This window comes from Schistosoma mansoni, chromosome 3 (assembly GCF_000237925.1).
Source record: "Schistosoma mansoni strain Puerto Rico chromosome 3, complete genome".
In the NCBI taxonomy this organism is placed as follows: Eukaryota; Metazoa; Platyhelminthes; class Trematoda; order Strigeidida; family Schistosomatidae; genus Schistosoma; species Schistosoma mansoni.
In genome coordinates, this window is record NC_031497.1 from 20,192,798 (window position 1) to 20,264,886 (window position 72,089).

Below are 72,089 nucleotides of genomic sequence, written 5' to 3' on the forward strand. Positions count from 1 at the left end.
CCTTATACCACGGATTTCCGTCCAGGCGGTAAGGTCTTTTGAAGAACGGAGCTAACACGTCAAAAATCCCCCACAAAAAGGCCGTGCGTGACCGGCCTCAAGCAGTTGTCGCTTGGGCGCTGCGGTCACGCTCCCAGATCGTTAAGACCAACACTAATCCAACTTCTTTTTCAGATCCCTCAAGAAATACTCTTCCACGGTGTGGGCAGCCGGGAAGTGATATTAGCCCTCATACCCGTAACTGACTGACGTGACGATACAATTTAGACAACTATTAAAAGTCAGGAGGGCACTGGACGCCCGTTTTTCTCCTATTATGGGACTCCTCAGTAGTGCTGACACACAACTCCGTAACCAGCAATCCAACCTAGGGACTTGGGTCAAATGCGAACGCTTAACTTCTAGACCAATGAGCTGAGATTCACTACTGTACAAGTCTGGATTCAGTCAATCCACAATACTCGGCGATAATCTTCCTTTGTCTTTGGTAGGTACTTTTTCTCATGAAAGATAAGTAACGAACTGGTAAGGAAGCAGATTCAGTGGTACCATTGTTCTCAAAACAAAGAGGTTTCGAATTAGTGAAAACTGTGGAGATTAGTTCAGACACTCATGCTCTTGCGCAGTGGAAATTACAAACAAAGCTGTTATCAGTCCTTAACAAAGACTATTTTTAGGTGGAATTTATCGCCTCAAATCTCTCACTTAGACAATAAATACCAAGTTTACACTTCTTACCAAATATATGAGCGGCTAATTCTGTAGTAGAATAAAAATAAGATGGAGCCTCTTACACTTGTCTCAAGTAACCAGAATACAGATGTGCTAGCCTAAAATAAAGTAGATTGTGTTGTACATAGTATGGTTAAGGATAAAATTAAGTTATCTATTTTCAGTCATGTCCAGTCGACTAAACGATAATGGATATCATACGTAGCACATATAGTAGATATTTCAAGTCGGAAATTAGCCAACCAACATGGAAATTATTTTTAGAGGCTACTCAACTTATCCATATGTTAATACACTATGATACCCAGTGTTTTTTCTATAAAATAATAAGTGACGTGATCCCTTAGTGCTTGAGAAGTCAGGCACTATAACTGATACTAACAGTATCAGTATGATTCGAAGCTTTGAACACAGACACCCACTTAGTAAGTGAATTCCCTCTCATTTCTAATTAACGAAACCCTGTTAAATTGGTGATTATATCGTTCGGTGAGGCTAATAATAACATGTGAATGAGTTATGAAATACTTATTAAAAATTCCATAACAGTTGAAAATATATGTGGAACAAATTATTTGTTGAAAAATGCTAAACAAACCTTACATTTCGTGGTTTCAAATAATTTAAGTATGAAGTGATATATTCATATTCACATATGTACAATTAAAAAATATCGGTCATGCAAAGATACACACATATAATTAATACGTAGTTTGGGAAAATATTTATGGTAACTCACATTTCGTCTTTTAAGACGTACAATCAACTTCAACTAACTCTTTGGGTCCTGTATATACTAAACCAGATCTTTTGGACCAACTTTCAAACTAACAGGTAGTTACTTCTAGTAAATAAACCAAGTGAAATCTTATTGCTCTTTTTTAACTAGCATCCAGGTTACCATATAGACATTAAGTGGATTGTACTCCGCATAAGTAATATGTATTCAGCTGTAGGGATCGCGTTGTAGTGTAAATAATAAATAAATTTACTCGATCACCAGGTCCTAGGGTGTGAGGGCTTATTATATTGTCTTGTTGCTCATACCGAATTATGTGCGGAGAGAGTCACTCTAAGAATTGACAGTCAAATGTTAAAAAAAACCCCAGCCGATGATGTCAATCAACGGATTGCTGACAAACTTGTTAGCTATGAGGTTGGTGTTTATCTCTGACGGAAACTTATTGAAGTGAGCACCTAGCCATTGAGTTTGATAGATCTTACCAGACGATCATCATATAGTTACTAAAAGATAGTCCTACTATCCAAAATCTAAACTGAGACACTCAGTTACCACAATTTTTTTAATTCTACACTAATTAAACCAAATTACTTCTAACTTCATGACACACTAAAAGTGTGACAAATTGTACTTAGGTTTCGATATTGAGTGTGGATTGATCAACTCACTTAGAAATGAGCCACATCAAGCGCGACGGCTAATGATACTACCTAGTTGCAGAGGCCAGAGTAGGTGGAACGAGCTTCGAACGTAGAACTTATTGGGTGAAAGTCGAACGCCTTAACGAGTACCCCACCACTCCACTGGTAGTAAGTATATTTTAACCGAAAAAATATTCAATGAGGGAACGTATTGGTTAGAAGAACATTTAAACTGAAACAATTTCGACAGTATGTTTGGTTCCTGCTACGGTCAACTATTATCACTAGCCAATAAACAAGAATCGTAACTGAACTGAATACATGAATCTGTACTTGGCTATTGAGCAGTACCATATAATAGTCGTGTTGTCAGTGGAAAAGAAAACTGGTAATGCATACAAAAGTATATTTCTAAATTTTAAAACGAGATGAAAAACAAACGATTCCTACGTCTTCAAGAAAACATGCAAGTCACATGCGGATAAAGGCTGTTTGGAAATTTGGAGATGAGTCCAAAAACAATGAAAAGTGGGGACAGGATCGGCGAGATAATACAAATGCGTTCAAAGCTCATCCTTTGGTGAACTTGATTGATTTTCCTATCCATGAAAAATGAAAAAACTAAGTTTAGCATTCCGAAAATCAACATGCAAAAATACCAAGCACCAGATAATGAACTTACATCAATTTGCGAAGATGCTTCTGACTTTTCTTTCGTTGAATCTTCATTTGAAATCGACTCCTATGTATAAATTACACTTAAAATATCAACTTACTTTATTAACTTCATCCGTTACAGACTTTTCAGACTCATCAGTCTCAGGTTCTTCGTCCAGCAACTCGTTTTGATCAATATCTAGACTTTTCTTTACAACAGATTCAACTCGTTCTGCGAAAGCAACAGGGTTCTTAACAGAAAAACCTGAACGAAGGACTGCAACATCGAAAAGCAAATTCGCAGTATGACTTATTGTAGGATCATCTTTATTGGTCTTTATTAGGACGTTTAACTTTTTCATTACTGGATGGCGTGGGTTAATTTCAAAAACCTTTTTCATAGTAGAGTAATAAGTAGATGATGCATCTCCACCCCTTTGATATGCTTGTGCAGTCATAATGCGCTCCATATTTCCGGACCAACCGAACTCATTAGCGACAAGAGCACATGGAGTATTTGATAATCTTTCTGATAAGGCAGTTTTATCGACATATTCTTTCAAATTTTCCTTAAACCACTCCAAGAGAGGTTTGAATTCTTTTTCCAGTTCTTCTTTACGAGTCTTTGCTTCTTCCGATTTGTCGAGTTCGATCGTTCCCTTTGCCACATTTCGTAACTTCTTCTTGTCATATTCAGTTAGTGACTGAAGCATATACTCGTCAACAGGATCGATCATATAAATGACTTCGTAGCCTTTCTTTATTAGCCTTTCTACAAATGGAGATGACTTAGCTTCGGCTATTGAGGCTGCGGTAAGATAGTATATATCTTCCTGACCATTTTTCATACGTGAAACATAATCTGCAAGACTTGATTGATTCTCAGTGCTGTTTGAAGTCCAAAACCGTAGGAACTTGGATAACTTAGTGCGATTTGGAAGGTCGTCAATGATACCCAGTTTTATGTTCACTGAGTATTCCTTCCAGAAATTTTTAAACTGGGATTCAGAAAGTTCGCTAATCATCTGGATTACTTTCTTGACCAATCTTTTCTTTATCATTTTAAGGAGTTTGTTTTGCTGCAGCATTTCACGAGAAACATTTAGGGGAAGTTCGTCACTATCCACTATACCAAAAACGAATGCCAAGTATTTAGGAAGCAGATCCTCGGCAGCGTCAGAAATGTATACTCGACGAACGTATAGCTACAAAATATTTAAGTACAGAGTATAAAAATACTTACCTTGATCCTATCACTATGAGTATTGTGCATCTGGAATATGTTAGTAGGAGGATGTTTTGGTATATACAGTATTGAACTAAATAACACGTCTCCCTCACCACTGAAATGAATCTTGGCTAGAGGATCATCATTATCATTTGAATAGGCACGGAATAACTCATTGTACTCCTTATCAGTAACGTCGGTCGGTTTGCGTTTCCAAATAGGTTTATTTGCATTTACACGCACCCAGTCCCAGACAACATTTTCTACGGTTTTGCCTTCACTTTTCTTCCCACTTTCTTCTTCAACCTAAAGGGATTCGTAATTAAAAGGAAACACTTACGCTAGCTTCGGAATCAGCTGTTTTTGAATCCTCCTTTTCTTCGGTGTCAACGACTTTCGATTCCACACGACTCGACCACACATAAATGGGGAAATTGATGAATTGACTATATTTCTTAACGACTTCTTTGAGAGTTTCGGGTTGTAAATAATCTTCTGCCTCCTCCGTTAAGTAAAGGACAATTTCAGTCCCACGTTTAAGAGTATTGCCACGTGGATCTTTGTAAACTACGAATGAAGTGGAATTGGACTCCCAGATATGCTGGTCATCATTATCACTTTTGGATACAACCAAAACTTTGTTTGCAACTAAGATATGAACAAATTATTTATGTGCACAAACCTAAGAAAGAGGAGTAGAACCCGACACCAAACTGGCCGATAAGGTCAGACTTTTCTGAGGCTGTATTAGTTTGAGCGATCTTAGTCAAGAACTCAGACGTCCCAGACTTAGCAATGGTTCCCAAGTTAGAGGTAAGTTCAGCTTCTGTCATACCTATGCCTGTATCTATTATGTGAAGTGTTCGTGCATCTTTATTAGCCTTAAAGGGTTGTTACATGTTTAGTAAGAGAACCTACTTTTATTCGGATACTCATTTCGTCAGACTCATTCAGCATTTCATTGTTGGTTAGCGAAAGGACACGGACTTTATCTAGAGCATCTGATGCATTTGATATAAGTTCTCTAAGGAAGATCTACACAGTCAAGGGAAAAATCAACATTACCTCCTTATTTTTATACAGAGAGTTAACTATTATTTTCATCATACGATCAACCTCAGCCTCAAACTGTCGTTTTTCAGCATGTTCCCGTGCTTGCTTCAACTGCTCAACGCTTAGACCATCCAAACTGATTGCCTCCCCTTCTCTAGCATGATATAAAAGCACTAATCGTGAAACTTACTTAGTTAAAGTGTCTGAGGCTGTTGAAAGTCCCTCATTAGGTCTTGATACAGGAATATCAGACAGTAACGATGATGGATCACAGAAGACACACGCCAATACAGCTATTTTCATCAAATAAAAAAGTGAAACTATGACTTACTAACTACCACTAGACTAAGTACCAGGGACAGATCCCATGGTCGCCCCATAGTTAGAAGATCCCAACACTCAAGACGCGAAACAGGACTTAAAAATAGAACTAACAGATGTGTCTAACAGCTATTGGTTAATGTAGGTTACTCTGATTGTTTAAAACAACGTAAGGTCAATGTACTCTAAAGCTACAATATAGTTTACTACGCTTTCCAACCACTGAAATGGTGAAAAATTTGTCTTAATTGAGATATTTAACTCATTAACTCTTACATCTTCGCAATGCTTCTCCTTCGTCACAGATTATTCAGGCAGTTATCAGCAGAGCCAAGCAAGTAGGCAAGTTGAGTTATTTATTGTAAAGATTCGACAGATGCATACCCTTTAAAAGGATTTTAGAGGTACCTTATCCTAGTTTTTCAAAATAACGCTTTGAAAGTGCCTAATACGATTTAGCCACATGTATATTAAGACTTCCATAAAATCGGTCTGAACTCGAGTTCAAATGGTTCAAATGGTTGAGGACGGAATGGAAGAAGCTTTCGCTTAGCGGGCTTCCGTGTCTAGTAGCAGTGGATCACCAATACCTCCAGGCAAAAACCTAGGTATATTAACGATAATAGAGGAAAAGAAAGAATTTGGTAAATCATAATAATATGTTATCCTTAGTCCTTAAGAATAAGTCAAGTTTCCTCTTAAAGGACTCCTGGGAGGTCGCTTGGACTAGCTCAGTCGGCAGCGAATTCCAGCACCTAACAACTCTAACGGAGTAGAAGTTTCTGGGTGTTACCTCTTAGGTTAGTGTTATGACTAAGCTTAAGAAGATGTTTAAGGGGATGACCAGAAGTATTAAGGATACTGTAAGTCATAAGAAAGTCACCTCTAAGACGCCTGTACTCTAACGGGTAAAGGTTAAGTGATTTGAGGCGCTCTTCATAAGGTTTGAATTTGAGTCCCCGAACTGATTTCGTGGCTCGACGTTAGATACGTTCCAGAGTGTCCTTATCCTTTTGGAGGGAGGGAGGAAATACTATGTTTCCGTACTCTAAATGGGGACGAATAAAACTATTGAAGATTATGTGGAAGGTTCTACCGTCAAACTGGCCAAAAACGCGCTTCAATGTTATCAGTGCAAGGTTTGTTTGAGAGGCGTTTTTGTCACAGCTCGCATACGATTTCAGGTCATAGGGTACCAACACTCCTAAATCTTTTTCGACTTGAGAAACTTCTAGAGAGGAGTTACCTAAGTTGTAACTATAGTCTGCAACATGTCGCAGATGGACTACTTTGCACTTTGAAGTGTTGGAGGTAAGTCCGTTGTCGTCTGCCCAACTTTGAAGTCGGATCAGATCCTCCTGAAGAACTAATATATCATTATGATTACGTATCCCTCTCCAAAGTTTCACATCATCAGCGAAAAGCAATAAGTCAGATGAAACTTGTTGAGGAAGATCGTCAATGTAAATCAAGAAGAGAAGAGGCCCTAGTATTGAGCCCTGGGGGATCCCACTAGGACATTCCATAGCCTGAGAGAGAGTGAAGTTAACCCTGACCTTAAAGTGTCGGTTTTCTAAATATGAAGAGAGCCAATCAATCAAAGGGGTTTTTATACCCAATCGTTTAAGCTTATTGGTTGACCCTATCAAAAGCTTTCGAGAAATCCAGGTAGATGACGTCAACCTTCCTCTTGCGATAAAGGATGGTTATCCACCTATCCACCGAAGTCAGCAGGTTGGTCATACAAGAATGATCTTTTCTGAAACCATGCTGTTGAGGTGAGAAGAACTTTGAGGATGATAAGTATTCTAGTATACCGTCGTATACTAGGGATTCCATAATTTTGGAAGGTATGGAGAGAAGGGCCACTGGTCGGTAGCTTGAGGGTTCACTGCGTCGACCTCCTTTGAAAATTGGTGTGATGTGTGCCGGCTTCCAAACTTCCGGTAGTTTGCCTCTGCTTAGCGAGTGTGCAAACATCACGCCAAGTGGTGTTGCCAGGATTGAAGCTGCTTCCCTCAGTACAGCGGAATGAACCATATCCGGACCAGGAGAAGTGTCTCTTCTTATGTGCTGCAGTTTACGGAGCACCAGGTCAGCACTCAGGTCCACTTTGGAAAGTCCTGTACATCTGCAGGTGAAGCTTTCGTCAATATAGTTGATGTGGGTTAGCTGAAATGTCTGGGAGTATTGCTCAGCCAAAAGGTTGGTGGCATCACTGTCGTTATTGGTCGGGTCATTGGGACCAAGCAGTTGGGAAACTCCAGTTTTGCCTTGTCTAAGAGAAGCTGCGTAACTGAATAAGCTTTTCGGATTGGAGACGAATTTATCGATAAGCTTGGTCTGGAACTGAAGCCTGTCTTCTCTTATTGCCTTTGAACATATGTTCCTTATGCGTTTATATTGCCTGTATGCGTCGTTATTGTCGGTTCGTTTATATTCAGCCCAACAGTGCCTTTTGCGGCTTAGCAAACGACGAGTGCGGTTCTTGATGATTGTAGGTTGTTTGTAACTTTTTTGGGACCATTTGAGGAACTGAATGCTCAGTAGCACATAAGATCGTCTGCAGTAAGAAGTCCCAATGAGCATCCACTTCAAGTTGAGGGTGGACATCCCAATCCACCTGTTGTAGATAGTCCTGCAAAGCTAATACATTCAACCGTTTGAAGTTCCAGCGCTTGTTGCTAGTAGGATATCTTAGCTCCGTTTTGCTGACAAAGCTGAGTGATAAGACGGAGTGATCACTTTCCCCCAGGGGAGCCAGGATTGAGAGGTCGTCAACTAGGAATTCTTCATTTGTGAATACCCAGTCTAAGCGCGACGGCATCTGTCTGTTTCTCCAACGAGTTGCCGACTTCACATTTGCGAATAATCCCAGGTCACCGATGAGGTTGAAGAACAGAGCTTCAGTGGAGTTGTCACCTCCAATGTATGTATGTTCCACGAAGTTGATTCTAGGAAGATTGAAATCCCTTAGTATCAAGATTTGAGAGAATCGGAGACGAGTAGAGCGAGTTAATCCTTCCAGCAGACGTTTGTCATACTCGATGTCGGCAGTGGGCTTCCTGTAAACGACCCCAACTAGACACCTCGAGGTGGTAGACAGTCTTACTGAGCACCATACTGACTCATCAAGATTGAGAAACTCTTGGTTGTGAAGTTGGTGCGCACCCAGGCATGACCGTATGTATAGTGGCTGACTTGTTGTTGAGAAGTTAACTCAGCACCGCGTTGATGCTTTGATGAGTATGAGTAACTGAGCGCCTACAGCTACAGTGTATTTGGTAAAACTGATGAGATCAGCACCGATTTCGGAGCCTTGCAGAACTATTTATTTTGTGGATTTATTTGCCACTGCACTACCACGTCTTATTCCTAATTCTTCGGTCGCGTAGTGTTCTATAGCTGAGCTTACTAGTTTGATGTAAGGGCTACTGTATACATCAGTGACTAACTAAAGCGACTTGTAATCAAAGTAAAGCAAAGACTACGCTGAAATTCCCTCCCCAATGTCCATTTGGGTAGTATTGCTACTTTTTGTCCTTTTTCATTGTCATGTATTTTAATTTTCACTCATGTCTTTTGTAACCACGATTTATATTCTTCAGCATTCTTTTCCTAGACCTTTTTTATTCGACTTCGGCTAGGGATTTATCTTCATTTCTTGGTTTTACTGTCGCTCATAACCGGACTGATGATGACAAGGTCGTTTTTGACTAAACTCAGGGTTGTGGCATGGTTCTGCTAATAAGAGCTGACCATTGACTGCCTACTGGAAACAGCTCCTCCAACTTTTTACAAATGGATATTTTTATCCCATTTTGTTGGGAATACTTGTAGAATTATGGTTTAATTAGGTATTATTATCATGTATTACATGTGATAATTCAAAAATTTTTGGTTCAACTCTCAACACTCACAAAATGAAAATCTACGCAAAAACCATTCAAGTGTTTAACAAAGTGGGATTACAATAATGTAGAATAATTAAAATGCATAGTAATAACTGTTGGTTAACAGCTAAACTTGCGGGAGTTGTAAGTTTTTTGTGCTTGGTTCAAATGGTGCTTGGAAACAGAAAACAATCATATTGTTGATACCTTGATATTGATATTATTTTTGGTTTAGGTTAAAAAGTCAGGTAACGTTTATGCTGGTATGCTGTCCGTATGAGTTGATGTTTAATGGCACTTAGGTTAGAAGCAAAAGTATAACCGCGAAGAGGAAGAATTCCGATCAACATTTTAGTCAGTTTGTTATTTTTATAACGCTTTATCTATTTGTGGGGAGATCTTGACCACATTATTGCTTAACCGTGATAGAATTCGATAGAACTGTCCATGCACATGAATGGTTACCGAAAGCTCTTTTGATGCATGAAAGTAGGGATAATCATGTGAATTTCGGGCAGACAGCTAACAGTAACTAATAACACATGAGTGGATCCGTGAGAGACGTGCTCTAGACTCGGTGTTCTGATTTGCAGTAAACTATTTATATTCATATCTAACGGCTGATGGTGCATGCACGTTAGTTGCAAGAATGGAGTTTGGCATAGGGTGGAGGTCGGCTTATTTGGAATAAACTCATCACACGTTGTTCAAACCGATAGAGCCCATATGTCATAAGTATAGGCTACATAGTGTTGTATGATGCTTTCGGCTTAATCAATCTTTACAGGGTGATAAACAGCTAGTGCTGCTCATATGATTATCAGGGAGAACACAATTTGAACCAATGCCACTGCATACATTTATTGCTTCTCAGGTACCAAATACTTATTTATCAACCAATTTTTTATGTTTATCAGGTTATTACATGCTAGGGAAAATCTTTGGCTGTGTTGCACAGGCTATTCTGCATGAGGTATTTTGCGCTTTTATATAACTTGCTTACATTCTTAGATCGGAATCGATTAAATTTGACACATAATTTGTGTTTTGACGTAATTTAACACCGTCCACTCAAAAATGCTTGGTACAATGTACAGAAGAACGTAATTTGGCCCAATCAAATAACTTGTGTTTGTTAACTCTTCACTCAGACTGAATACTGGAATTTCAGTTGTTAAATTTAATGGTAACTGTGGAATTTACTTCGGAAACATATTTTGGTTAGTCCGAATTATAAACAAAATGTTGTCCAAAAAACGGGTAGATACAAGGTCCTAAATTGAAACGCACTCTATTACCTAGAAAAATATGACCATTCATTTATTCAACCAGCAATTGCTCAATAACTCCAAGTGGTAGAATCTGTATCATATTAAATAGATAGGTTAATTAGCGATCCAAAGCCGTTACCATTTTCAACAAATAAACGTTTCTACTGGTTCAGGAACAATACTCTATCATTACTGGAAGGGTCGCGTAAGGTTTGTTCAGAAGAAAATATTTTTATCTATGGACATATCGGTAGCTAAATTAATGAGATTTACAAACTTGTTTATTTACCAAAATACTAAGTGTTTCCGAATCTTGAAGCGTGCCCGAGTTCATAGTCGAAAAGTACACAATCCCAACCAGCTTATTGCGATTAATGTTATTTTTCACAAACAAGTTGTTAGTACATAAATATTGTGAAGAAACGATTTCAGATTCCTTCGGAAACACAGTTATACAGAAGTTTCAATAGGGAAAAGACAAAAAATATCCAAAGTAGTATTCCTGCTTTGTTAAATTCAATCCCTAAATCTAGCTTTGCATACTGTTTACTCTCATTTAGAATGACTGTTGATACCGCCACCTTCGAGTCAATAATAAAACTCAAATTTAATAAGTTTTTAGATTGGATTATGTATTTATCCATTATTAAAATGATATGCATGCGTCGATAGTTACAATTACTACAAATTTTTCACTTTATAACAATAATTACAATTATTATTGGGAAAAAACCATTTTGGGTTTATTCAGAAATGTAATTATGCACACATTTTAAGAATGTTTACATAAAATTCATCTTATTTGAACAGGTTCTGTAGTGTTTAGAAAAAATATTTAGTTGATTTAAATAAAAAAGGAAATAAAAGTGAAATGTGTAGATGACTTATCAAGTGAGTTTGTGAAATTATGAGAATAAACGGTAACATTTATCGCACAAGGAATCACACAATAAATCATGGATAAAGTAGGATTTCATGGTAGAATGAGAGTTTGTGCGATAATAGTTTGGAACGATGAGACAAAAACCTTAATAATTTGTTGAGAATGATCGTTAAATGACCATTCGTATGGGTAATGTATACATGGTAAAGATAAAAAGAATCTGGAAATTCAATCTAAGTAATTGTAATATAAGTCTTTCTATTTAGAACCTCTGGATAGCTAGGAATAAACTTCATGTAGATGAAAAGGAGTGGGAGGGAATAGAATATCCAATGTGTCAGGGAAACAATCATTGGATTAATATTTAAATTTGAAGTCACTTAGATGGATATCGTTCCTTGTTTGTATACATCATAGACAATCATGCAGATATTTGATGGGTGACGCAAACCACTGCAGAAATAGTCATCAAGGATAATAATTAACTGGCTTATGGTTTTACTAACTCCGCCTGTAGCACTTCTAGAGTTACTGCCGGTCCCAAGCCCAGGTAAAGGAGGAGGGTTGGGTATGGGGTTAGCGACCCCATCCCGTAGAAAAGCTAATTCGCTAAAAAAACGCTAACCAGAAAAAATAATTCAAACCATTTAAACTCTGCCCTCCAACTTGAAGGAATAATTATGACGTCTCATGATGAACGCCGAAATTCTTCGGAAGTCACGAGACCGATGCACCTTCTAACAACCAGAGTAACACTTTTTATAGGTACATGGAACGTCCGGACAATATAGGAGACAGGAAAAACCAGCCAAATAGCAATGGAAATGAGGAGATACAACTTGGCAGTTCTCGGAATCAGCGAAATCCATTGGACACAAACTGGACAACAAAGGCTAGGTACAGGAGAGATGCTGCTGTGCTCCGTTCACGAAGGGGAAAATGCTCCACACACTCAGGGAGTTGCTCTAATGTCGTCCAAAGAAGCACGAAATGCACTTGTAGGATGGGAATCTCATGGACCCAGGATAATCAAAGCATCATTCAAAACAAAGAAGGAGGGGATCACAATGAACGTTTTCCAATGTTATGCACCCACCAATGATAGCAACGACGATGATAAAGATCAGTTCTATGAAAGGCTGCAATCAATTATAGCAAAGTGCTCACGAAAGGACCTAACCATCCTGATGGGAGATCTAAATGCTAAAGTTGGAGTGGACAACACAGGATATGAAGATGTAATTGGACGACATGGACTAGGAGAGAGAAATGAAAATGAGGAGAGACTTGCAAACCTATGTGCATTCAACAAATTGGTTATAGGCGGCACAATATTCCCACACAAGCGCATACACAAAGCTACATGGATCTCACCGGACCAAACCACAGAGAACCAGATAGATCATATCTGTATCAACAGAAAATTCCGAACAACAATGGAAGATGTGAGAATCCGGAGAGGAGCTGACATAGCTTCAGATCACCACCTGGTTGTGGCCAAGATGAGACTGAAGCTGAAGAAAGACTGGACAACTGGACAAACAGCACTACAAAGGTTCAATACAGCCTTCCTTCGAGATACTGACAAGCTCCATGAATTCAAGATAACTCTCAACAACAGGTTCCAAGCTCTACAGGATCTACTGAAAGAACAAGAAACTACTTTGGAGGACAACTGGAAAGGGATAAAAGAAGCACTAACTTCAACGTGCCAGGAGGTTCTTGGTCCTAAGAAGCATCATCACAAGAAATGGATCTCTATGGGAACCCTGGACAAAATTCAAGAAAGGAAGAACAAGAAACTAGCAATTAACAACAGCCGAACACGAGCAGAGAAAGTCAAAGCACAAGCAGACTACGCAGAAGCAAACAGGGAAGTGAAGAAAAGCATTAAAGCCGACAAGCAGAAATACATGGGAGAACTAGCAACGACGGCGGAAAAAGCTGCAAGAGAAGGGAATATGAAACAACTATATGATACAACGAAGAAATTGGCAGGGAGATATAGCAAACCAGAGAGACCAGTCAAGGACAAAGAAGGAAAGACAATCACTGAGATTCAAGAACAGAGGAAAAGATGGGCAGGATACTTCGAGGAACTGCTGAATAGACCAGCCCCATTGAATCCACCGAACATCGAAGCAGCCCACACTGACCTTCCAATAGATGTCACTCCACCGACGATCGAAGAAGTCAAGATGGCCATCAGACAAATCAAAAGTGGGAAGGCGGCAGGACCTGACAATATACCAACAGAAGCACTGAAGTCAGACATTGAATTAACTGCAAATATGCTTCACTTTTTATTCAAGAAGATTTGGGAAGAGGAACAAGTGCCAACGGACTGGAAAGAAGGATATCTCATCAAGATACCAAAGAAAGGAGATCTGAGCAAATGTGAGAATTACAGAGGCATCAGTTTGTTTTCAGTACCAGGAAAAGTTTTCAACAGAGTGCTGCTGAATCGGATGAAAGGCGCAGTGGACGCCGAACTTCGGGATCAACAGGCTGGATTCCGTAAGGATCGGTCGTGCACAGACCAGTTTGCAACACTACGGATCATCGTTGAACAATCAGTTGAGTGGAACTCATCACTATATGTCAACTTCATCGACTATGAGAAGGCGTTTGACAGCGTGGATAGGAGAACATTATGGAGACTTCTTCGACACTATGGAGTTCCTGAAAAGATTGTCAACATTATCCAAAACTCATACTATGGGCTACAGTGCAAAGTGGTGCATGGAGGGCAGCTGACAGATGCATTTCCAGTAAGGACCGGAGTCAGACATGGCTGTCTACTCTCCCTATTCCTCTTCCTTCTAGTGGTTGACTGGATTATGAAGAATTCGACATGTGAAGGGAAATACGGAATACAATGGACTTCTCAGAATCAATTAGATGATTTGGACTTCGCAGATGACCTAGCCCTCCTCTCTCATACACACGAACAAATACAGATGAAGACCGCAAATGTAGCAGCAGCCTCTGCATCGATAGGCCTTCACATTCACAATGGAAAAAGCAAGATTCTCAAATGCAACACGGAGAACGCCAACCCAATCACACTTGATGGCGAAACTCTGGAAGAGGTGGAAACATTCAAGTACCTGGGGATCATCGTCGATAAACAAGGAGCATCTGATGCAGATGTAAATGCGAGGATTCGCAAAGCTAGGGCAGCATTTTTACAAATGGAGAACATATGGAACTCAAAACAACTCTCAACCAATCTCAAGGTCAGAATCTTTAATACGAACGTCAAGACAGTCCTACTGTATGGAGCTGAAACGTGGAGAACTACTACGACCATCATCAGGAAGGTACAAGTATTTATAAACAGTTGTCTACGCAAAACACTCAACATCCATTGGCCGGATGCTATCAACAACAGCGCTTTATGGGAGATGACAAACCAGCTTCCAGATGAAGAGGAAATTAAGAAAAGACGTTGGAAGTGGATCGGACATACATTAAGGAAATCACCAATGTGCATCACGACTCAATCCTTAACTTGGAATAGTGAAGGGAAGCGGAAAAGAGGAAGGCCAAAGAACACACTACGCCGGGAAATAGAAGCAGATATGAAAAGCATGAATAGCAACTGGGAAGAACTGGAAAGGAAGGCTCAGGACAGAGTTGGATGGAGAATGCTGGTGAGCGGCCTATGCTCCTCGACGAGGGGTAATAGGCGTAAGTAAGTAAGTATGGTTTTACCGCAGCGAAGGCTTACTGGGAGTCTGTTCCACATGGTTGAATAACGAATAACAAAGAAACTCTGGCGTAAGCTTGTATATGTTCTCGGAACTTATAGAATAAGCTTGTGGTGACCCACTTTTATGACGAGAACGCGATTAGTATAATGAGAACAATTATTATAATCAAGTGTGTTTGTGAAATGATGAGAATAAACGGTAACATTTATCACGCAGGGAATCACACCAGTGATTGTTTTACTTTACTTGTTTGTTTAACTGCACCACAGACACTTTCCTTTCATTGCCTGTGACCTTGCAAGAACTTGTTTACGCTCGGTAGTTCCGCCCATAAACTTCGGCACGTCTCAGTATTCTTTCGATACCACGAGATCGCCAACAAATATATCTTGCTGCAACCATTAACAGCTTCCTGGTTTTTGGCCTACCGAGGGATCCAAGTCGATACCTCGCACGTAATTTTCCTGTAGTGGTGATCATGGTCAGTCGCGACTCGACGCCATCTACATGCTCTTTATTACTCAGGCTGTGGGATGATATGATAGATTACGAAATTCGCTTTTCCTTAGTAGAAAGCAAGAATGAATTCACCACTTTTAAATTGCTGACAAGAAAGAAAGTTTTACCATACTGAAAGAGTGAGCACACTCTATTATTGAGAAGAAGAAAAAAGTAAAACAGGTCAACCACATTTCCTTGTATAATCCCACTGGTTACATCAATAGTCTTAGGGTAGCAAGATCCAAAGCGAACGATTCGGTTAAGTTCTTATAAAAATGATTTGAACCAGGATAAAAGGGGACTATGACAAAAGCATCACTGAAATCGAAGTACAGAATTATGATTGATTGACCAACATCTTTTCCCTGGGAAATTTAATCAAAAAATTCCTCGTGTGATGTAGAGCATAAAATTTTAATCATATACCTGTGTTCTGTCAATAAAATCAGAAGTAAGAAAAGGATCAATATGGTTTCTGTCATAATCAAAACTTAGAGTGAAATGACGTGGAGTCAATCCATGGTAATCGCAAAATAGTAGCACAAACATTAGAAAAGCAAAAAGTTTTAGTAAAAAGCGGATATTAATTGTCACGCAAATAGATATAACTCCCGGCCAGATATAAAAAGGCTTGAAGAAATTTAAGCTTTTCCTCTTATCCTTCTATTTCCATGGAACATCTGGATTGTTCAGTGAAAATATACTGTAGTGAACAGAACACTGGTTGGGGACAATCGAATGTATTTAAGCAAAAATTATAGACTATCTCAGTAAATTCTGACAACCACACAATGAACAGTCAATTTGCAAATTAACAACCAATAGTCTCGATCTTCACTGTTTCTTCTCTAATTCCATTGTTCGTCCATTTTCCTTCCGATTGCGCTTCGTTTCAGTTCTTTCCTTATCGGTCTTCTGCGAAAATACATTCTATGTCTTACCAACACCATACACTACTTATATGAATATAAGTAGACCACACCACAATACGATCTCAGTTCCTTCAGGACGACTTAATTTATGATTGATTGGCCATTTCAAATAATGCCTTTCACTTTGTATTGTGTAGCTTAGTAAATTTTCCGTGTTGTTTTATCGTTTCCTACTCTGGGTTAATGGTAATACCATTACAAAAACAAGATACAATATGGTATCAGTAGATCTGCAGGTTATTTTTATAGAGGTTTCTTAGTGAAAGGTTCTTCATTTGAACAGAATTAGAACGTGACTCCAAGAAATTTCTACGGCTGAGTGGAGCAGAAATCTGACAAATACAGATTACGCACAGTCATTGCAGTCATCAGAGAAGTGGAGGGAATCGTATTGAACGTTAGAAGCACTAACATGTTTAATGATTTTCAGGTGTTTTAACAGGTGAGTGCTTTGGCCGTAAGAAAAGCTTCAAATTACCAGTTAATTGGCTACCAATTCATTGCAGAATATGGAAGTGGGAACCACAAGTATCGGCCAGTAGGACGGCTGATTTTCCTAGACTATCGGAGCAATTTACGCTCAACATGCAATGTGTTCATTTGAATAACAACAGAATGTTCCACACACTATCAATGTCACTCAGAAGATCAATGGTTATATGAAAGGTAAATAGGAACGTTGTTTTCTTTTAATATCCTCTGTTTTTCACAGGTTCAATAAAAATCGATTTCACAAACGACGTCTTTGAGTATTACTCCTACTGGAATAATTTTACTACTCATCCAAGTGATCATATATCAAAGTTGTTTACAGACCGGAAATCCCACATCCTTGATTCATACAATTGCTTTCTTTGCAGAATAGCAGTCAGTTATATTCCATCCATAATTTATTATGCTGCTTGGCATCTTCACAGTTTGTGATGGGAATTATGTATAATAAACCGTTCACTGATTGCTGGCTGTCATTTGTCATGTTTGTGACGATGTAGAAAGATAAATCGGCATTCTTGACGGGTATAAATTTTGGTAACAGTTTTGTTTCCCAAGGCATTGAGTTTTGTAATATTAATGTAGGATAAAATCCTTTCATGGTCAGAGGCATGGTCGCAGAACTCCACTTTAGAATCTAGTCACTAGTGTATCAAGTTACTTCATGTGACGAGTTTGTAATGTATCCTGGAGACATAAAACTGATGAAGTCTTACTTTATTTACTGTTCAACTTGCTTTGAGTTCTCCTAGAAGTGGAACTAGATCGTTAGTCAATTATCTATGTAATAATTATGACTAATATACCTATCACTTGGATACTGATAGAGCATAAGAGACACCTAACAAATTTGCTTCCCACATTCAACTGGTTCGTACACTTAAATTCTAAATTCATTGGGTTGTGTTAAAAGCAGATTAAAAGCCATCTTTTTAATAGTTTTTCATCTTCAGTGGCTTCCAAAGTGGTTAGACATTTAGCACCTCGTGTAATGTGGGACTAAATTGTATACTCAGAGCACAATAAAAACAAATGTTTAAAACTTGCTAAACGACCTTTTCCCCAAACAAGAATCTTTGTAATAATACAACCAGAGATGGGTGGTGGCTGGCAGTGGGATCCAGGAAGCCCTTTTCGTCATATTCGGGACTCGTCAGTTGGGTGTATATGGATAAGAAACTGATCGGTTGAGGTCCTAAACAATATTTCAAACACTCGAACAACCAGCACAAAAATGAATTGCATGGAGTGCATGTCGCATAATTTCGTTAATAAATACTTAAAAAACGGTATTCATTTGTGATCAGTATTAGGCATCTCAGGTTTCCAGTTGCGAACTAGATGTTTAATGTGCCCTGATGACCACTTTGAGTTATGAAGAAAATATAGACTGGGTTAACTATTGATTGTCGAGACTCGTTGAATCTGAAATTTTTTAAAACGAGTCCTGTGAATCTTACTGAGGCTGAAAGTCAATTGTCAAACATTTACTACACAGTGTGAGGGCTAATGACAGTATTGTAGGCTTACGGTGGTTAAAGAGAGTAAAAGCGTAACCGTATGCACCTGGGACTCATTTATCAATTTTGTCATTACTCTGAGTATTAAATCAACGTTCTAGTCCTATTTCCTACCTCAAATTTATAAGCATCGGGTTGCCGGAAGTGACGGTGTCCAACTTTATTCTGTCATGGGGCTGCAAAAACAATAAACTCCCACACAAAAATCTAGATCCCAGTAGCTACTCGTCAAACAATCATCTCTCCGATAATGTTGACATTCCACTCCTGATTCCAGCAATTTGCTAATGGAAGGTATTCAGCAGGCGTTTTGACAGTAGAAAATAAAGTTCTGGTGATTAAAGTAACGCAAGTGAACATTTCTTGCGGTTTTAACCAACATCATGATAACAACTAAAACCACAGGAAACACCAGGAGGCAATTTGAAACTCATGCCGTCATATTCACCGTTCACACCAACTTAAGCTATTTATTTCGAAAAAGTTATTCGCCACAACATAGTACATTTAGAATGAATTAGCTTATAATTTCAGTGAACCACGAGGATATCAATTTTTTCGTTCAGTGAAGAGGGAATGTAATGCTATGTCTCCGTAACTTGTCTTTGTGTATCAAAAAGCAATAAATCATATGCATGGCAAGATTCTGTTGGCTCTTTACGAATGATAAGGAGGTAGAAATAATTGGCTGCCACGTCAATATAGTCCAGGCTTCTTATCGCTTGATGTAACTTATATAGTTTAGGCGGTCATACTTTTACGGTTCAGCCGTAACACACTAAGTATTCACAAAAGTAATCCCGAATCTCGGCCGTCTCTCCTTTATTATTTGGTTTACATATGACTGATACGGTACATCAACTTTCTTCAATGGAAAGAAAAATTTGGGACTTGGGATTCGGCTGCAGAGTTCGAGGTGAGTGTATACCGTTTCGGGACCAAAAACACCCTCTCTTTGTGTTATTGGCACTCTCTCTAAAGTAAGATTTATTTTAAATCTGAGTTACAGGAAAAACTCGTCTTTATCAATCTGGCTTTTATCTGGCGTTTCAGAAATGCATGTTGTTATCTTAAGAAATTGATTTTAAAAAAGTCATTTTCATAAATGCTCAGAGTTCGTCAACTTCCAAGTTATTCTGCCTGAAAGTGCATGATATTCTTGGGGGAATTCAGACAGAGTTCAGCTTTCGAGTGGATAATATCTCAAGGAGATACAATTGACTTTCCCGTAACCCTTACAATAAAGGAAAGGAAGGATAATGGTCTTCCATCGTAAGTTTTCGCCTTACTAACTCTTGTATGTACAGCTTTGAGTGTGCCTTTTCTAGAACTAGAGTTTAGCTCAAGTCCTGTAGAAAACACACCACAGTTAGGTCAATGCATTCCTTCACCAGTATGCGAGGAACCCCTGCTAGGTCAGCAGACTTATAAGTTTTAGCAGCACAAAACCTTCATCGTTTTGTGATAATGAAACTAGGTAGTGTTTATTTCAACATTTGGTATGCTGAAGTGTCAGCTAGAAGGAAGAAACATGTACGGTTAGTAGTAATTAGATCTGTATTGCTTATACAATAAACTATGAAACCAAAGAATAGAGATTTACCATCTTCATATTGAGATGTGGTATTTTCTATAAAACACTAATAAATCTCAGTGCTGCTTTTTGTAGAATTTCATGAATACGCTTCGAACTTAATTCATCTCCTTTGATTTTTGCGTTATGTGTCGCGCTTGTAAAAGATCATTGTCTTTTGTTACTGCTGAGTTATCATTTGTAGATGCTGGCGTTTTACTAATATGCAAAACACTTCCCTACAATCGGGATGTGACTAAAAAGAATGTTAATGGCTTATGCTACCTCACCTCAAATACATTCAATGTCGACCTTGCGGACGTCGCGGTGGATTTGGACAGGGGACTACGTAACGTATTCGAAATCTTACTTTATTAGCTTATAGTTTCTAGGATCAAATTGTTTCAATTCTCTGCTTGACATTGGTATTTGTATTCGATCGTTCTAACTGCTAAGTGCAAGTAAATTTCAAGAGCTTTCCCAGTCTTGGACTCGCTTTTCCCCATGTTTTTTTCTAGCTTTTCTCGCCTACACTTCCCTAGTACTCAACGTTCCTTCAGGCTAGATGCGAGCCATTACACTCAGTAGTATGAGATTTCTTCGTAAAGATAATTAGCCAGTCAATATCATCTGGGAAGTAAGTTATGTTATGTTCAGTTCTATTCACATAGTTATGTTATTTCAAATTTGGTAGTGTGTGCACCCCGTTTGTTTTGTCGTCTTCAGAATGGTTCAAATAAAGCTTCACATTCTCCATGCATTTTAACATCGGCGGGTTCTAAAAAGTCTTGGGAGTAGCTGACATACGTAGATACCATATTCAGAAATACACCTCAACAAGCGTAGGTTGTATTGCCTTACTATAAGATGACATGTTACTCAACCAGGTTACTAACTTCAGTCGACGCATATATGTGGCTGAAAAGCTGAAGCAACAAAGACTTTCAACATATGTTTTATTCGTCATTTATCCGCTTTGCCCATTTTTGACTTCGTCATGTACATTATTTGAAGAATGTTTCATTTAGAGATTGACTTCATACTATGAAACTCACTTATCAACACAGATAACATAAGTGTGCATGATGAGGGCTCTCTGTCGATCTATCACAACTCAGAACCTGGTACGTATGTGTTCCGGCACATGTTACCGTACTCATTTGTCACGCCAATCTCCAGAATAGTAGAGGAACTAATAGTTTCAGTGATGACTGAAAAGATTAGGCATCAAAGATACAATCCAAAAATGCATAAATTGGTTGAATAACACCACAAAAAGTCATAAATTGAAGAGCTCAAAATTTAGGGGAGACAAATGATGGATGCACTTGTGCCATGGAAAACACTTCTGAGCCATGTCATTCAGTCTCTAACCATTGGTTACTATAATCAAGCAAACCTCAACCAGATAGTTTACACGTATTGACATGGCTCATTTCACTTGTCGATTATGAGGGCTCTGATATAGTTTTCTGATCGCAACAATTCAATCATTTTTGGATGCTTCCCTCTAAATGCATAGTGTTGCTACAAGGCTGGTTTGCATCATTATCTAGACTGATGATAAGTGGTGAAGTCTCTCATACTCATTCTTTGCCCCCAAATGCCCTGGTACGGCCGAGAGTGGGGAGAGTCAGCTCTCCCTTTCGAAATGCTCTCACATGGCCACGCGAATATATAGCCTCTGCCAGGGAAGTCCTACTCACTGCCTCCTCGTGGCAGGGGTGTTGTTTACGAAATTGAGAGGACGAAAAGAAAATATCAAGCGCTTTAACCGGGTTGGTGGGTGCGGAAAGTTCACCTAGGGGAGTTGGAAAACCCTGATTCCAAACAAATGGTGCACATGGGCTCCAGGATCCTGATGGAACGAATGGCGTATGAACCTGCTGTTGGTCACCGGCTACCATGGGAATGCATCTCCTTAAGATGCTCCACTGCCTTGTGGACTAGACCTTTAGGTCAGAGGCTCCGGGTGTGGCCCCCTAAGAAAACCACCTGCTTCAGTTTGGGCACCTGGGCAGTATCTTAGCCCTCACACAAATCAAATGAGATTTGTTAGGCGCATATTTGTCTGGTGCTTCCTTGTACCAATATTTATGTGTTTAACTAAACAGTTTCATTATTTCTCCCGATTTGATATCCTACGAAATCTCCAGAATAATACAGAAAGTTTACGTAACTTTTATCAGCTTGCGTCACCTGTGCTATGGACAAGATGTTTGCTAAAGAATTGGTGAGTATACTGTGCGGCAGTCCTCCCTAGTTTTATAACTATGAATCAATGTCTTTATAGGCATTCGCTCACAGGTTACTAGTATTTGATCATAGTGTCTTCGAAGCATTGGTCTCAATGTTGGCTAATGTAGGATTAGGTCTAAAGAAATCTAGGAATGATCAATTCGTAACATAAGGTCAGTGCATGAAATGATTAAAGTGAACCATACTAGTTGGTTCAGACCTCATGGTTGCGGTCAATGCGATTATCATGACCAATGGTTCGAGACATTGGGGGATATGCAAATGCAGATGCATCCACTTAATACCCTCGCTTAAGCCATGAGTTTCAAATTTGTCTAACTTTTTATTTTGTCTCGAGAATCAGTATTTTTCAGGAATCATAATCTACGTGGTGGAGTTTTGTAACTTGGGTGGATGATTTTGATAGAGTTTTGTTCTCTAAGCTGGATGGTTTAGTCCAGCTCAGAGAGTAAAACTCCATCTAACTCATATTTCATATCCCTAATCTTTTATGTCACCTCTAATACTACTATTATTTCTGCTGTTGTATTCACCTTGATGATTCCATCTCGCTGTACTGCTGTGGTGTAAAAACGGGTTAATACTTACATTTGCCAGGTTCTAAGTTGCTTATGGTTAAACTTAAGTATTATATGTAAAAACGCTTGTTATAATTACTAGTCTATTTAAATTATTGCACTTTGGCACAAAAAGACGAACAGCCGATGGAATTTCGTGTAACATTCTGTTGTACATTTTTCAACCATACTTCAGTCTAACACTACTAGACCAATGGGTTAGTAGTTAAAACACTGTATTCGGTCATTAAACTGTATCTTCGGTTTGGCTGTCCGGACAGTATCCCAGCCCCCACACAAATTAAATGATTTATATGGTGCATATATATTTGGTGCTTCACTGTACTAATGTTTGTGTTTAAATAAGAAAACCTAATAAATCTCTCCACCTAGTTCGGTTTTAACATCTAAGTAGTATCGCCGTAGCTCACACCAAGTACCGCTCAACCCAGAATAATTAAACGTGTACCTGGTAAATAAGTTAATTGGTTAATTATTCAAGAAGTAGATTTATACTGTGAAATATACATTAAGCATGTGTATATGTTCATACTTTTTCAGACACAAGAATGAGTTAGTGAAGTGACTCTTATTCCTCTCTCTGTATAGTTATTTAGTGACTATACTAGCTACTTTTTGTTTGTCATTTTATGTATTTGAACGCATAAATATTGGTACAAAGGGGCACCGAATACATATGCACCACACAAGTCACTTGATTTTTGTGTAGGCTGTGATGCTGCCTAGGTGCCCAGACCGAAGAAGGTGGTTTCCTCAGGCCACACTCGGAGCCTTCGACTTAAAGGTCTAATCCACAAAGCATTGGAGCAACGTTAGAAGGTGCAGTTCCATGGCAGCTGGTGACCAACAATTGGTTAATATGCGATTTGCCCCTTCAGGGTCCTGGAGCCCATGTTCACCGTTGGTTTGAAATCAGGGTTTTCTAACTCCCCTAGGTGGATACAGAGGATCCACCATTCCTGTTAAAGCGCTGGATATTGGCTTTTCGTAAACAACAGTAATGCCGCGAGAAGGCAGTGAGTAGGACTTCCCTGGCAGTGACTGTGTACATGTGGCCATGTGAAAGCGTTTTGAGAGAGAAAGAGGACTCTCCAACCCTCGGCCGTACCAGGGCATTTCAGGGCTATATAGAACATTTAATCCACTGCACAGGTTTCTGTTATTGACTATAAAAGGATAACTATATTCAATATACGGAATATACCCACTGAGACAAAATAAAAACTCGGTTCAGCGAAGACTTGTCTTTTTGGTGAATTCATTTTCAAAGCCTTACGATTCCAAATAAAATTCTGCTTAACATTCTAACAGTGAAGAAGAATAAGCTAGGGGATAAAAATGTTATTTTTGTCAAGGAAACTAATAATAGTTTTGTTGTTAAGAGCTTAAATATTCATCATGAAAATAGATACGGAATCATAATTGGGAAAGCAAGGTTCGGAGTGATAAGATAAAACGTTGAGATTGAGATGAATTAAAATCCGGATCATAAAAACATACACAAATCAATTAAGAGTAAAAGGTCTATAGAGCGGACAGAAGGGAGTCAGATGGCTGTGGAAGAAAAGTATGTAAGAGAAAGAAAAAAGATTACGAGATTAAGACTATAGTAGAAGAGGAAGTTGTACAAGTTTCTTCCGGACACAATTCTGATTTTTTCAGATGTATATTCAGTGCTTCGGCGATGTTAGGAAGATGAGATATGATTGCCTTTGATTGTTTGTTACTTGCCTTATGGATGACTTTAAACGCAAAATCTGCTTTGATTGAATGATTTGTGTTCAGTCATCCATTATTGAACCATTTCCATCCCTTTTCAGCCAAGCTGGGTAGTGTTCTCGAATTTGTTTAGATAAAATACGCATTAAACGATCTATATACCTGGCTCTACATGACCACGTAAATTGATAAACGCACAAAGAATTGGTCAAATGACATAATTTGTCCTTAAGATTATTGGTGAATATTTATCGACTGGAGAACAATATGTGCAAGGTTGCTGCGAATAACGTTTCATCAAAAGATTTGGAAATTCTCTTCATGATATCTGTAGTTATATCACCTTTGAAATATGTGTTCATATAAAGTATTTTCTTTTCTACTGAGGTTCTTTGTGCTCTAGACGGTTTAAGTTTTGAATTCTTGTCAATAGATATCGACAGATACCCGTTTTCGATCAAAATTTCTTAATGAGGCTTAGTTCGTTATCTATAACTACTTTTGTTGAGTATCTGATACAAACTTACCCGGGTTTCTGGACGTTTTATGTAGTCCTTTCTTATTTACTAGTTAAAAACTAGATCTGTCAAATAACTATAAATAAATTTGTTTGTCTCGACACAAACATTGGTATAAGGGGGGTTGACAAAATACATATGCGCCACACAATAACGATGAGGTTGTGATAAGATAGAGAATGCAAAGTGCGTATAATAAAGAAAAGAATAACGAATAGAAATTAGTTTATGAGAGTGAAATGATAGTGAAAAAAACAATTCAGTTAGCAAAAGTACAACGAGAAGGAATTCTTCCAGACAAAGAAGTTACACTCATATTTGTTCCATTTCATTTATTTGCGAGAAGGCTGTGATAATGCCCGGGTGCCCAAACCGAAGCATCCTATGGATGTAAGTAATGGCGGTGTAAATCTGCTGCCTGGAGAACGACTTCTCAACCTTGAGTATACGGATGATATTGTCTTACTGTGCGATAATGCCCAAGTCATGCAATCCGCACTTAATCAGTTGACAATCAGTGTCCGCAGGTACGGCATGTGCTTTGCACCCTCCAAGTGCAAGATACTCCTACAAGACTGGCAGGATTCTCATCCTGTACTCACCCTGGATGGTGAGCAGATTGAAGTAGTTGAGAAGTTCGTGTATCTAGGTAGCTACATAAGTGCTGGTGGTGGCGTGAGTGATGAGATTGATGCACGTATAATGAAAGCCAGAGCGGCTTATGCCAATCTGGGCCATCTTTGGCGCCTTCGTGATGTTAGTCTGGCTGTAAAAGGTCTGATCTACAATAGGTCGGTGAGAGCAGTTTTGCTCTATGCTTGTGAAACCTGGCCTCTCCGAGTTGAGGGTGTTAGACGTCTCTCTGTGTTCGATCATCGTTGTCTCCGAAGGATTGCTGACATCCAGTGTCAACACTATATCAGTAATGCAGAGGTTCGGCATCTTGTGTTCGGGCGCAGAGACGATAATTCAATTGGTGTCACCATCTTGAAACACCGACTTCGGTGGCTTGGACATGTTTTACGAGTGTCGTCCCAGAGAATTCCACGTTGTGCATTATTTGCCGACTCTGGGACTGGTTGGAAAAAGCGGAGAGGAGGTCAGTGTATGACATGGTGTCGTGGCATGAAAGGAAGCTGCAAAGGACTAGCTTCTGTTGGTCCTTCACGACTCCCCGGCTGGGGTCCGAGAGATGGTGCAACACAGTGGTTAGAGACGTTATCAGATATGGCTCAGAATAGAAGCCAGTGGCGATCCTGCTGTAACCTTCTCCTACTTTCTTCATAAAGAGTGGCTATAACTTTTCTAACTGAGAGAGCTCTTCTGGTTTTACATTTCAGTTCCCCCCATCATTACTCTTCTCCTTTTCTTTTTTTCCTTCTTTTATATATACACATCTTCCTTCTCCTCCCATTCTCATTATTTTGTGTGGCGCATATGTATCCGGTGCCCTTTGTACCAATATATATGTGATTAAATAAATAAATAAATAAACACTCATATTTATGAAGAAAGTAAAAATATCTTACAGTAGGATTGTAACTGACTTCTATTCTGAGTCATGTCTGACGACGTCTCTAGACACTGTGTTGCAACAGCTCTAAGATCCTAACCAGAGAGTAGTAAAGGACCAACAGAAGCCAGTCCTGTACAATTTTCTTGTATACCGTTGGTACCATGTCATACACTAACCACCCCTTCGATTTTTGCAACCAGTCCCAACGTCAGCAAGTAATGCGCGACATGTAATTCTCTGATACTACATTTATAGTAGACCAAGAAACCGAAATCGATGTTTCAAGATAGTGACACCAACTGAATTGTTGTAGCTATGCCCGAACTTCTACATTACTAATATAGTGTTGACACTGGATGTCAGCAATCTTTCGGAGACAACGATGACCAAACACAGTCGTCCAACATTCTCAGCTTAGAGAGATCGGGTTTCACAGGCATAGAGTTAAACTGCTCTTGCCTACGCGTTTTAAATCCGACCTTTTACAGCCAGACTAACATCACAAATACATCAAAGATGGCTCAGACTGGCGTAAACCACTCTAGCTTTCACTAAATGTGAATATATCTCATCACTCGCGCCACCACTAGTACTTACACAGCTACCCAGATACACGAATTTCCTGACTATTTCTGTCTGCTCACTAGCCAGGATGAGTGCAGGATCAGAGTCCTGCCAGTCTTGTAAAAGTACTTTGCACTTGGAAGGTTCAACGCACATGTCATACCTACGGATACTGATTGCCAATTCATTAAGTGCGTATTGCATGACTTGGGTATTATCGCACAATATGATAATATCATCCGTATACTCAAGTTCGAGAAGTCTTTCTCCAGGCAACGGATCCACACCTTCATTACCTACATCCATCAGAGCTGTTTCCATAACATCGATAGCAAAGTTGGAGAAGAATGGTGAGATTGGGCAACCCTGTTTAACCTCACTGCTTGAATGGAACAATGGAGTAAGGTGGTTGTGTGCCCTCACTCTGCCTGAGGTGTTTGTATACAGGGCCTTTAAAATGTTAGTAAACTTCTCAGGCACATCCTTCTTCAATAGACAATTCCAGAGAACAGTCCTGTCCAACAAATCAAAGGCAGCCCTGATGTCAAGAAACACTAAGGTTGTTGGCTTCTCGGTCCTCACGCAAACTTTGCCCAATTTCATTGTGTATCAGTCTTCGTCTGTGGTCAAACTCGCAGTCACCCAGAGGAGACCGAGGGTTTCAATGAGTTCTAATGACCCTAAAGAGACCCAGTGCTTATAAGTGTGTTATTTCGCGAGGCCACAAGTGACTTTACTCGTCATTGTCATGGTGTCGGATAGACAACAGACATCGATTATGAGACTTTTTAAAGAATATAAATATAATTGTAAAACTTTATTAAATGGTAATGTCGAAAAGAATTTTCTCCCTGAATTATCTTTATTTATTGTGTTTAGAATTCTATGTTGTACCAAACATATAATATTGAGTAAAGCCATTTATTATGATAGTCTTTTTCCATTTCGTGTTTTGTGTATCAAGTAAGCTATGTGCTGTAATTTAATATTAACTTGTAACAAGTAACACTTAGAGGTCAATTTATCAGTACCTACATCTTATTATATTGGATTAATATACAATCATTTTGAACTCATCTGATCAAGTTCTTTCAAACTATCTTGTATTTTAGGTATTCTTAAATGTCTTATCTTGAATCTTTTTCAACCTGTACAAAGGTGAAAAGATGTTCCCAGTCAGTCTGCTCAGAGTACGTTTTTTTTATAAAATAATAATTATAATCTATATTGTCTTATTTTAGAACATTCGAAAAAGATGTAAGATCACTTAAAATCACCAAAAAATACAATATTATTTTAGCTGAAATATCCCCGCCTGTTGGATAATTCAAGAAATAATATAATCCATACTCTATCATTATACGATGTTGATTACAGTTCAACAAATCGTTTAAACGAATTTGAAAATATTAACAATTCTTTATGTAGTCATGATCGACTTGCACAATTATCCGCTTTAATTGATCAATGTTCACATGGCGAATTGTTGCATATCAAAAAAACTATAAAACCATTGTTGAAACGAGATTTTATTGCATATTTACCTGTTGAAATTTCTTTACATATCTTACAATATTTATCACCTCGAGATATATTTCATTGCGCTCAAGTAAGTTGGCAGTTTCATGATATATATATTTTTGATGTGGAAGGATTTCATGCCATTTTACGTATGCGTAGCAATCTATGGGGTCATTTATAAATGAGCCATGTTAATAGGTTTGTAATACCTGACTTGAGTTCGCGTAGTTATCTTAACCAATCGTTAGATAATTTGGCTGACATGGCTCGCAATCGTTCTCTATGGCACGGGTGCATACATTCTTCAGACAAAGTTGATATTATTTGTTCCCCTTTGCTTTAAACGCTGCTAATTTCTTCCTCTTATTTCACTGACATGAGATGAACCAACTTGGATCTGTATATATTTGTGACATCTGATTCGCTGTTCTTAAATCTCAGTGATTGGCTTGCCTTCTTTGTCCTTGACTGATCTCTTTTGCAATATTTCTCTGCTAGTTTCTTCGTTGTGCCATAAACTTGCTTCATTATTTCATTCTCTCACAGCTTTTTCTACTGTCCTTTGCCAAGGCTTCCACGTATTTCTGCTTATAGGCTCTAATGCTTCTCTTCTTTCGTTTTCTTGCTTCTGTGTATTCAGTCGCTGTCTTGTCTTTTTCTGCTCTTTTTCAATTGTTTTTGATCGGCTGTTGTTAATTGCTGTCTTATTGTTTGTCCTTTCTCGAATAGTGCCCAGAGTATTGATAGAGATGCATTTTTATGATGGTGCTAGATCAGCTCCTCTCTTTGTTCTCACCTTCAGAACTTCGGAAATTTTTATTCGTGTAGATAGAATCGATCTGGCTCTCTGGATTGTGGTTCTGTGAGACCCATGTAGCTCCATGTATGTGTTTGTGTGGAAATATAGTGTCACTTATAACCATTTTCTGAAGGAATATAAATTGGCAAATCTCTCACCGTTCCTTTCATTTCTTCCATCCAATGTCATCTCATGGCATTTTTATACCCTGTGTTGTCCATTCCGACTTTTGCGGTTCGGTCTCCCAATTGAATGGTAAGGTCCTTTCCTGGGCAGACAGTCATCTACAACGTAGGACCAGGCACGTATATAAATAGGTCTAAATTGCCACACATCATTAGCACAACAAGTTGATCACCAAATTCATAGAAGTAGTTACTTTAATGGCAGTAGTGTGTAAAAAAGGTTGTAGAGAAGAAGAAAGAATTAGTTCGTCGAAAGAAAGATATCAAGTAATTTTAATCTCACAATTTAAGGGAAAACTAAATGTGTATACTCGTATGCCATTGTGATAAATTCTGAGCCATGTCACTCAGAGTCTCCAACCAGTGGTTACTATGGTCGCGTATTTTAAATTGACAAGTGAATTTCCGGTTAGGAGATCAATCCCTGAAAATATCTATAACGAAGCTAAATAAAAAGAGAGAAAGTCCTGGAGAGCACCACTTGAAGTTGACAATTCTGATGACAGTTCTTCATAAGCTCTAACTCAACTAATAATGTCAAAGTAATCGTCCCTTAAAAGCTTGATGCACTTCTTTGATATCGTTTTCATCGACAGACTACCACAAAATCTGTCGATCGACATAGTCGAATGCTGCTTTAAGGTCAAAGAATGCATCTATAATCGGACATTGGACAGTATGCCTATGTTATAAAATATGATGGAAAGTGAAAATTTAGTTGATTCATCTTACTGGTTATCTGAAACCAACCTGACTTTTTGGATTTGCTCTTTACGAGCCTTAGGCGTCGGATGTTTATAAAAGACAATATTTTGGACACTGTATTAGTCATACTGACTCTTTTCTGAATTTTGTCCTTTTTTCGTAAACGGGAACGATCGAGATCAGTTAGATGAGATTTCGTCTAGTTCTCAGGTTCTGACCAATGTTACAGTCAATTTAACTGCTGAAATTGGACCACTATCCTTGAAGATTTCCGGGACTAATCCATCCCTCCTTCGCTTCAGATTATTTGTAGCCTTTCTAATCTCATTAGTAGTTGAATGATTTTTTTCCAGTTTCTCATTCAGGTTGTTTAGAGATTGCGTGTAACTGGAGAGTTGCTATGGGTGGTTGGACTGTTCCCTAGTGTTCGCGTTTATTTAATTTGGACTCAAACTGACTGGTAGTTCCATTCTTTTCCGAGATAGCCTCACTAACGCTTGCCGTTTTAATACTTATTTCCATAATCACTCGAAATATATACTTAATGTTACCAATCCACTATGCCTTTTCCATCTATTTTACTTTCACTATATATCACCATTGAATACCATTAAGTTTTGGATAGTTATACCTTCCTAATCAAGGTTTCCTTACCAGGTATGAAACCTAGGACCTTCAGTCTTTACGACTGGCGTTTGTCCTTCAAAACATTTTTTTCCATCTAATGACTGACAATTCTAGCCTTAGTCAGTTCACAACGCTACCGTAGGTTCCTAGACTAGATTGAAATAGCTGTCCAGTGTTCCTTGGATTTTAATGGTTGTCTAACCGCAATCAGCTTGTGATACAAAATACGGAGTTAAACAACTTTCACAAACCCATCATTAGTAATGAAACTTTTTCTCTCTCACTTTTAGCAACTTCAACCAATCCACTTATGTCCCAGGGTCTGTCCCACATATCTCCATATTTCTCTGTCTCTTTTTCTTTTTGTAGGTTTCCAAAACTTGGCAACTTGTTTGTGATGATAATTTACTTTGGCATCGTTTGTGTGTAGGTGCTGGATTGTTTAACACATTATTCAACAAATCTACAATTAACTTTTATTCAGGTAATGTGTTTATCCGTTTTTATTTTTTCATTGTGAACACAAAAAATCAATCTAGGTACCCAACTGAATTGTCTTTTATGTGTAAATAAGCCTACAAATTCACTTTGTAATGAGACAAAATCCCTTATTGAAAATTTTATCATCAATAATAGTATTAACACTAATGATGGTGACAATTTTAAAGTACATGAATGTGATGTGACCATGAAAAATGATCATATTCAATCCCTTGACACTGATGGTGAATCAACTTGTGCATTATCTTATACTGGTGATTCTTCGAACCGTTCTCGTTTGAATGAGGTAAGTAATTTTAATGTTAAATCTTTTGTTAAACAAGCATTTTTACTCTTTCATTTCTTATATTCAGGTTTTAATGGAAGTCATTTACCGCGTACACTCGATTTTGAGCTATGAAGTATGTGTGTGAGGTCTAGTACTGCTAATTACTCTTTGTTGCTTGGACTGAGCTAAGTGAACTGAGACTAAATCTCATAACTTGAAATCCGAATGCTTTGGCTGCTAAGCCATTGTTTCTAGTATAATTTAATAACCGAAGTTTTCATTTCCTCCCATTGAAATCTAGTCGCATACTTACTAGTCATAATTGATCGGTAATTAATTCACTGTAAAATTAATCATTATCAATTTGTTGATTATCTAATTGTTGAAGGGTATATTTATGATTGGTTGATTGATCATAGATTAATGGTCAGTATCATGTTTGTTTGATCTTTTAATAGTGATCGAATTCCATAGAGTAAGATGCAATATCCTCACTAGTCTAAGTGATTCAACATCGCAAACACCATTTTGATCTGTTAGGCTGTTGAAAGTAGGCTAATCGATCATATTGCAGTCGATAGAATTCGATCCTCACTAAAAGACTAGACAAAGATAGTATTGGTTACTACTCAGCGAGCAATCAATTGTAGATATCTCAGCCCCACAGGAGGTCAATTGCGACCTGAACGGCTCATTTGTAATATCAAACAGTGAAGCTAGGTGAATGACTCTTGTCAGTAGATTTCACGTTCCAGTTGACGTCGGTTAACAACTGAGAATTCTATATTGTACTAAATGTATAATATTAAATGGGGCCATCAATAATAAATAAATAATGATCACTAATCACGACATCTTCAAACTACAACTGCCCTCTCAATATGATTTTTCAGCTTTATGGTGTATCATTCCACTTACTAACCCATAAACTTTTGTTGGTATTGTACAAATATAGATATTATCATAAATGGAACAGTTTTGTCATTCGTAGCGTATATGTCACCCATTGATATGTAATCTTAATGATTATACTTTTGTCTACTTTTTTATTTCATATCATAGAATTCCATGTATTATTACTTCCTTCCATACAGGTTAATTGGAAGTCTTTATATCGTCAAGATTTACATACTCAGTGTAATTGGAGAAATGGTGGACCATGGCATCCTATCATTGTACCAGCTCATCATGTAGGTTTACTACAATTTTACTTTAAAATAGATTAAATGTGATTAGTAGTCGGATCCAGAACTCAGGTTTTGTCCTATTTAGAACTCGTCAGTCGAATGTGCCTGCATCCCGCAGTTGATATTCACTTCGAGACTGGAACCCAGTACTTTACCGTTTACTCCTAACACCAATGCGTTATTCACTTAGATACAGAGTCCAGATAGCCGTTAATTTGTGCATATTTCTTCTTTTCCTATGGCTACGAAATAGGTGCTGAAGAACTAGGTTTATAAATTCCTATTTTTTAAAAAATTATTAATGTGATTGGTATGTGTTAACCCTCGACTCACTTTCTCCCTATGTGTCGCTTAGCTGGACAACAACGGCTGTAATCAATCATAGCGAAGTGCTCAAGAAAGGATCTCAACATTTTGGTGGGAGACCTAAACACCAAAGTCGGAACGGACAACCCCGGATATGAAGATATAATGGGACGACATGAACTAGGAGAGAGAAATGAAAATGGGTAGAGGTTCGCAAGCCTATGTACATTCAACGAATCGGTTATAGGTGGCACAATATTCCATCACAAACGCATACATGAAGTTACATGGGTTTCACTGGATCGTAGCACGTAGAACCGGATAGATCATATTTGTATCAACAAAAAATTCCGAAGAACAATTGAACACGTGAGAACGATGAGGGGAGATGACATAGCTTCAGATCACCACCTGGTTGTGGCCAATCACTGAAATTCAGGGACAGAGGAACAGATGGGTAGAATACTTCGAGGAACTGCTGAATAGACCAGCCCCACTGAATCCACCGGACATTGGAGTACCACACACAAACAACAAGGAGGACACCAACCCAATCACACTTGATGGAGAAGCTGTGGAAGATGTGGAAACTTTCACGTACCTGAACAGCATCATCATCGATAAACGTGGAGGATCCGATACAGACGTAAAGGCGTGGATTAACAAAAAAAGGACAGCATTACTACAGTTGAGGAACATATGGAACTCGAAGCAACTGTCAACTAACATCAAAGTGATAATCTTCAATACGAACGTCAAGGCAGTTCTATTGTACGGAGCTGAAACTTGGAGAACTACTACAACCATCATCAAGAAGGTAAAAGGATTTATAAATAGTTGTCTACTCAAGATACTCAATATCCGTTGGTCGGATATCATCAGCAACAGCCTTCAGTAGGAGAGAAGAAATCAGGTTCCATCTGAAATTAGTAAAAGACGTTGGAGGTGGATAGGACATACATTGAGGAAATTATCAAACTGCACCACAAGGCATGGACTAACGTGAAATCCTGAAGAGAAACGAAAAAGAGGAAGGCCAAAGAATACACTACGTCGGAATTAAGAAGCAGACATGAAAAGGATGAATTGCAACTGGAAAGGACTGTCCACGACGGAGTTAGATGGAGCATGTTGATGGGTGGCCTATGCTCCCCTATGAGGGTAAAAGGCGTAAGTGAATTAGCTGGACAACACTTCAATGTTAAGGCATAAATTCTGTGGAACATCCTTTTACATATTTCATAGTGTTCTCCAGATTATAGACTAAAAATATCAAAATATGTGAGAATTATCTTGTATATACTATATCATGATCACAACTATGAATTATGTCCAACCAACATTGAAGCGTATTCTATTCACTGACAGTCAATCAGTTGGTTGCGCAGTTTGATAACGATGATGCTGTTCAGGTACGTGAAAGTTTCCACATCTTCCACAATTTTGTTGAAAAGAGATTCCTTCATGAAAGTTTATTTTTGATCTTAATTGTTCATTGTCATATTTGACAGTCAGTCAAGTATAAGTATATATTTGAAATCATACCTCAAATATGAACATTTATGGGAAAATGGTTTTTCAACATTGTCATTCTTGTTAAAATGATACAATTTTAGTAATACTAACGTACAACGGCTTTCCCACTTGTAAATGTGAATATGGTAATCATGTCAAACAGTGAAATTTTACTACAATTCTAAAAGTACATACCATCGAATAATTTATATTTAGTAATGACAGATATAGGTCAACTGCTTTAAATCGGTAGTGAAAATCGACTGAAACTGATACTGATCAGTCGAGGAAACTGTGTATTGTTCAAATTCCAATATTGATGTTGTTCCGCTAACCTGGATCTTAATTGAGTCAACATGTATGCGGAAGTTACGAATCACAAATGAAGTCATACATTATCCAAATTTCAGTGCTGTAAAGCTTCTTATTCATTATTAAGCAGGTAGTTTGAATCTGTTGTATGTTATAGACGATACAAATTTAGCGAAAATGTAGTCACATAGCAGCGTCCATTTAGGAGTGAAACATATGTGACTGATTTGTTGTGAATACTTCACGTAACACAAAAAATATAAGCTTGGGGTCATGAGATAATGTTTTGAAGTCTTCCCAAATTTGCTCGTGTCGCGTTTTTTGAACAGATATTCTGTATCTACGATTAATCGCGATTGCCACGTAGTACAAACTTGTCACGTAGTTTTCGTAATTCATGCAAGTTTTTATACAGTTAACTGTGAATGTAAAGAAAAATTACACCTGTTACTCCTTGTGGAGCATAGGTCGTCATTCTGTTCACATATTTTGTTTAAGCCATTGAACAACGTTAATGCCAAGGCTGGACCTGATAGTTTCAAATAAATTTAACATTTTGTTGAAAGTTGATGATAAATATATTTTTTCTTATATACCAGTGAGTAGAACATTGTATTTCTAACGTTTCTTGACTTATTGTAAGCCTCTTCAGAGTAAATAAATAACCGAATTAGATTAGTTCAAGTTTAAATAGTACAAAAAAAAAGAAAATTATTTAATACTAAGGATAGAAGTTTGGTCGAACATTGTAAAAATTAGTTAATGAGTTTATTAACCTTATTTCATTTTAGGGGTTAAAAGATGTCAGTGTTATTGAGTTACCCCCGCCTAGCTCCAGGCCTAAAATCTCGAATACTAATGTAGTTATGGATCTAAATTTACTCAGAGCAATACACAACTTTAGCAATCATAATAAGGTGTATAAGACAGTAGTCGTAGTTATTAAGTATTGTTTCCAAGCCAGTTACCAAAAATCGGATGATGAATATTATTCATATTAGTAAATGTGTGTTATAAAACCCCATCAAGGTAGAAAAAAGTATTGATATTTTAAAACTGTCAATACTACTGAAATTTTCGTTCTTTTAAGTAAGTGAGGTATTTCGTGCTGAAAATTTAATGCATTCTTCCTTTGTTCAATGTTTTGTGAATGTATACTTCTGTCTTATAGTGAGTAGTAATTTCAATCGTTAATATTTATTAGTTTTAATATATTTTTATCATTCTAGAATCATGTTATCACTTGTTTAGAAGTATATGAAGAATGGGCGATCACTGGGTCAGATGATTCAAGTATCTGTATATGGGATATTAATACTGGGCAGTGTTTAATTAATTTATTCGGTCACCTTGGGGGTGTTTGGTCAATGACTGTCATACCACGTCAATTAATATTTCTGTCAGAGCAAAAACAATTATCTCAGCATCCTTTACTTATATCTGGTAGTTGTGATCGAACAGCTCGTGTTTGGCAATTGGATGGTCAACGTTGGCCTTGTATAGCCACGTTGTTTGGACATCAATCAACCGTTCGATGTTTAGCTAGTCAAAAATTACATTCTAGTCCGAAATTTGTTGTTACCAATTCGAACTGTTATAAACGTTCGACAGATGTGTATAGTAATGATAATAATGATAGTATTGATGATAATACTGCTAATCATACTATTAATAATGATAATGACGAAGATGGTGTCGGAGATGATGATTCAGATAAAGAATTAACTCACAATATGTTTAATAATCAACAAACTCTTCATAGTCATGATAGCACACCTAAAACGACTTCAAATATTCATCAGACCAACAGTAGTAGTAGTGATGGTAGTAGTAAATTGTTTGGTCCAATTCTATCAAGCAGTGAGCCTAATTCGACGATTAAAATGGAGAAACAACAGCAAACTTTTCAAAATGGTCACTTAGTTGTTACAGGTAGTCGTGATACAACTTTACGCCTATGGAATGTAGTAACTGGTGAATGTATACAAGAATTTCGAGGTAATTTGTTTGATTTTTTTTCTCTAAAAAATTATTTATTTATTGATTTCAATGTTAGTATTACGGTACATTATAATTTTATGTAATATTGACTAAATGATATAACATTGTATGATCGATGTAGGAAAACATCAAGGTGTATTGGTTGCTACATTACAACATTCTGTTCAGTCCTTACTGTTTAAACAAAGGAGAATGAACTGCTTATGAATAATTATACCAATGTTAGTTCTTGGTAACTGTGTTTGTGTTCATTTTAAATAGTCAAATAAAATTGAGCCCAAGTAGCATTGTGTCTAATCTAAGAAGTAATTCGATTGAGTTCGTCTAATTAACTAAAGTAATTGCTAAATAATTTGATATTAAATACTGAACTCCACTGGATAAAACTTCATTAAATAACCAATTTATCTTATAACATTCTATGTCAATAAACAAGTCTCACATTTCTAAACATTTTTTTCTAAATGGTGTTTTAAGAAAAAATGTGAATAACAGTAAACCTATCACAAAAATCGATAACCTAGTTATTAAAATTACTCGGATTTCAACCAGTTCTCTGGAGGATATATATATATATATATATATATATATATATATATATATACATAAATCGGACTCAACACTGATGATGACTGACTGATAAAAATAGTGTGGCTGAAATCTGAGTATATAAACTTGTAATTTTCTAGTATACACCATAGTATTTGTACATTATTTACAACTTGGTTGAAAGTTTTAATCTCACTTCAGTTTGTTAATAGTTTTCAGGTGCCTCAAGGACGACTAAATAATCCCATACTTACTCCTAATGAGTTATTAGATAGAATATCATGGTGATCGATAATTATTTACTTGTTCCACCACACTTTTGCATATCTTGTTAATCAAATACATTCAACAGCAAGATGTACTGCTTACATATTATCTGGTTATTTTGATATATCTAGTGCTTCCAGGTTTTCAATAGTGCTCTGCCTAATATCAGTTCGCAATTTTAAAACGATTTGTATTTAATTGACATCATAAACCAATCAGTGTAAAACCACCATTGAAAACCTGGAAACGCTAGACACCCGTTTCGTCCTGGTATGAAGTTCGTCAGCAATGCTCATCCACGATCCCACACGTGGGACTCAAACCCTAGACCTTCGAGCTCGCACGAAAGCCTAACCTCTGGATCACTGAACCCGCATCCGAAGGTGTCGGTCTGTAACTTCAACCAATCCACAATATTGCGCAGCCATTTTCCATTGTTTTTGGCGGTTGACTGCTTCTCATCCGACACGGTTAAACTTCACTGGTCACGGCTTTTCATCAAAACTCCGAGAATAACCTCTCGAAGCTAGTCACTAGTGAGGATATAAAGATGGTAGCGCGATACTATGAATTAGTTAAATTTAGACATTAACACCGTTGAATGCCGGCTCAGTGATCTAGAGCTTTCGCGCGAGCTCGAAGTTCCTTGGTTTGAGTTACAAAGATTAGGTAACAAAATATACTGAATAACAATTTTTTACTATTGAAAACGATGCTAATCAGTGTTACAAATTTACTGATGTAGTGGCAAGTTAATATTCATTTCTTTACGTTTTAGTGTGTTTTAATCTTTAATGTTACACCAAAGCCTAAAGATATTATTCCTGTTTAATGTCTTACAACAACTCGGCGCTCAAATACTGTGAAACTATTCGCTCTAATTTAGACGAAAGTTCTTAAAGCCTAAAGATGTTGAGTTTTTTTCATCTGTTGATAATTTCGGAAAATTGACAAAATTTGATCATATCCCGGCTATCGGTGATATTAAGAGCTGTTGCATTGTTTAGAGCTATTTATACTAGTCTAGAATTCGTTGGAACGTACTCAGTAGGAAGATTTACTCTTCTCCCACTGTTTTTCCAATGTATGTACTTTGATATTTAGCAGTTTACATGTATTTGCCATAGTTCACATATTGGGACGGCAGAGAGAAGAGTATTTCCGAGCATGTTTCGAATATAAAGATACAACAGATCTGTTAGTTTTACTTACCCAATTTAAAACACCCATGTGCTGTGTATGCACAGTCGCCCGCTACTTCGACGGGTGGTGTTATCTGCTGTGTGAGGCAAGCTGAAAGAAATTAGGGCGCAACTAAACCAAGGCGTTGCATTGATCCGTGATGTCGTTGACAATTGGAACAAGTCATATTAATTGGTGTAGACTACCTGTGAGGTTCCACGTAATTGCTGTAATAATTGCTCAGAGACTTTGTGTGATGTCTCAGAATCGTTCGCAATGGTAAAGGTGCAACATCTCTTTGTCTTCTTTGGAAGCTGAGTCCCGTAATCCTCTTTTATCGCTTTGTAATTACTACTGACACTATTATTACTCCTAGTTCTCTGACATTTTTCTTGATAATTTTATCTCGCCGTGCTAATCTGGCATGGTAACTTGAACTGATGCACATATATATTGGGTTCTACGTTGCATATTATTGACGAAACTTATGCACACTCTTCGAAGCTTTTATGATTAATACGTAATCCATCTTATTATTTCCCCGATTGTGGATATTTACTCCTCATTTTCTGTTTCTGATTCCTATCTTCGGATTACCCTACGCATGCTTTTCCACATGTCTGTGTTATATGGGTGATAGTTGACATTTCCATATTTTCTTCCGTCACTTTATTTCAAATTATGTTGTATTTCAAAAAGAATACAGTTGTAAGCACCTAAAGGTAAACCATAACATAATATAAATTAATAATACTCTGCATCGGTTAAAATGAAAAAAGAGAACTAAATGTAGAAAGTGTTTTACATTTGCGCTTGCTTCAACTTAAGGTCATCGTGGAGCAATACGTTGTGTTCAGTTTACTGGTAATCAAATTGTTTCCGGTAGCTATGATTGTACAATTCGTTTATGGTGTGCCCTACAAGGTCATTGTCTACGTGTTTTCAGTGCACATACAAATCGTGTTTACACTTTATTATTTGATGGTTATCATATTATCAGTGGTTCATTAGATACAACTATACGTATATGGAATGCACATACTGGTGCATTGAAACAAACATTTTACGGTCATCGTTCATTAACAAGTGAATTAGCATTTGGTTCTGAACAAAATATTCTTGTGTCAAGTAATGCCGATGAAACGATACGAGTCTGGCATATGAATAGTGGGAAGTGTGTACACGTTCTTGCTGGTGAGTCTACAGTATTTAAGGTGTTTTTGTTTAATATTGCGGTCAGTGTTTACTTTAAATGTTTGTACATGTCGATGATACTATTAGAAACGAATCCTCTAGGTTTGTCTGGAAGGATGAAAGATTAGCTCATGAACATTTTGTTATACAGGCTCACATTCACCACCTATCCCATTATACTATGTTGACCATCATAGTAGCAGGTTGTAAGAACGCTATGAGCATCCAAATCACAGCTTAAGAGGTAATGGATTGTGCCGTATCAGTAAGACCTACAGACTTGTTGATTTGCACTTGGGCGGTAATCATAATTAGCGATTTGAAACATTGTCACATAGCTCAAAAGTTGTCTCTGCAACCCAGGTGTGTCCGTTTGTTTTACTTTCAGATCATGAGTATACCACTACTTCACAATTCTTATTCTATGGTATGACTCTTTGGGACGATGTTTCTTGGGTTAATTTTTTAATAGTCACTGATATTATCATCTAAGCTTCCCATCGGTTTTCTTTATGTGGTGAATAGAAGTTTGTTAACTCGGGTCTCAGGTTAAACACTGTCTTCCACCAACTGGTGAGTTATTGAACTTTCTTTAAAGTTGTAAGATTCGTCATCTGCGCCGCATGTAAACTCATTGACGTTTTAAAACTATTTATGTTGTGAGTAGTAGTGACTATCTGTAATTGGTAGCTCAGTGGATAACGTGTTGGCGTTTAAAGAGAACGGTAATGTACTGGGTGCCAGTCTCGAAGTGAACACTAACTGTGGGATGCATGGATATCCAGCTGACAATTTGTGGATAAGACGAAACGCGAACCCTAGATCCCACTGCTGGTCACGTCCCATCTGTTTTATATAAATTTGTCATAATGTCTATTCGAGGCAATCGGCACACAATTCATATGTATCAACCAGGACTAATCAAACTTTAGTCGAACTATCGACAACGGGATAATTCAACCCATGATATAAACTTATTCGGCTAATATGAACAAATTGGTATGGTGTAAGTCAGAACAGTTTTTTTAGTGGTTAACATTGTCACAAATGTAATAAACGTACACTTGGCACCGGAACAATTTATATATGAAAAGCCTGAATAATTCAAACTTACTAAGCGTTGTGTAGAAAGGATATAGGAGTACAAGCGATATTTAACATTAGGATGTGCTCTGAAATAAGGAAAACATTTTAGGTTACGCTTTCACATAGGTTGGTCAATATGACCTAACTGTGAGAATAGTTAAGGAACATTTGTTCAACTTAAATCTATAATTCGAACTGTTCTTGAGAACACATGTGATATATACATGACTGTTTCTTGTTCTAAAACTCTAATTTTGAAGCAAATAGTCCCGTTTACAAATTTCGATAAAACAATGAAAAGACGGAGTTGATCTGAAAAATGTGATATATTTGCGCTAAACATTTCGAACAATCTGGTCATACATATACTTGTCAAGGCATTTCATATGAAAATTAATAGATTCAAGTGAACAATGTGATAATTTTAATAGTTGAGATCATGAGTCGATCTAAGCTAGACCACCATTGAAAACCTGGGTTTGAGTCCTGTGTGTGAGATCGTGCATACACACTCCTGAGGAGTCCCAATAAGGGACTAGCAGGACTCAAACCTAGGACTTTCGTTCTCACGTGCGAATGCCTAACCTCTAGACCGTTGAGCCGGCATCCAGCGGTGTTCATGTCTAACTTCAACCACTCCATGAAATTGTGCCACCGTCCACCATTGTCTTCAGTGAATTTCTATCTCACAACAGACCCGGTTGAACTCCACTGGTCACGGCTTCTCACTAGAACACCAAGAAATACCTTTTGAAACCAGTCACTAGTGAATACATGATGATTATTATCAGAAAGGAGGTTTTGCGGAGATTGTAGTAATTGTAAATGAAGGAGAGAGGAAAAATTGACATCGTATAAAAAGAATAGGAGGTTGTCATATTGTAGTGAACAGAAAACGGGTGGGGATAATCGAATGTATTTGACACAAAAACTACAGACTATCTCACTAAAATCTGACAACTATACAGTAAACAGTTAATTTGCAAATATCATTCCATAGTCTCCGATTATTATTGTTCATGCATTTTCATACCAATTGCGTCCCGTTCTCTCGTTATCGGTCTTTTACTGAAATACATTCAATGCCCGACCATCGTTATATGCTACTTGTGTGGATATAAGTAGCCCATACCACAATATTATCCTAGGCCATTAAATGACTTGGAGATTACCAGGGCAAGTTTAAGATTAAACCGTATGTATGAATTATTAGGTCTATAAATGTCTTGGCTACTCGTAAATTCAACCCCCCCCCCCTTATGTATACAGAAACCTTTTTAGTATATATATATATATAGCTGTTTATTTTTGTCTTTAATCTTATATATTGTCACTTTAATTTAAAAATTGTTCAACTGTAAGCTAGCTATCTGCTTAGTTGTTGACCTGGACATTTAAAGTTCTACAAAGATCAGTTTCGGTCCAGGTAGCTTAGTGCTAACGTCTAAGACTGCAAACCAAATGATACGAAGTCAGATCCATCGGATAGGACTAGTTTCCTTAATCTTACAGACACACCTTTCTTACTAGTCCCAAGCAGCACAAATTCTATTTCCAGGGTTTCCTATTGACTACTTCCAACCACTTAACACAAACGTTCTTTGGTTTTAATAATTCTTTCTAAATTTATGATGCTAAACATTTATTTGTATCTTATACATACGTCATGTAGATAATTCAATTTACTACTTGGTAGTTTTCTTATAATTTTTGTTTATGTGTATAGGACCTCATAAACATCAATCAGCTGTTACATGTGTTCAATTAACTCGTAATTTTATAATATCATCTGGTGATGACGGTACGGTGAAATTATGGGATAAGCAGTCTGGTGCGTATATTCGAGATCTTTTACGCCTTGATGGGGCTGGACGAGGCGGTGTTATTTGGCGTATAGTTGCTTCTGAAGAACGTCTAATATGTGCTGCTGGAAGTCGAATTGGTATGGAACCGACAAAATTAGTTATTCTACAGTTTCAAGAACCAAATCTTTGTTCAAAACACTCGAACAATTTTAATAGTAGTAATAAAATATTACCTCATATCTGTCGGCCTAGACATAAATATGCTCCAGAACCAAGACTTAGTCAACTGATATGCACCAATTTCACTACAACCTAATATTTTATCATTTTTTGTTGGAGATAATTAGGATAAATTTATTCAGTTTTAGATACATTTCAATGAAAAATCTTTTAAGATTCATATTTTATTGAATTGTGTACATAAATCAGCTTGTTTACTCGTTTGGCCTTCGTATTATTGATAATTCTTTCTAAAGGTATATATTAGCGATAGAGTTGTCACCAACACATTAATCAATAATCACACAGATAATGGTAAATTCGAGGTTCCATAATTGATTGATTCTAATATCGTTAACGTTTTGTGCAAAAGGTTCCATTGATATTCTAAAAGAAAATATTTAACCATGAAAATCTAACCCCATCTCTGGTGTTCGACCAAACTTCGGTACATTAATTAACGGTAATAATGATGACTGTCAACAGTTTACGGAAATTTCCGGATTTTATGGTTAACATCACAAACTGATTTTAGATAGCGCTGGACAGCTACTAAGACAAAACAGCTATCCAATGTTCCCCTACTTTCCAGTGATGTTAACTACATGATAATGGTTTTTCATACTTACTAACACAAACCTTTCTACCCCCCAGCCGACTTATTCCTGTTCCGATCTTTCTGATTACATTTTATTTCAATTCTAATGCCATGTTGCGCAACTCCACAGTTTTCTTGATGAATATTCAAACCCTTGAAAACTATTTAACCTTCTCAGTGACATTAACATCTCATGCTTTTGCACCTCTGTTACAAAGTTCAGTAAATTCTCAATATTAACGAAATTTTCAATTCTTACCTATTAGGATATTAGAAATATATTTTATTATCAACAGGCATATCGTTCCCCATTCATCATGAAAAGTAGCGTAATGAACGACAACTTCGACATATTACAACGTGTTAATTGTGTTATATTGCTTTCTTTTGAGCCATATGAAAGTCACCTAAGATGGTGTTTTGTTAATATATTATATAATTGTTAAGCCGATTGTACACACAAGAGCGAAAATGTAATTGGCCGAATTCCAAACCTAGAATGAACCAACTAGATAGCTTTTTGAGTCTTCTAAGTAGTCAGCAACTTGGTTCTTTAAGAAAAAACCTAGTAAATCTAATAGGAATGCTGTCACAACCTTATCAAATGCTTTAAAACCATAAAGTGTTTTTTCTACCATTTTTGTAAATTATTACATGATATGGGTAACAAAGTAAAAATTCCATATTGTCGGCTTCTGGTCAGACATTTTGTTTGTTGTTTTCAAATCGGTAACCTGATTGTTAGGTGCCACTCAATGTAAGATCGAAAATGCTTGGCCCATAGTGGGATGGTATTTGTTTCTTACAAGATAACATGATATTTCCATTTGGACTACGACATAAACGTCCCCACTGAGGTTTCAGCATATTTTCAATTTACTATCTCACTACTATAATCTAAAATATATGCGTGTTGATTAACCTGGCAACTAGTGGTTTGTTCCCTCCCTCGAATTTGGCTGGGACAAGCAATTCAATAGTACATTCGCTTAGGTCTTCTAAATCGACAGTTGTCTGGAAAGTAGATCAGTATTTGAGTAACATGCAGAAGTATAGTCATGGAAACAGGTTAGTGTACAGCGTGAATACAGCACCAAGTTTAAAGCCTGATGAGTGGAATCGCATATTAGTCATAAGTTGATTAGCTCGATAGCAATATAACTAAAAGCAAGCTCACCGAATTTAGACAAGCTTGGCAAATGCTTTTAGTTACCTCGGCGTTAGCCAGCCGACCTAAAATGATGCACGTCGCCAGTTGGGCAATTTGACCAATACACACATTATTTTCTTCAGAATATTTAGTTGGATTGGTGAGCACTTTGACCGTTGTCGAAATACTTCCTCATTTGATTATGGTTTTCCGGAAATTGGTGACCACTTTTCTCCCTCAACACTAACAGGGTCGGTTGTTAATGAGGAGTTACTACATGATAAGAAACCTACTGAGTTTATTAACACATCAGGCGTATCCAACCATCAAAGACGGATGATATCGTCTAAAAACTCTGTACCTTTGACTCGTAAGTCAGTTCTTAAGTCTTGAGGAGTGCTGGCAGTTTATACCTAGTTCTGAAACAAAACCGAAGCACAGCTATATCAATTAGGTCCTTCTACGCACATGAAAACTTTGTCACCTATTACTTTTATTTATTTTGAACACATAAACATTGGTGCAAGGACGCACCAAATACATATGCGACAAACAATAACAATGAGGCTAGTAGCAGTTATCTTTACTTTGTTTGAGGGTTGTGATACTGCCCATGAGCACAGACCGAGGCAGGTGGTTTTCTTAGAGGGCCACAACCCGAGCTTCCGACCTAAAGATCTGATCCACAAGGCAGTGGAACAGTATCAGATGCAGTCCCATAGTAGTCTGTGACCAACGATTGATTCATACGCCATTTGCTCCCTCAAGGTACTGGGATACATTTACGCCATCGGTTTGGAATCGGGGTTTTCCAACTCCTCTGGGTAGATCCTCCATATCCACCAACCCGGTTAAGGCGCCGGATATTCGCTTTTCGTCCTCTCAATTTCATAAACAACAGTAATGCCACGAGCAGGCAGTGAGCAGGATTACCCTGGAAGTGGCTGTATACGTGTGGCCATATGAGAGCGTTCCGGGAGAGAAAGCGGACTCTCCCCATCCTCGGCCGTACCAGGGCGTTTGGGGGGCCAGCTTTTACTATTTGTTAGTTGCGGCCCTCCCTGCCTATACGATAACGGAACCTACACTAACATACGTCAAAGGATTTAGGTGATCATTAACAATTCACAACTAATCATTGAAGCTATTTGGTTCATGCAGAAAAAGACCGGTTAGCAGAAATAATCTTCTAAGTTTTTTTTATTAGAAAGCGTTAAAATAGTTGGGTTTCAAATATACACTGCTGCATACGTCGTAAGCGTTCCTAAGTATAATCTTAAGGAAGCAACTTTAGATCACCGGAAACAAGGTTGATTTCAGAAGCCAAAGCTAATGGAGGAAAATAAAAATAATTTTAGGCACAAACCCGGTCCTATCCCAAGAACAGTTGCAGTGCCTTTGGGAACTTGTGTATGGCCAGCATCGTGTATAATTGAATTAACAAGACCCAATGACTCAGCTTTGTCGGATAGTTTAAGCCTAAAAACAACAAAAGGTTAGAAAAGTCACGGTGTTAGAATCACGACTAAACTTACATTTCTTCATAACTGTCAACTTTAAGTACGATTTTGGGTTGTCCTTGATCTTCCCATGCCTTTAAGATGCCCGGATTTTTTTCAATAATTTCTTCATAACAAGAAACAGCAGCATGGGAACACTTCAAAACCACGGATCTTAAAAATACAAGATAGCTCACCTGAGCAGCAATCTTTCCACAACCCATTTTAAGATCAGATCGTACTATTAACACTAGTTTCATTTTACCAGGAACAGGTTTGCAATGAGTCAATTTCGATGCTAAATTAACCTATTGTGGAAAGGCTAAGCATTAGAAAAAGTTGGAGCTTACACTGCTACCAAGTTTACGAAAGACACACCAACCAACAAAAACACCTATGCCTCCAGACATAACAGACGTAAGGATGGCTAGTTCCATATTGGTTTTGATAGTGTAATTAGGGATAAACGTGGATACTGTAAATAAGCAAATATTTGTGAAACCCAATCAGACTAACGGGATCAACGGAGATTGAAGTTAACGAACGTCGGCAGCACGAACTGAATCCAAACCTTCTGAAAAAACAAAAACGTGCCGCCCTATAATCGACTAATCAAGGTCAAGGTCGTTTTCGGCACAGTGAAAAAGCCCGCCGTTTCGCTTTAACGACATTAAAGGGACTGACAAGAGGCGGTCATTCCGTATTTGACTTGTTGAGAGTCTATTGAATGTCCGTTGGATTGCACGGCCATCAGGTTTTCTTATATTTTAGTCGTGTTTTGCTGCAGTAAATTCGCGAAATCAAATTGAAAAGCAATAATTTAGCTTCTTTGTTTCAGTTTCAGGGGGCTTGATGGCCTGTGTTAGTCCTGGCAATGATGGTCTCTCAGCTGATCCAACTTTCTTTTGAAGGAGTCGACGAATGGAGCCTCAACCACGTGCTGGGGTAATGAATTCCACTCGTTGATGATTCGATGGGAAAGTCGGTAGTCAGCTGACAAGTAATTCGTTCTGGGCTTGTGAACTTTTTTGGAGTGTCCTCGTAGATTTTCTGTTTTGGAAGACAAGAAAAATGAGGGCATATCAGGTGCGAATTTGTCATTAAGCAATTTGAAAACTGTAATCAAGTCGCCTCTGATTCTTCTATATGACAGCGGGAATAGGTTTAGTTTGGCCAGTCTAGTACCATACGGGAGCTTCGCTTTTCCGGGAATCAGCCTAGTTGCTGTTCTCTGAACCCTTTCCAAGAGTTCACTGTCTTTTTTTAGGCAGGGGCTAGCTGTTTGTATGCAGTACTCAAGTTAAAGACGTACGAACATTGTATACAAAGTCAGAAACGTTTTAGCGTCGAGATGCCTAAAAGCCCTGCGTATGGACCATAAAGTTTTAAAACCTTTGGCGGCTATTGCACGGCAGTGTGCAGTAGTCTTTACGTCTGGACTAACGATGACGCCTAAGTCATTGTGTGCCTGGACAATAGGTAACTCAGTGTTATTCATCGTGTATGTATCTGTACCCTGGTGGCCAATATGCATCACAATACACTTGGAAGTGTTTATCGGCAGTTGCCAGGTTTGGGACCATTCAGATAATCTCTCCAGGTCATTTTGAAGCTCTAAGCTATCGCCCTTGCTTTGTATCGCTCTCCATATCTTGACATCGTCAGCATAGAGTAAGACGGATGACGATAGTAGACGAGGGAGGTCAATTACGTACAGGAGGAATAACACTGGCTCCAAAACTGTACCCTGGGGGACTCCACTAAGCACAGTTTCCCAGCTAGATTACTTGGAGTTCACCTTTACTCTTTGTTGACGCCCGACTAGGAAGTCTTATATCCACATCAATCTTTGTTTTGTAGTGTACAATTTGGCTACATTGTTGCCTCGTAACTTCACCTGGGATACCAATGACTGTACTTAACCTCAATGTCCTTGTTTAAAATTTGTTGGGGTTCACAAAACAGCATATTGAGAGTAACTTAACAGTCAGAGATACTCTGAGTTTCTGTGAATCGTTGCTTTCCGCAAGAATTAAGACGAAATGTCGAGTAACCGGTAAGTCTTTACTTTTTCTAGTCCTTCCTTCAGATAATAAAGTTTATTCGCAAGAAATAACTTTTTTCAATAGTTATTAAGTGCTGTTTGTAGTGATTCACGTTCAAGAGAGATTCCAGTCGATTTAAGCGAGGCATTTAAATACAGGCGTTTTGGAAGCTGGATTGAATTTGATGGTCTCTTAAAGGGGAAAAATAGTCCTATCCTTTCTCAGACTACCCACACTCATTACACTCACGGAGAAGGTAAACTGCTGAAGGACATGAGGTTTAGATACATGTTTATGGTGTTTCATTCCACACTTGGTCATGGTCGTAAACCACAAGGTTTGACAGTGAATAAAAAACTGTGAGAACTTTAACTAACATGTGACATTTAAGGTCTAAGTTTCGAAACTGCCAACCAATATTCCGTGCAAACTTGGACGGTGATTAATATTTCATAAAATCATACAAGATGCTTCACAATCATCCTTTTAGTAGTTTGAAGATGGTATCGAGTCACTTCCAAATTCCTTGGTACGGCCGGGAGTGGGGAGAGTCCGCTCTCCCTCTCGAAATGCTCTCACATGGCCACGCGTATATAGCCTCTGTCACGGAAGTCCTACTCACTGCCTTCTCATGGCAGGGCTGTTGTTTGCGAAATTTAGAGGACGAAAAGCGAATGTCTGGCGCTTTAACCGGGTTGTTGGACACGGAAAGTCCACCTAGTGGAGTTAGAAAACCTTGATTCCAAACCAATGGTGCACATGGGCTCCAGTATCCTGAGGGAACAAATGGCGTATGAATCAATCGTTGGTCAAAGACTGCCATGGGACTGCATCTCCTGATACTGCTCCATTGCTTTGTGGATCAGACCTTTAGGTGAAAGGCTCCGGGTGTGGTCACCTAAGAAAACCACCTGCTTCAGTTTGGGCACCCGGACAGCAACATAAACCTCACACAAATCAGATGAGATTTGTGTGGTGCATATGTATTCGGTGCCCCGTTGTCCCAATATTTATGTGCTTAAATAAATAAAATAAATAAGGTGACAGGCCAGGTATCAACTTGGTCCCTCCGGTAGACCGAAAATCAGAGGGCTGTTAATGGTCCAGATAAGATATATTTGTTGGCGATCTCGTGGTATCGAAAGAATACCGATACGTACCAAAGTTTACAGGCAATACAACGGAGCGTAAGCTCGTTCGTGCAAGCAAAAAGGACCACGGAAGGAGAAGTGCGTTCGGTACAGTTAAACAAACAAGTACAATAAAACAATCACTGGTACATTATTCAAACCCTGAGATTGATGATGTGTCCCTAATCTGCATCTTAAGTTATTGTTACATAATCCTCTAAACATGAAATAAAATTAACTGAGTATAGATCGCAAAGTAGTATGAATTAATAATTAGTGTCATAGAAAGAAAAATACAATAACAAATATTTGTGAATGAGGTCACTATGATAAGACAAAGATAATGACTCTTTTTGAGAATATGAATACGATTTAAGCCTTTTTATGACAATCGATACAGCAAAACGTAACGAATTCGACGTTCTTTGTTTACAAGTTATCTTGAAGAACTGTAAGGCACCAACATCATGGCTATTGTCAAGCCAATGGTGCGCATTCGTACTGCTGAAAACGTGGTGTCTTCTTAGTCTACGCTTCTAAAGAATGTGCTCAAAGATGCGGACACAAATCCTCTCTTCTGTTTTCCTGATATACATGCCGTCGCACGTACATATAAACTGATAGATGCAAATGGAGGCAACATAATATGGGAATTTGTCTAGACACGACTGTTCTAATGACCAATTCCATTGATACGGAGAGATTAAATTGATACCTGGATACATCCTTTAATTTGAAATCAATCTTTCCAGCTATTTCATCACCCTTGATTCAACCCAAGTCTTGGGAAGACAGGCTCGTTCTTTATCGTCACATTATTTGTTAAGGGTTTCATCCAAAATGAGACCTTTAACATACGGCCCACTTATGTTACTGACTATTTTTCAGTGGTCCCCTTAAGCCAAGCACATAATCGCGATATTCATTTAAGCATACACATATACATACACAAAAACTACCGGTTACTATTCCACCATTCAAAATACCATAAAAAAAGTAATTTTATTTGAAATGAACTGGATTATCTTACTGTGAATATTTTGACTGAGATTTCATCAGTCTTGGTTGGCATATTTGCATCTTGTGCGGGTTACCTCAACATAGCCATTCAACCCACAAATTAGTATAGAATAGAAGAAATATGCACAAATTAACGGCTATCTGGACCCAGCATCTAAGTGAATAACGCATTGGTGTTAGGAGTAAATGGTACTGTACTGGGAATTGATACAAATCATTAATAAAAAGAGTGCTGATATCAGCCAACTCTTAGCTGTAACTTACCTATAGGGCTGACGGGAAATGTGTAGCCTTTTGAATAAAACAGTACTAAGTTGAAGCTTATATATCTGGTGAATATACGCCGTCCCACCTCATTTTGAATTCCAGGCTTTTCTGCTTCCTTAGTACAATCAGAGAATAGAATAAGTCTCATCGGGCAGTTTTACTTTTCTGAGCAGAAAAGATGTAAAAAATGGGAAACGGAGCAATAGACCAGTTCACCCCGGTGTCGGATCCACCTAACCAATTTATTCGTCAATGGTAATTGTTATTGACCTTGTTGAGTGGCAATAAACTACTATACATTCGTAGATCATTTTCAATATCGGATTGACATTGTGATAAATTTCTGCATTGTCACACTGACCCGTTATTATAATTCCAATAGATGTTTATTAGGTAATAGTTCTGCGTGTGACTTTATTGAAAGCCTGACTAGAGACTATCAAATTTATATCTGTCGAGCGAGCGTGATTTCTCAGAAAACATAATTTCCATACAAAGTTATCCCTAGCTATTCGTAAACAAATTATTAAAAAATTCTAAAAACTACACCCACCTAGCCTTATTTTCTGAATTATTATCGAGAACTGTTTTACAGTCGAGAAATATTGCAGTATTTGTTGGATCGTCTGATAAGGACATGCAACCGAACAGTGCATTTAACATTCAAATCTAGACTTCCAAATTAAAAAGACTTTATGTTCTTACACTTCAAAAATCTTACCATAGCAATTAGGTGTGGTATGGATTTGAAAAAAAGGAGTGCCCAAAGTTCTGTTCTTACTTGATAATTTTGTGTACTATATGGGTCCAAATTATAGTAGACCACACAAGCAGCCAACTTAGCCTGTAGCCCCTCCGAGGGCTACTGCTGGTCCCAAGCCCGGATAGAGGAGGAGAGTTGGGCATGGGGTTAGCGACTCTATTCCGTAGAGAACCAACTCGCTAAAAAAACGCTAACCGGCAAAAATTATTCCAACCATTTAAACTCTGCCCTGGGAGATGAAGGAAGATTTATGACGCCTCATGATGAAAGCCGAGATTGTTCGGAAGTCATGGGGCCGATGCACCTTCTAACAACAAGAGAAACAATTTCTATAGGTACATGGAACGCCCGGACAATGTGGGAGACCTGGAGAATCTTCCAAATTGCTGCAGAAATGATGAAATACAACCTGGGGGTGAAACACATTGGACGCAGATTGGACAACAACGACTATCTTCAGGAGAGCTTCTGTTATGTTTCGGCCATGAAAAAGAACATACTCCACATACACAAGGAGTTGCATTGATGTTGTTCAAACAAACACAAAACGCACTTATAGGATGGGAATCTCATGGACCAAGGATCATCAAATCCTCCCTGAAAACAAAGAAAGAGGGCATTACAATTAAGGTCACCCAACGCTATATGCCTACGAATGACTACGATGAAGACGTTAAAGATCAATTCTACGATAGGCTGCAGTCAATCGTCGACAAGTGCCCAGCAAATGACCTGACCATTGTGATGGGAGACCTTAATGCCAAGGTTGGAATGAACAACACCGGATAAGAATACGTCATGGGACGAAACGAACTGACTGGGAGAAAGGAACGAAAATGGTGAGAGATGTGCAAACCTTTGTTCCTTCAATAAACTGGTCATAGGTGACACCATATTCCCACACAAAACATGCACAAAGCCACTTGGATTTCACCGGATCACACTATACAGAATCAAATCGACCATATCTGAATCAACAAAAAGTTCAGGAGGACGATGGAAGATGTGAGAAACAGGAGAGGAGCTGGTATAGCATCAAATCATCATTTGATGGTCGCCAAGATGAAACTAAAACTTAAGAAGCAGTGGACAACGGCGCGGACAACATCACAAAAGTTTAATACGGCCTTTCTTCGAGATGCAGACAAACTCAACAAATTCAACATAGCCATCAACAATAAGTTCCAGGCCTTTAATGATCTACTCAATGGAGAGGGAAATACTGTGGAGAACAACTGGAAAGGGATCAAGGAGGCAATCACTTCAACATGTCATGGAGTTCTGGGCCACAAAAATCACTAACACAAGGAATGTATCACTGTTGATACACTGGATAAGATTCAAGAACGAGGGAACAAGAAGGCAGCTATCAGTACCAGCCGAACACGAGCTGAAAAAGCCAAGACACAAGCCAAAAACACAGAAGCAAACAAGCAAGTGAAGAGGAGCATCAGAACCGACAAACGTTATTAAGTAAAAGATTTAGCAATGACGGCAGAAAAGGCTGCAACAGAAGAAAACATGAGACAATTGTATGATACAATAGAGAAACTCATTAGAAATTACTGTAAACCAGAACGAACGGTGAAAAGCAAGGAAGGTAAGGCAATTAACAACATTGAATAACAACGAAACACGTGGGTAGAACACTTCAATGAACTATTGAATCAATCAGCTCCACTGAACCCACCCAACATCGAAGCAGCACTCACAGACCTCCCAATCGATGTTGGCTCACCAACAATTGAAGAGATCAGCATGGCCACCAGACAAATCAAGAGCGGCAAATCAGCGGGACCAGACAACATCCCGGCACAACCTCTGTGAGCAGATATAGCAGCAACTCCGAAGATACTCCACTTCCTCTTCAGTAGGATTCGAGATGAAGAACAAGTACCACAGACAGACTGGAAAGAAGGAAACCTGATCAAAATACCAAAGAAAGGCCACCTAAGAAAGTGTGATAACTACAGGGGCATCACTCTTCTCTCAATACCAGGAAAAGTCTTCAACAGGATATTGTTAAACAGAATGAGGGACTCCGTAGATGCCCAACTTTCAGACCAGCAGGCTACATTCCTTAACGATTGATCGTGTACAGACGAAATCGCAACTCTACGTATCATTGTGCAACAATCAATTGAATGGAATTCATCATTCTACATCAACTTCATTGACTACGAGAAAGCATTTGATAGCGTGGACAGGACAACACTATGGAGGCTTCTTCGACACCACGACATGCTTGAGAAGATAGTCAATATCATATGGAAATCCTATGATGGATTAAACTGCCAAATCGTGCATGGAGAACAACTCAATGACCCCTTCGAAGTAAAGACCAGTGTTAGGCAAGGTTGCTTACTCTCACCCTTTCTCTTTCTCCTGCTGATCGACTGGATCATGAAGACGTCAACATCTGGAGGGAAGTATGGGATACAATGGACAGCCAGGATGCAGCTGGACGATCTAGACTTCTCAGATGATCTGGTTCTTCTATCACACACGCAACAACAAATGCAGGAGAGGGCAACCAGTGTAACAGCAGCCTCAGAAGCAGTAGGTCTCAATATACACAAAAGGAAAAGCAAGACTCTCCGATACAATACAGCATGCACCAATCGAATCACACTTGACGGAGAAGCTTTGCAGAATGTGAAAACCTTTACATATCTGGGCAGTATCATTTATGAACACGGTGGATCTGATGCAAATGTGAAGGCGCTGATCTGCAAAGCAAGAGCAGCTTATTTACAACTGAAGAACATCTGGAACTCAGAACAATTGTCAACCAACACCAAGATCAGAATTTTCAATACAAATGTCAAGACAGTTCTACTGTATGGGACGGAAACTTGGAGAGCTACGAAAGCCATCATCCAGAAGCTACAGGTGTTTATTCACAGTTGTTTACGCAAAATACTTCTGATCCGTTGGCCAGACACTATCAGCAACAAGTTACTGTGGGAGAGAACAAACCATATTCCATCCAGTGGAGGAAGAAATCAGGAAGAAGAGCTGGAAGTGGATAGAATACGCATTCAGGAAAGTACTCAACTGCATCACAAGACAAGCCCTCACATGGAATCCTGGAAGGTCAAAGAAAAAGAGAAAGACGCAAGAATAGATTACGCCGAGAAATGGAGGCAAACATGAGAAGAATGAACAAAAGTTGGATAGAACTAGAAAGGAAGGCCTAGGACAGAGTGGGTTGGAGAATGCTGGTCGGCGGCCTATGCTCCATTGGGAGTAACAGGCATAAGTAAGTAAGTACAACTAAATTAACTACTTCTGTGAATCCGGTATTCATGTTGTTGTGCTAACGAGGTATGGCAACTTGGACCGACGCATATATGTGCCTGATCCCACGTTGTATCTGACTGACTGACTGACTGAATATTGTAGTAGTTGGGTAGTTTCATTAAAATGTTTAATTGGTAAAGTAAACGATAATGATTCAATAGCTCGATTGCAAGCCGAAATGATTGTAAATAAAGAGAAATTGATAAAAATCTTAATTATTAATTGCAAGTAAAAGTAGATTTTTTTTTATAAAAAGGTGTTCAATCAGATGACATTTTCTGAAGAACCATGAAATGATGGAGTGGATTACATAAATGTTTCTTTCCAGTGAAGCAATTATTATCAGTGTTTGCTACATCATAAAACAAAAGTAAGAATAACAGGATTATAATTCAGTAGTTTGAGTTTATAACTCAGCGCTTAAAGTTTATTCATATAATATGTAATGCTCGAATACATTCGAGGGAAGTTCAGCGAGGATAATACGATAGTTTGAGGTTCTATATTCTTCAGTATTTCTTTACTTGAAATCGATCGGCGATGAAAATCATTTATAAACGACAGTTCGTTGCATAACACAAGTGTTAAATATGGTTAGAAACAATGAATATTAAGCAGTGTAAAACAACTTTAAATCGAGACGATAGACTTGAAATCTTTACGAGCTTTTAATGAGCAAAAGCAGTAGTTTTGACTGTGATTTCATTTCATTACTTAGCAACGTTATTTGAAATTAGTTGGTTATTTGATGAACTAATAATACTCTATTTTCATGTACTATTAAATGAAATTCCGACAAAAAAATAACTCTATATTTTCAAAAGCGGTTTTGTGAAGATTTCAGTAAGTTGGTAGTTGAATTCGTAAGTCAATTAAAACTAGACCATCATGGAAAACCTGGTCTAGAGGTTAAGCATTCTCACGCGAGACTGAAGGTCCTGGATTCGAATCCTGATAGCGAGGTCGTGGATGCGTACTCCTAAGGAACCCCTTACTGGGACGAAACAGTCGTCCAGTGCTTCCAGATTTTTCATGGTGGTCTAGCTTCAATTGACTCATGATTTCAACTATAAAGCTATATATTTGTTTATATTTAGTGTCATTCCACAAATTTGACATCAACTTTGAATCTGTTGCATTTTGGCTAAGAATTAGCCAATCGGTGTGTCCCAACATAATCCTATATGGAACGTTCTTTAATCCAATATATATTTCGCTAATAATTAGCTACTGAGGTTAGGAGTATTTAAGAAGATTAATTTCAATGATTCGATTCTTCTTTTATTGAACATTTAAACTAAATGATGGTTGAGAAGTGATGAAACGCTGAAGAAAAAAAACATCCATGACTTTTTATAAATTTCACAATAAAACACTACTTAATTTAAGTAGAAAAAGAAAACTGATTGAAGTATTGTTTTCATTTAATGGATTATTTAATCACAGGTTCATTGAATAAAGGAAAATAGACATTTTCTTATGATTGACAGTTTGTATATGAATAGTGACATGATTTCATTCCCTCCCACCCCGATGATTTCATTAGTGTTACATCATTTCCATCATCATCATTAATATTAGAAAAGTAAATGGAAGAGAAGTATATTTTTAATTAGATTAATGACTATTTGATTATAAACTAGACAGTTTGAGTTAGATTTGAAGGAAACAAAAACAAAACAGTTTATAAAGTTGTTACCATCAAGAAAATCGGTTTAGTTGCTGTCTGGATACAAGCTGACAAAGTTTGAAATGTTTCAATATTACTATGCAACATGGAACTGCATTTAAAATGACTATTTGGTTGATATATTAACAGTTCTGTCTATGAAAACAAGAAAAATTATAAATCGATATAATTATATAAAGTCATTTTATGTTATGTAATAAATCACCAGTTGCATTTCAGTAAACTGAATGTGTAGATAATTAATAATTTGGTTCAGTTTTCTAATAAATTTTATGATGTTGGTGTTCGAAAATCAAGACGTACAAAATCCTAGTTCGAGTTTTGATGATCCAAATGAAGATTGTAAGCAGTTATCAAGGCTTTGGATTAGAATGTGTTTTTCTTTTATGATTGAGTGACATGTTTTCTCAATGACAGAGATTCACTTCATCATATGTAATGTTGAGGTTTAATTTAGATGACCATCTACTATTTAAAACAAACAAATCAGGGAATAAATAAATAATATATTTGTAATATCCCAATGAGTAGAAAAATTAGATTTTTTGACGTTTCGTGACTCAGTGTAAGCCACTTCTTCAGAGAATAAATAACCAAATTAACCTGAGAATCAATGAGAATATTCCCTACAAGGTGGGATCAGATAAACATCTGCAGAGATTTCAACAATCTTCCCAACCAGACTGTTAACAGGTTGTTACAAATATATTATTTATTTATAACAATCTACCAAATGCTCAATTTATTTGAAATTATCAAATCAAAACTTGGTAATGATACCTACAAAATCAGGGAATGTTGTCCCGATCGTTGCTGCTACCTTGACGTAGTGGTCGGGCTTGCCTATCGTGATGAAGCAATCGAGCTATACTGGCTGGAACAATCGTTCCTCGAGGTCCTACCATGCCAGACAGGTCGGTTGAAGAGCGGTGAGACTAAAAGCAGCAAACCCAAGGTCCGAAGGCGAAGTCGTACTGCTGACTGTACAGAGGTGTGACAGCAGTAAGGTGTTTCCTTCAGACAACCAGCATGACAGCGATGCTGCCTTCCCACAAGGAGGGGTGGGGTTAGAAAAGGTCGACCCTAAAAATGCACACCTCGCCTTATCCCACGGATATCCGTCTCCGGCGGTAAGGCCCCAACAAGTACGGAGCTAACACAAAAACTACCCACAAAAAGGTCGTGTGTGACCGACCTCAAGCAGTTGTCCCTTGGGCACTGCGGTCACGCTCTCAGGTCATTAAGACCACTTCTAACCCAATTTCCTTTTCAGGTACCTCTAGAAGAATCCTTCCACGGTGTGGGCAACCGGGAAGTGATAACTGCCCTCATACCTCTAACAACACTCAAGACTACTGTGTTCATAATCAATCTCCTTCTTCACTTCCTACTATTCCTTCTACCTTGACTTTCAACACTAAACTTCCTGTTCCGGTTTCCTCCTCAAGTGTCACCATGGCCAACGATTCTAGTGCGCGAAACGCTGTCCCAGGTCTACTAAAACCTCGCTCCAAACTACACATTGGAGCCTTCAACGTACGTACCCTATGCCAAATCGGTCAACAGGCCTCCTTAGCTAAAACTCTAGAATCTCGTACCATTGATGTATGCTGTGTCTCCGAAACACGCATACAGGATCCCAGTGTGGTCATTCACTTGACCTCACCTCGCCAAAATGGACAGCCGACGAAATACACCCTCCGTGTATCTGGCGACCCGTTGGCTAGTTCTCGCGGACTTGCAGGTGTAGGCATAGCACTAAGTACAAGGGCAGAACAAGCACTACTAGAATGGATCCCCGTTAACAGTCGCCTGTGTGCTGTCCGGCTAAATGGCTCCGTAAGAACTCGGAAGGATAGGGACACACGTCGTTGCCTTTTCGTCGTTTCTGCCTACGCTCCCACTGACTGCAGCCATGATGAAGTGAAAGATGACTTTTACAGAAAACTCTCTGAGCTTCTTCAGAAAGCTAAGCGCTCAGACATAGTAGTCGTAGCGGGTGACTTTAATGCCCAGGTAGGCAGCTTAAATCAAACAGAAAGACATTTAGGTGGGTGTTTTAGTATTCCGGCTCAACGAACCGATAATGGTGATCGTCTGTTGCAACTATGCTCAGACAATCGTTTATTTTTAGCAAGCACTAATTTTAAACATAAGGAGAGACATCGTCTAACATGGCGACCACCTGCACCAAACCAACGATGGACTCAAATAGACCATATTGTCATCAGTCATCGTTGGAGAGGCTCAATAGAAGATTGTCGCTCGTATTGGAATACTTGTTTAGACTCTGACCACGCTTTAATACGAGCACGCATTTGTCTGCGCCTCAATGGACGCAGGAAAATTACACTAAGAAGACCCATTAGGATTGAACTGAAGGACGAGAAAGCCAAATGCGAATTCCAGAAACAACTGAGTTCACATCTAGGCAGTTCTGTAAACGAGACTGACCCAGATGCTGCTTGGAAAGACATACGAACAGCTGTGGAAACAGCAGTCACATCTATTAGTCATTTAAACCATAGGGCTCCAAAAAACCAGTGGATTTCCTCTAAGTCTAAACTCATCCCATCAGGCTCTGAACACGACGAAGAGCGTAAAGAAATTAGATCTAGGTTAACTAAAAGTCTAAGGAACGATCGTGAGCAGTGGTGGGCAACGAAAACAAAAGAGATGGAAAAGGCAGCGGCTGTAGGCAACACCAGGCAACTATTCAGACTAATAAAAGAAACCGGAATTAAGAATTCAAGTGTAAGTGAGACAATCTCCGAAAAAGACGGAACCCTTATCTGCTCTCAACCTAAACGTTTAGAACGATGGGCGGAACACTTTAAGGAGCAGTTTAGCTGGCCTTCAGCTACTGCACAACTACCCACTATTCCCAGAAAACCTGAATGGAACATTGAAGTAGGCCCCACGACCCTACTTGAAGTTCAAAAGGCTATAAGTAATCTGAAACGAGGAAAAGCAGCTGGTCCTGATGGATTGCCTCCAGAGGTCTTTAAATATGGTGGTCCAATTTTAGCGATTAGGTTGACTAATATTCTGGCTAAAATCTGGGAGACGGATGTAATCCCATCCGACTGGTCACAATCACTGATTGTCCCAATATATAAAAAGGGGTCCAAATCATCCTGCGATAACCATAGAGGGATTAGTCTGACTAACATAGCATCTAAAATACTAGCCTCAATAATTATCGGGCGCCTAACTAAGACTCGTGAACTGCAAACACGAGAAAATCAGGCTGGCTTCAGACCTGGTCGTGGCTGTATCGACCACATATTCACCATTCGTCAAGTTTTAGAGCACAGACACGCTTATCGGCGTCCGACAATGATAGTTTTTCTTGACTTGAAAGCAGCATTTGACTCTGTAGACCGAGAGGTTCTGTGGCAGTGTCTGTCATTGAAAGGTGTACCTGAGAAGTACATAAACCTTTTGAAGGCTCTTTACTCGAACACTATTAGTCGAGTAAGAGCTTATGGCGAACTGTCATATGATTTTACAACCTCAAGTGGTGTCCGTCAAGGCTGTCCACTATCCCCGTTTTTGTTTAACTTCATTATAGACCTGTTGCTGCAAATAACACTCTCTTCGACTGAATCTACAGGAATTGATCTCCTACCAGGGGGACCACTAAGCGACTTAGAATACGCAGATGACATAGTCCTGTTTGGTGAAGACGCTGGCAAAATGCAGAGTCTTCTGTTGGAACTCAGTAATAATGCCAGGATGTTTGGGATGCGTTTCTCCCCATCCAAATGTAAATTGTTACTCCAGGACTGGCCTGCGTCAACACCCGAACTAAGGATAGGGAGTGAAGTAGTCGAACGCGTCGACAACTTCACTTATCTTGGAAGTCTGATCAGCCCTAATGGGTTGATGTCTGACGAAATCTCTGCACGGATTCAAAAAGCTCGTTTGGCTTTTGCCAACTTACGTCACCTATGGCGTAGACGAGATATCCGTCTATCAATTAAGGGACGAGTATACTGCGCATCAGTTCGTTCTGTTCTACTTTACGGCTGTGAAACATGGCCATTAAGAGTAGAAGATACTCGTAGGTTACTAGTATTTGACCACAGATGCCTTAGAAATATTGCTCGCATCTGCTGGGATAACCGGGTAAGTAATAGTGAGGTTAGACGCAGGGTATTAGGGAACGATGGTAAATCAGTTGATGAGGTGATGAATCTTCATCGACTGAGATGGTTGGGCCATGTGTTACGTATGCCTGAACACCGATTACCACGACGCGCTATGATGACTAGTATTGGGGACGGTTGGAAGAGAGTTAGGGGCGGCCGAACCAAAATATGGCATCAGTGCTTGAAGTCACTAACTTCTAGTCTGAGCCATGTTGGCAGATGCAGACTACCTGGTTGGGGTCCGCGTGACTATCGTAACCAATGGTTGGAGACTCTGTGTGACATGGCTCAGAATCGATCACAATGGCGTAGGTGTATACACTCTTTATCTTCCCTTAAACCTTGAGACTAAAATTGCTTCATATCTCTCTTCCTTCCTATACTATATCCTTATATACAACCTATAATTTATATACTACTACCAACACTAAATTAACTACTATTAATCCGGTGTTGATCTTGTTGTGCTAACGAGGTATGGCAACTTGGACCGATGCATATATGTGCCTGGTCCTACGTTGTAGCTGACTGACTGACTGAGGGAATATTGTGATTTCATAAACGTTTCTATAAAAATGTTAAATTACTTTACGAGGAGAGTAATTTGATACTAAAGTTTAGGAGAAATTTATTTTTGTGTTTTGTTGTAATAAACTGAAGATTCTATGGTTGAATGTACATAGGACTGTCTCTCTGTAGTGATAAACATATTGTGGTCTATCTATCATTCTTCTACCCAATTACTTAGTTACCAACTTACGCCTGTCACACATAGTGAAGTATGCATCACGGACCATCATTCTCCAAACAACTCGGTCTCCGTCTCTCCTTCCCAGTTCTTCCCAATCTCCATTCATTCTTTACATGTCTACCTCGAATTCCTGGTACAATTACTTACTTGGTCCTCCACTTTACCTTTCCCATTCCGAATTCAAAGTTACAGCTTACCTCCTAATCCAGTTGGATGATTTCCACAGTGTATATCATATCTACCTCCAAAGTCTTAACCTAGTTTATTCTTCAACAGCATGTTCGTTTGTTCTCTCCTACAGTAGTTTGAGGCTGATGCTATCCGGTCAGTAGATATTGAGTATCTTGCGTAGACAACTGTTTGTAAATACCTGTACATCTTTGATGATGGTTGTGGTAGTTCTCCATGTTTCATCCCCGTACAGTAGAACTGTCTTGAAGTGTGCATTGAGACTTGAGACATTGATGTTTGTGGATAATTGTTTTGAGTCCCATATGCTCTTCGATAGTAGGAATGCTGTCCTTGTTTTGTTGATCCCTTCCTTTACATCTGTATCGGATCCTCCTTGTTCACCGATGATGCTGCTTATCAGGTACGTGAAAGTTTCCATTTCTTATTTCAGTGTAGTATTTATTCAAGATATGATTTGGTTCGCATTAAATTAACGTGATCTACGTTCAGCATGCGATTTTGTTAAAATTCTGGGCATTTTTCATATATTATCTAATTAGTAATCAAATGTGTGTTAAAGTAACGAATATAAATGTGTGTATTTTCAGCCAGGATCATCACCGTATTTTGGAGAGAATAAATCTTCACTTATACCAGTCTTTTGTGTTCTTAATTCGCGTCGTGGAAATTGTAGTGGTTCGTCGTTTTCAAGTATAAGTAATAGGCCGATGAGTATATAACACTCTTGTTCTTGTTCCTTTTGATGATTTGCTTTACAACATACCTAAACAACATTGTTTTTAACATTAAACTATTACACGTAGGTTATTAGCTTATGCGATAAGACTATAATTTATGGACGACCTTTGAGCAACGCTAAAATGACCTTAGAATGACCACCTATTTACCAGGGTTAAATGAGGGTTACATATTATTGTGAGAAATTAGGATTAAGATTAACAGTTGAATGTTAGGGTTAGGAATTAACTTTAATGTTTTCATCACGAACTGACATTAGCTATAATGTCAAAATGGTATTTAGCCAAATGAGTGAATGAATTTCTCACCAAAATCCAAGACCTGCTATCTTAAATGTGATTGATTAGTTCATAAGTTATAGTCTCGACGAATTGTTCGTCTCACGGAACAATCTTTAAGAAAATGTTTGTTATAGCTTGTAGCCGAGTGGATGCCTTGTTAACGTATGACGTGATAAGACCACCAATCAGAGAGCAGCAAATTATCGATTGGAACAGTGACACACGGAAACAGTACGAGCAGTCTAGAGTACCTGTCGATCCTGCTTCTGCCTAGCCCAGCCAGTTCAGTCCAGAACAGCCTCTGAGGTATGAATCATTATGTTTCAAACATATTGAGTTTATATTACAATCAAACTGATCACATCGTACCATAAAATAGAAGATAACATTTGTACAAGATTTAGCAAAATGTGGCTGTGAATAGGGGAACAGTAATCGATAGACTATGGATAACTCAAGAATGGTAAATCGTATAATAATAGTCTATTGATCAAAATCAAGCTTATAATAAGAGGGACATGAATATGAATAGTTTACTTATTTAGCAATTATACGATAAAAAATATATGCATAGTATGGATTCATAAACAGATCCCAACGTTACCATTCATTATTCTTTTCGGGGCATAACAATGTTATTTAGTTTACTTTTTATTATTTAATAAATATATTTATATTACTTAATCTACTTATAAACTAGTTCAACTAAAGTAACAACATATTTTGCAACAGTTATATTTTGAAAGCTAATCAACACTGGAATAATTACTATTTCTATGTACATAGAAAAAATATGATTACAACAAGTACTTTTAAATAATAGGACGAAACGCGCATCCTGTATTCCACTGTTAGCCACTATCCATCTTTGCTTACCATGCTTGTAAATTTAGGCTATATCGAGGCAATACGCACAATATGCACATATGCCAATTAGAGACTGACCAGTTGCAGTCCTAAAACATCAGTGGGGAGATTCAAACAAATAATACTAAGTGACTTTTAAATAATAGTTTGGTCAAGATATATAAAGGTAATTAGTTTTGAAGCTTTATTTACCTGCTTAGGAAAAACAAACTATACAACAGTTTAGACTCAATTGTCTACTGCTTATGCATAATCGACTAAAGTATTCTAAGCTCCCGATTTTGCATTATTGTCAAGACGTTTAAGAGCGTCATTAAGTGTTTTAAAGAGTATAAGTTAAGGATATTGGTTAAAAGAAACGATACGTTTTCTTGGCAAAACTTAAATTTATGATGTATATACAGTAACGTAAAATAGAATTGTAAGATTGAACCACCGAGTTGAAATTCAATGATCCATATTCTGTTTCGAATTACTTATGTCCACCAATGATAAGGCTGTGAATACATTTTATGAAGTTTGGTTAGCGAGCTAATAATTATAGTGTATTGTGTTAAGAGTGAGGTTGTAATCAATGATGAATGACACAGAGTGCGAATCATACTAAATCGCAAAATGACCTAAGTTGCAACTGTTAACCGTCGGTGTCTGACTTCCCACATATACTCATACTATGCTCACAACAGAGTCTGAATATCCTGTATTCATACCAAAGGGGTATCACATGTGCACACTGATGTGGACTAGAAGAAATAGTTTTCTAATAAGTTTTTGGTTGTCGCTAGTTTCTTGGGTAAAATTACTCAGTAACTAAGATTGTTTCCATTCTGTACAGAATCTGGGTGGAAATGTACTATTATTTGTAATTATGGTAAGTTTGATTCATTAAAACCTGGAATTCGTACTTTTATTGACTTGTGACATTATCAGTGCACTGTTAAGTAAAATAATAAATTTCTTTGAGAAGTACGTGTGATCCAGCTTTTCTGTGGAGTATTTTTTGGTATGATAACAGTTACTCATATTACATTTTATACACTATTCCAACAGATTTACCTTTAAGAAATTTGAAATAACTTTGAAGCAAAATATCCAAGTGAAAAAATAACTTGAAATTATTAGACCCAGATTTATTTACTCGAATAAGCTCTTATTTATATTTCGTTTAAATCGCGAACCGATCAATGTTAGATAGCCATTAAAAACCTGGAAGCATTGGGAGGCCATTTCATCCTAGTATCGAACTTATCAACAATGCGCATCCACGATTCCGCACGAGGGATTCGAACCCAGAACATTTGGTCTCATGTACGAACGCCTTACCTCTAGATAACTGAGCTGGCAACCAACGGTATTAATGTCCACCCTCTATCAATCTACGACATTTTGCTGTCATCTGTCATTGTTTTTAATGGGTAACTGCTTCACATCCGACAAGGTTTAGCTAGACCGGTCATTCTCATTTCCGATTGGTGTTACATACTACTTATGTTGACAGACATAAGTAAATAAAACAGTAAACAGGCTTGGATCTGTGAACAACTTGTTCAAATAATAAACAATCGCTCTTTTTTATACATCTGACTGGATTTGACTTATTGAAATTATTCAAAGTCGGAGAAGGAAAACAATTTATTATTCACTGTATTTCCCAATTAATTGAATGGAGCATTTCCTGACTGAAATTAAAACCAACTGTGTTTGTGATCTAATGATTGCGGACTATATTTTCAAAAAAACGTTTCTCGTTTCAATGATAAATAAGTGAATTTCGGTTTCTATGATATGTAATCGAAAAGTTTCCTTGCAAAAAACGTTGTGAATATAATTGAAAGTAGGATTAACCGACTTACCGCTATATATTTCTGTTAAGTCAATATCTGTTTTCTGCTTATAGTCGTTTTGACACTTTAATTTTTCTAATGATCAGTAGATTTCAGAGAGTCAAGAGAATTATTCAAACTTAAGTTTAATCAAGAAATTCACTTTAAATTCTAGTTGAACAGTTTCAAATTGGATATTATTAAATATATTGAGTTGATGATTTTGAAACATTCAATCACGTTCGGTATTCTGAAGGAACTCAACTGATATTAGTTTGTACTTGTAGTAGAAAACGCTTCAGAAGAATGGAAAGTGTTTTATCTAATAGAATCTTCGAATAGGTAACAGAAGAATTTGACATCAAAAAGTTATGAACTGTCCAGGAGTTCCGTAAGTCAACTTATTGTGTTTGGGGATCATACAGTAGATCGGGTTACAGCACTTTGAGTAATGGGCTGTCAGAATAATTGTAGATTTTCACACTATCCAGTTACAGAATTGGTTTATTGTCTTAATTTCAAATTAAGTGTACCAAAAGAGTTTTTGGTGATCAAACAGTTTAAGCCTCCATAATTTTATTAGTGAAGTGAGATATAGACAGTGGTGTAGGCATTTTCAAGATAGTATCAGAGGAAAGGTAATAAACAATTTAACGCACAAGGACTAGTGGTAATTTCGTTTCATGAATAGATTATAGCAAGTCATTTCAGAGTTTTGGTAAGTTACTTGTGAAATGTATTCAGAGAATAAATTTAGATTACGACAATTTAAATTTGGATAGATAGTTGAGCATGTTGTAACCCGGTGATTCTGCATCTCGGATTGAGTCAGTAATGTAAAAGATAATTCACTCAGTATCTTAAAGAAAAATAATTCTCGAAGTTGTTGGACAGAATTTGTTAATTAAAATGTATGAGTTATTGTCACAGAGTTTAATTAACATACAATGTAGATATCGTCCAGATTTAGAAGGCTGTACTGAGACCTGCGCCGGAAAGTACAGATTGTGGGAATATCTGAAACTTAAGTCTACTGCTATATGAAACCTAGATAGCATCTTACCATCTTTAGCGAAGTCTTAATAGAGTAACAGATGATCAAGGCAAATATGTTCTGATTTACCAGTGTTAAGTTTCAAATTCTATTTTGAACACCAAAATGTAGACTAACTGAACTCCATGTTTAGAAAGTTTTACATGTAGCTTAGCTTACGAGGAGAAAATGAATACACTACCTTAAAACCACTTGTGTACAACAAACTTTTACTCCTATTAAACTAATCATAGGTATTGTTAATGTTAGCTATATAGAGTAAAGGACCTAAGAAACTTTCTGGTATTCCACTAATTGTGACCAGAAGAGTGTTCGATAGGATGGAGTTTACTTTTACCATTTACCATCGGTAACGAAAATAACAATTTTTTTTAGTACAGATTATTAACTTTCACTGTTACGGTGTTTTCCTCAAACTTGAAGGTATTGGGTTTTGTTTCTTCCAAGCTCACGAAGGTCAACCGATGGGGAGTTTGATTATAATTCCTTGAGAAAGCTTGGATCAGATTGCCAGGCGAAACGATGAATTTACTTTAAATTCATTCTCTGAGATTTTGTAAATATATTCTTCCTTCTTAATAACTATTCTAAGATCCAAATTTAGTTTAAAATGGATATGTGGAATCGTTACAAAAATGTTATTCTATAATATAACTAATCTTAATTAAAAGTTAAATCTGGTTTACTTTCCTAATAAATGTAAATAAGTTGGTATTACACATGTCAGTCAATTCTGCCTTGTTTTTTCTCTCCATAGAAAAGGATTTGAAATGTAGACATGTTGAATTGTGTAACATTTTTATACAGGGTGAATTTTGTTTTCTGTTTAAGCTAGAAAAGTGAACAAAAAAACATAAAAGAGAAGAAGATTAATCCCATAGAAACTATCTTCTATGTTAGCTTAGTTAGACTTTAAAGAAAGATATAAGAATCTGAAAAATAATTTCATTACCTAATGAATATGTCATTAGTTTATTTAAGCTTTTTCACAAGAAAAAAAACTATTCCATCCAATGAGTTGTTGTGAAGAGTTCACCACAGGAGTTCAACAGTTGTGCAAGTAAGGTGCACAGCAAGCTATTTATCCTTTTAGAAAAATAGAGATAATCGTTAGGATAGTTTTATCATATTCCGAAAGGATTCTATGCAAAAATTGTAAAAAAACGGCAAGAATTTACTATTTTTGTTCCAGAATTAAGTTATTGGAGCCTTTGATTGTTATGATTATAAAGTTTATGCGAACGTGAGGATTTCATATCCATTTTGATAAGATTCATTAATAGAAAGTTACTGAATCTGTTGTAACATAAAGTATGATAGTATCTCTATTTATCTAAATAGCTGGTAATGTTAAAGTATTGATTAGGAGTTAAAGCTATCCACTTACAACCAATAAGTGGGAGGTTTGGATTTGTATCTGTTTATTACAGTTTTAATAGTCTAAGAATATTCTTAGCTTTCATATAAACAATAAGGGTTATACTGAAGTAAATAAACTAGTAATTTTCAAATTAGTTACATTTTAATTGAATAATACTAAAGTTCAATTTATGGGTAGTTTTCAACGTTTATTCAATATTTTGAAACTGAATATTAGACCTATTCTATGAGTAGACAATTGATAAAGTTATCGTTAATTTTAAAAAAATAGTAGAGAGGTCTGTAATCTAAGGGGCTGAATATGCTTTCTTCAAACCCGTAACTTAGTTTATTTAGTCATTTTCCTTGTTATCATATGGTCATATGAACGGAAATACTATATCAGACTGAACTCAAATGAAAAAACCTGAAATGTTTTTAATTAGGATACAAGAATTAACTATTTACTAACTACTTACTTGCTTATCTGTCGATTGAACTAGTGTCCATGATTACTAAGCAATAAGCGTAACTGTGTCATAATGAGAGAGTTCACAACGTACCTAAATCAAAATTTTGGTTAGGTGATAATAAATAGTTCATTAAGACATTTTTTTATCAGTTGACGAAATATTTCAGATTTAATTGAAATCTCTCTTGATGACCTCGTTGATACTCTTAGCAATTCAAGTTTTGTAATTTATATCCACGTAACATAACAAATACTATATTTATTAGTACATTTATTCCTCCATACATTCAAAGAGTTGAACGAGATTACTTTTGTACCTATTCAATGAACTAATTAGTTTAGCTATGTAAAAAGAATAAATCAATCTACATGTCAAGTATAAAATAGAATTTCATTAAACGATTATGATGAATAGTTGAATGCTTTATTGATATAAGGAGTAATAGATTAATCAATCTGAATGTGAATGTCATATGAAATTGATTGTTTGCAATTGTGTGTGAGATATCTTCATATCTTAAGCAGTATTATAGATGTTTATACAATAAGTTATTGAATTATTATTGTTAAATACAACTTAGTTAAATGAATATAAATCTATATATGGTTGAGGAAATCATGAACCGATCATTGTTAGATCTTCATTGAAAACCTGGAAGCACTGGACGGCTGTTCTGTCCTAGTATAGGACTCCTGAACAGTGCACATCCATTATCTAGCACGCGGTAATCCCATCCAAAACCTCAGGTCTCGAACATGAACGCTTAACCTTTAAACCACAAAGCCAACTTCTAACGGTGCATTATATAAATCTGACTATTGATCTGACTGTAAATAAATCGTATATAATTTGATGTATTCTAAGATTCAAACAAACAATACTGAGTGAATTTAAACTTCACCCCATCGCACAAGCAAGTGGCTATCAGGACTCAGTGGCTGAGTGGATAACGCGATGGCGTTTGAAGCGAGGGTACTGGGTTCGAGTCCCAGAGTGAACATCAACTCTGAGATGCAGGTACATCCAACCGACGAGTCCCAAATAGGACGAAACGCGCGTCCTGGATTCCACTGCTAGCCACTATCCATCTTTGCTTATTATTCTAAGATCATTTTAATTTATTTCGAGAGTCAAATAAATCCTTATCAGCAGTTTTGTGCCTTTTCTCCTCTGTTCAAATTGTTGGATAGATTCAGACTGGGGTTATTAGGAGAGGCTAGGAAATCGAATCGAGCATTCATTTACAGAAGCTTATCGGTTATGGATACATCAATATGTTTTTTTAATCTCATCCGTTTGATATTTCTGTTAGTTAAAGCTTCAGAAAATCATTTGGCTAATTCTATTTCTATCATATAAATGCTAAGACTTAAGTTTAGATATGCTATTTATTTGCAAGTAACTTCTTCTAAATAGATTTTCTTGATTTGAAAGTACAGGGAAATTTACCACTTACTATAGTTTCATCGTATCCTGTGGATCTAGGGTTTACTCAATTCATATATTCTAGCTTCAGTAATGCATGAAAGATTGCTGAATAATGCAACTGATTATTGTAGTTGTAAGTCTTAGAAAACATGGTATTATTAGTTACTACTGTATTGACATAATTAATATGTAATCAATATTAACTGTTTATTCACCGAAAATACATATATATTCATATTATATTTGCAAATAAAAATACTTCAGTGAAGTACTTGATCAGGATGGCCAACTTATTGAGTTAACTTCAGGACTCCATTCATTTAAGTATAATTTACACAATTTACACATTGTACTGATATGGAGAGCCAGTTTTCGTTGTACACAGGTATTAGGGAGTATCAAATAACTGTTTTGTCCTTACGTTGTAGATTATACGTTAGTTTTCACCAAAGCCTATGTACATATTCAAACACAAGACAGTAGGAGCTCACAGCTAGGATAATATGTTGAGAAAAATACATTGAAATCTTTCATGAGTCCAAAAACGTCTGTGAATTTCTCCCATCCTCAGAATATATTAGGTAGTGACTTTAGACCAAAGTCATGAGAAGTCATCCTTATCGCAAAGTTTTCATTTATTCCAGAAATCATTCAGTGTAAAAGATTTCACTGTCATCTTGAAAAACTAACAGATAGGACGAGGTAATTAGATTTATTTATATATTTACAAATGTATTGTTAGTTTACGGTTAAGTATATTCCGTAAATGATTCTGAAACATGAAACAGAGAGTATTGAAGTCTACTGAGAGGAACGTTATAAAACCCAAAAGTGTTAATCTTGTATTATTAAAAATATTTAATATCAAGACTAAAACAGAAATAGCTCATGACTGTCGAAGAAGAACAAACCATATGAGTCCAACTGATGAATGGATTTTAATGTCATTTTCACTTTGGTACATAATTTAGTATACACGACAACTGATGTAAAAATTTATTTGATTTTGATAATTTTGAAAAATATCTACACACTAAATTCACTTAGTATTGTTTATTTGAATCTTCTCATCAACTCTGATATGCAGGTACATCCAACTGACGAGTCCCAAATAGGATGAAACGCGCGCCCTGGATTCCACTGCTAGCCACTATCCATCTTTGCTTATCTATACATTAGTTCAGTTGAATATATCATCACATACTTACTTAACCCATATACAACTTCGACACAAATTTATCACTGACAATATTTTCATTTCAATGTCTAATTAATATTGTCAAGAGATTACAATGTCCAACTCAATTGATAATTCAATTCATTGTTATAGTTCAACTGATATAATCACTATGATATATTCATCTTTGAAGATTGAATCTCAAAAGTTCTAATGAAAATAAATTGATTGTGTTAACACGAAATCTGTCAATATTTTACAGACTTGATAGATATCAGTGACGATAGAACAGTAAGTAGATTATATCGTATGATTTAGACACCAATTTTTGCTTAGTGTGCTACTCACAAAATACAAAGATCCCAAACGAATTAGTACATATGTAACTGAATTGTTCTTAGTCATAATGATGCCTATCTGAATAAGTATCAATCGATTGATCTCAAGATAAATATGCTAACATCGATAGGAATGAGAGCGAACATGCAATTAGAGTGATCAGTTGTATATGTTGGTCATAGATTTTCTATTTGTGTTTTTTACTCCTCTCTTAGAATCAATTCAAGCCCGTTTGACCATTTTCATATTTAATATGATCGTAAATATAAAATTTTGTGCATCAATAATGACGATATCATCATAAGAGAAGTAGTTTGTTAAATGGTAAATATCCCACAAGTTAGATTTAGTATGTATGATTTAATATGCCTTTTTAAGTTACAGTATTTTTCTTGAGACTACATTGCCTTAAACACTACTTGCGTGACGATGTAAGCACAGTATTTGAAC

General features: G+C 37.5%; 3 protein-coding genes and 1 non-coding gene across 6 annotated transcripts in view; 2 read left to right on the forward strand and 2 right to left on the reverse strand.

The window, feature by feature from the left end:
- Positions 1 to 5,498, reverse strand: part of Smp_030300.1 — a gene marked incomplete at both ends in the record, with an annotated part of 79,249 nt that extends 73,751 nt beyond the window's left edge. Inside the window, 9 exons of one of the 2 annotated variants that reach the window (XM_018799578.1) lie at positions 2,798 to 2,857; positions 2,892 to 3,977; positions 4,016 to 4,306; positions 4,341 to 4,648; positions 4,683 to 4,881; positions 4,919 to 5,035; positions 5,066 to 5,207; positions 5,244 to 5,346; positions 5,385 to 5,433. In XM_018799578.1, coding sequence (XP_018651354.1) covers positions 2,798 to 2,857; positions 2,892 to 3,977; positions 4,016 to 4,306; positions 4,341 to 4,648; positions 4,683 to 4,881; positions 4,919 to 5,035; positions 5,066 to 5,207; positions 5,244 to 5,346; positions 5,385 to 5,433 — 2,355 coding nt within the window. Of the gene's footprint in view, positions 1 to 2,797; positions 2,858 to 2,891; positions 3,978 to 4,015; positions 4,307 to 4,340; positions 4,649 to 4,682; positions 4,882 to 4,918; positions 5,036 to 5,065; positions 5,208 to 5,243; positions 5,347 to 5,384 lie in introns of both variants that reach the window. The other variant, XM_018799580.1, reaches the window with a different exon arrangement.
- Positions 5,499 to 20,302: 14,804 nt separating this feature from the next.
- Smp_030320 (putative f-box protein FBW7 (fragment)) lies at positions 20,303 to 43,635 on the forward strand (the record flags this gene model as incomplete). The annotated part of the gene is made up of 8 exons (XM_018799583.1): positions 20,303 to 20,509; positions 28,610 to 28,918; positions 31,516 to 31,630; positions 31,686 to 31,933; positions 33,010 to 33,105; positions 36,465 to 37,233; positions 40,063 to 40,428; positions 43,241 to 43,635. 8 exons carry the CDS (start codon positions 20,303 to 20,305, stop codon positions 43,633 to 43,635), a joined length of 2,505 nt encoding a protein of 834 aa, XP_018651358.1.
- Positions 43,636 to 46,460: 2,825 nt separating this feature from the next.
- Positions 46,461 to 47,222, reverse strand: Smp_030330.1 (putative peptidyl-tRNA hydrolase; the record flags this gene model as incomplete). Of its 2 annotated transcripts, XM_018799584.1 has the most annotated exons (5): positions 46,521 to 46,615; positions 46,653 to 46,765; positions 46,822 to 46,943; positions 46,983 to 47,093; positions 47,136 to 47,222. In XM_018799584.1, the coding sequence occupies 5 exons, from the start codon at positions 47,220 to 47,222 to the stop codon at positions 46,563 to 46,565; spliced, it is 486 nt and encodes a 161-aa protein (XP_018651359.1). In that variant the 3' UTR covers positions 46,521 to 46,562. The 2 variants fall into 2 exon arrangements, with proteins under 2 accessions (XP_018651360.1, XP_018651359.1); XM_018799585.1 differs by having other exon boundaries at positions 46,461 to 46,765.
- A 22,405-nt stretch (positions 47,223 to 69,627) lies between these two features.
- Smp_tRNA_01585_Gln_TTG.1.1 lies at positions 69,628 to 69,693 on the forward strand. Its single transcript has one exon. It is a non-coding gene (tRNA).
- Positions 69,694 to 72,089: the final 2,396 nt, after the last annotated feature.